General features: G+C 34.5%; 4 protein-coding genes across 4 annotated transcripts in view; 3 read left to right on the plus strand and 1 right to left on the minus strand.

Annotated features, from left to right (window-relative positions):
- LOC136802314 (uncharacterized) overlaps positions 1-9,167 on the plus strand; it is a 15,275-nt gene extending 6,108 nt beyond the window's left edge. Inside the window, exons 2-6 of the mRNA XM_067059032.1 lie at positions 3,909-4,290; positions 4,632-4,712; positions 5,307-5,387; positions 8,182-8,380; positions 8,546-9,167. Coding sequence (XP_066915133.1) covers positions 3,909-4,290; positions 4,632-4,712; positions 5,307-5,387; positions 8,182-8,380; positions 8,546-8,758 — 956 coding nt within the window. The 3' untranslated portion in view covers positions 8,759-9,167. The remainder of the gene's footprint in view (positions 1-3,908; positions 4,291-4,631; positions 4,713-5,306; positions 5,388-8,181; positions 8,381-8,545) is intronic.
- An 11,872-nt stretch (positions 9,168-21,039) lies between these two features.
- On the plus strand, positions 21,040-29,576 carry LOC136802400 (UMP-CMP kinase-like). The gene is made up of 7 exons (XM_067059139.1): positions 21,040-21,368; positions 26,023-26,166; positions 26,519-26,656; positions 26,928-27,004; positions 27,528-27,624; positions 27,976-28,010; positions 29,342-29,576. Exons 1-7 carry the CDS (start codon positions 21,171-21,173, stop codon positions 29,373-29,375), a joined length of 723 nt encoding a protein of 240 aa, XP_066915240.1. The 5' UTR covers positions 21,040-21,170; the 3' UTR covers positions 29,376-29,576.
- Positions 29,577-33,876: 4,300 nt separating this feature from the next.
- Positions 33,877-43,928, minus strand: LOC136802375 (zinc finger protein 502-like). Its single transcript, XM_067059106.1, is given in 9 exon segments — positions 33,877-34,358; positions 34,361-34,409; positions 34,411-35,470; positions 36,164-36,458; positions 37,457-37,731; positions 37,909-38,098; positions 38,889-38,929; positions 39,416-39,592; positions 43,633-43,928. Coding segments are annotated over 9 exon segments (2,313 nt in total). The 5' UTR covers positions 43,736-43,928; the 3' UTR covers positions 33,877-34,235.
- A 627-nt stretch (positions 43,929-44,555) lies between these two features.
- Positions 44,556-57,874, plus strand: LOC136802374 (mucolipin-3-like). Its single transcript, XM_067059105.1, has 13 exons — positions 44,556-45,424; positions 47,259-47,420; positions 49,309-49,447; positions 49,887-49,953; positions 50,422-50,518; positions 50,762-50,867; positions 51,163-51,281; positions 51,741-51,890; positions 52,203-52,304; positions 54,235-54,357; positions 54,780-54,986; positions 55,900-55,994; positions 56,742-57,874. The coding sequence occupies exons 1-13, from the start codon at positions 44,570-44,572 to the stop codon at positions 56,905-56,907; spliced, it is 2,388 nt and encodes a 795-aa protein (XP_066915206.1). The 5' UTR covers positions 44,556-44,569; the 3' UTR covers positions 56,908-57,874.
- Positions 57,875-60,948: the final 3,074 nt, after the last annotated feature.

Consider the following 60,948-nt stretch of genomic DNA (forward strand, 5'->3'; position numbering starts at 1 on the left):
ATCTAGCACATGTCTTAACCATGCTAAAAACAATGACATAATTTTTGCCATAAAAATAATATATCGAAGTGGTTTATGTTGCTGTCGCGTACTACAAGGTGAGTCACAATTTTTAAGACAGCAATTGAAAATTACTATTTCAAATTAGATAAGGCTACAGTGTGTCAGGAGTAGCCTCTGCATCACATAAGAGAACCAAGAGGAACATGTTATTTTGCATTTTAAAGTTTTATTTATTTCAAAGAATCTTTAAATTTTGTAAACCACTTTAGGCCATAAGATCCATATGGATAGCAAATTTGTATACACATTTCGGCCAAAGAATCCATATGGATACCTATTGTCAAATGAATTTTGTATCCCGCTGTATACAGTTTGTTTACAAATTTTGTCACTACTTTTATGTCCCTTTAAGCAAGCAACCCAGTCCCTACCGCAAATACAGGAGAAAAAAGTTTGATGTCGATCTGAAGCACGATAGTCAATCTTATTTACAACATCATAAAAGTATGAAGATAACCATCCACACCAATGATTTATCTAAAATACATTTATTTGATTACACTGAAATTACTAAAAAACACTGAATTTATACCAAAAATGCAAATTGCCTTTTTTTCGGCATTTTTTAAAATCTATTTATTCTATCCACCCAGAGAAATTTGGGCAGGCATGTTTGAGGATCCTTGCTTGTGTTCCCTTAGGGAAAGTTGGGTTTTTGAGCTTTTCTTAAGTTGTGTCAAACAGAATCCTCTCAAATTTTGATGTTCTTTCTATTTATGATACTATTATCGCCCTGAAAATTTTCATGATTGAATCAGGGGGTACCAAGTCAGTGTACTGGACCATAGGGCACTAACTTGATTTTGAGATTTTTTTACAAAAAATTAGACCACTGCCCTTTTTAGTACACTGTACTTATTTTCTTCCACTGTCAGGGCTTTGACACCACCCTTTTAGTACACTTTACTGACGTTTTTCCACGACCGGATTTTTAATATCACCATTTTAGTACACTGTACCGGGCTTTAACACCACCCTTTTAGTACACTGTACTCACTTTCTTACACGGCCGAGGCTTTGGCACCACCCTTTTAGTACACTTTACTGACGTTTTTCCACGGCCAAGGCTTTGACACCACCCTTTTAGTACACTTTACTGACGTTTTTCCACAACCAGATTTTTAATATCACCATTTTAGTACACTGTACCGGGCTTTAACACCACCCCTGATGTTTTTCCACGGCGGAGGCTTTGACACCACCCTTTTAGTACCAAAAATAGGGTTTTAATTTTACTTGGTGAAAAATTATATCATTTGGGTGACACATAGAAAAGTAATCAACCACCACCACCCACCAGTCTTGAATTTTCAAGGAGATCCCTGGACAGAGTTATTGGACCTACCCCGGTGGGCTGTAGGTCCTATAAATTAACCTCTGTTCGTCCGTTCGTCCGTTCGTTACTAGCTTTTCTCGGGATTGGCTCATTAGTTTTTCCTAATTTTTGGCACAAAGATGAAAATGGTATGCCAAATGTGACGGACAGCCCGATTTTCGAAAAAAATTCATTTCCGGCCGAAAATGCCGGAAATATGCCGGAAAAACCGGTTTTTTGGCATTTTCTCGAGATTCATCATTAGTTTTCTGATTTTTTTGTCAAAATGCGTATGATCCTGCCTAAAACTGGATTAGTTCGTTTTTTGAGAAAAATTTATTCCGGCTGAAAGCCGAATATCCGAAAGTCGCCGTTTTTTGCAGATTTTCATGGATTTTTCCTTATATTTCGTTGTTTTTTCACACAAAAATTGTTTGTAGCAATGCCCACCATCAAGCATGGTTTAATTGTCAATAAAAGGTTTTTGAAGCCGGAACTTTCTAAAAATCCCGAACGGCACCTATTTTCGCGGAAAACCGGTATTCTTGATTTCTCGAGTGTACTTTAATTTTTTCATGAATTTGCACACTGATGCAAATGGCAAACCTAAATATGCGAGCCGATTTCATTAAGTACTTTCCGGGCCGAAAATCCAAAACCGGTTTTTTAGGGCATTTTCTCGAGATTTCATCATTTAGTTTTTCTGATTTTTTTGCACAAGAGCGTATTAACAATTCTAAAACATGGCCTAGTCAGATTTTGAGAAAAATTCTATTCCGCTGAAAATGCCGAAATTCCCGGAAAGCGCCGTTTTGCAGATTTCATCGACTTTTCTTTATGGTTTTGTTTTTTTCAACAAAAACATTATTGAGAGCATGCCACCCAGCTGGTTAATTGTCAATAAAGTGATGTTTTGAAGCCGGAAAATTCTAAAAATCGCCGGAACACTATTTGCCGAAAACGGTATGTCCGTGATTTCTTGATGTCCTTTATAGTTTTTTTTTTTCAGAAATTTTGCACACTGATGCAAATGAAATACCTAAAATGTGACGGAGCCTGATTTGGAAAAATATTTTTCCCGACCGAAAATGCAGAAATTGCCGGAAACCGTTTTTTTACATTTCTCGAATTTCATCGTTAGCTTTTTCTGATTTTTTGTAGAAAGATGCTATTTGCAATGCTCAAACATGGCCGAGTTCGATTTTGAAAAAAATTTTTCCGTTGAAAATGCCGGAAATGCCGTCTTTGCAGATTTTCATTATCTGTTTCCTTGTTTCTATGTTCGCACACAAAACATTAAGTAAAATGCCCCATCAGCATGATCATTGTCATTTTTCTAGCGTGAACCGAAATACTTATTTATTACTACACCTCAGATAAACCAGGGAAGACAGAAAATTTTTGAAATTTGATCTTTTTTGAGCAGGTTTTACCACTTTTATTAGCTAGTAATTATTTTTCAAGCTCTCGTGGGAAAAGGCCATGGCAACCCAGAAACGTTCCTACATTAATTCTAAATAAAAAACACTCTGATAAAACCATCCGTACAAAAAAAACACCTTGTACGTACAAAGTTTTCCTTTCCTTTTATTTATAATCCCTTTTCCGTTAATATCCTTCTTAATATTTTCCTTATCGTCACTCTTCCGTTCTCCTTTCCATATATTTTTTTTTTTTTTTTTTTCGTTAAAATCCATCTAGAATAACTCTTAAAAAAAAAACCTCCCCTTTCGTACAATTTACTTTATCTGCCGTAAAATTACCTTATGAAAAATTTTTTTAAATTCTTTTCTCATCTTTTCCCCCATTCCTCCTTGTCTCTCTACTGCTAAAAACTCCATCATTCATACCCCCTTGCTTTCAATTTTAGAGCACTAACAGCCCCCAAACCGTCCTTTAAATTTTCCGCCCGCTTCCTCTCTTGCTTCTCCCTCCCGCTCCCCCTGGCCCCCCCCCCCCTCACCCCGGAGCCGCCCCTGGGGTCCGCCTGTCTCTTATTTTTCACCCTTGCGTTTAGAGGCCCCGCAGGCTCCTTGCGCTTACCAATACCAAATCCACACACTCGTACCGATCGCGATCCTCTCCAATTCCCTCACACTTTTTTCATGCGTTACCCAACCACTCACTTTTTTTTTTTTTTTTTGAATATACAAGAGAGTTAGAACGACGTGTGATTAGTTTGAAAATGTCTACCATTTTTATTGCACGCGAGAACAGGAATTTCAAATTGTTAATTTACAGAACGATAGCAAAGGCTATTATCTTTCGGATGCCGTAAATAAATTCACTAAAACTGATTTTTGCGACCAGAACTTTCTATTAATTTTTCCCTACAACCCTTCCCTCTCCCCCCATCAACAATCAATGATGAATTTATTGCGTTATGCATTTTCGCTAAACGATATATTTTCTGACTGATTTTTTTCTCCTCGCATTGCTATCTAACTTTCATCATCAGGTAGGTCCATTCAGCATCTAGCTTGTTATCTTTAGAATTGGTGCCTTTGAATAAATATCATCTTTTTAATAGACAAAAGAAATGATCGACCAAGAAATGAACGCGGACGTGGTAGAGGACGTGGAGGAAGAGGTGGTCGTGGAGGAGAACGCGGTGAGCGTGGTGGTCGTGGACGTGGAGGATTCCGTAACAACAATTTCAGCCCAAACAATAACAACAATCAAGGTGGATTTGGATTTGACAACAACAATCAAGGAGGCTTTGGATCTTATCAAACACAAGTTGCTGAAACCAATGAGGGTGGATTTGGCTCTGGATTTGGAGGAAATGATGGTGAGGAACGACGTGGAGGTAGAAGTGGCTTCAGAGGGAGTGGACGAGGTGGCAGAGGGGGTCGTGGACGGGGGCGTGGTGGAAACAGGGAGTACGACCGTAGAAGTGGTAGTGACAAAAGGTATTTATATTGTATTTCTAGTGGTTGCTCTTACTGACTGTAAAGTATAGTCTTCATGACTGACCTGAATTGAATAAAAGTCACTCATTTTAATAGCATGTGTACATTGCTACTGGTAAATAATGTCTTGAAAGTGGAAAAGATCCAGATTCTGGGGTTCCATCAAATTTTGAAAGGGGGTAGAACCTAGATTGGGGGTAGTGAACCATGGCCATCTTTTCTATTCTAGTATCCAAGAAATCAAGGATTGAAATTTTTTTAGCATACAATACCACTGCTAACTAAATGCTATTTTTAGATTTAAACACTGGCATCCTTGTCTGAATTTAATTTTCTTACAGCTCTGTCAAACCAGCTGACAAACGTGATGGCTCTGGATCATACAACTGGGGATCTCCTCAAGATGAAATCAATGCTGCAAGGTATGTATGGCAGGCTGCCTCTATCATTTAATTATAAATGGTACTTTTTCTGTACCTCCTCTTGGTAGATGATGTCTATTATCCCATTTGCTATTAAAATCAATTTCCAGGCCTTTCCACAAATAAAATCAAACTTGATCGATGAATTGATCTCGTAAATGATTTGACAAATTTTTTACCAAATCGCTTGCGTCAATCAAATTTTGCGTGTGCGATTTAAAAAAACTCTCCCCAGAAATATTTTTGATGTAATCATATGGATTCTTGCCTTATCTATATCATAGTGTGCGTTTTGATTACAAAAAGTATACAGTGGAATTTCTCTATTTCGACCACCCTTTAACTCAAACATGTCTGTCTACTCAAACATTACAGGATGCTAAAGTGTTTAATTTTTCTATTCAAACCTTTGTTAATTAAACCGTTTTTAAGAAGTCTATCATTCCCATTTTCAATTGAGCTTATCAGCTGCGAGATCACCCTTAGACAAAGATAACTTTATTATGATAGAAACCTAATTGACGTGAGAAACTTTTCGCCCACCAAGAGCGATCGCTCACGCGTCTTATTGAAATAACTGATTTCTTATTTCAGTGAAGAAAATGGTGGATTTGGAGCACCCAAAGAAACTGAAGAAACTCCTGCTGAAAATGTCGAACAAACTCAAGAAACTGAGTAAGAATGTTTTATTTTCATTGGCATATGCATCGTTTTTTCTCCTAAATGAAATGTGTTTTCGAAGGTACTGAAGCACTCCAATATTTCTAATTCCCAGTGGAAATTCCTGGCATGCCTTCAATTTTGTTAGGGTAACGGAATACTGACTGATTTATAATAGTGGTAATGTTATAAGATATTTAAAGTCTTATGGTTGAATTATGAATTCCCCCAAAATCATCACATCAGATTTTGATTATGGACCTACCTTGGAGGCCAGGGCTTGGAGGTCCTAAATGAAATGCATAAAAATAGAGGCCCTGAATCTTGGAGTTAGAAAACTTCGAGTTAGCAATTCTTGAGTTAGGAATTTTTGAGTTAGCTAAATTATGACGTCATAAAAGTGCAAATTATGACGTCACTCGACTCTAACTCGATTTTTCATTTTCAATAAAGGAGTTTCGAGTTAGGATTAACTCGGATTTTATTTTTCGAAAAAACCTTTTCAAGTTAGCTAACTCCAATTTCTTTTTCACAAAACCTTTTTTCGAGTTAGCTAACTCGGAATTTATTTTTCGTTCACAAGTTTTCGAGTTAGCTATCTTGGATTTTTTGTATGGTAGTAGAAAAATCCAAAAAAATCGAAAAAGAGTAGGCAGAAGGAAGTTTGCTTGTTTTTCTTCTTCCTTTCTTGTTTAATGTGGAGTGGAGATTGTAAAAAATAAAAAATTAGATATATTGAATTTAAGTGCCCTGATGTATCTTCTGTGTGCACCAACAAAATTTTGCTTCATAAAACTACATTTTGATGCTTGAATTTTGACTTGCATGAGCGTATGATTTTTTACCACACTGGGTGTTCTTTGCTTTTGGCTCCAGATAATTGTTTTGTCAGTTCTACAGATATGTTGCAGATTATTTCAAGGTATGTTAGTTCTCAACTTCAGTTGAGTTAGAATCTGAGAATGTGTGTCTGTGTGTCTGTCTGTCTGTGTGTGTGTATGTCCCAAAACTTTGGGGCAGCCTGGACGTTGGAGACTTCAAAAATTGTTCGATTAGACTGAAATTTGGCACACTTGTTTCTTGGGTGATTATCGGGGTTTTTTTTTTTCATTTTTCAAAAATTTTGATTTTTGGGGCCTTGGGACGAGTTTTTCGCCATAACGAGGCTAAAACTTTGGGGCAGCCTGGAGACTTCAAAAATTATTCGATTTGACTGAAATTTTGCACACTTGTTCTATGGGTGAATATCTGGGGGCCTATGAATGATTTGAAGCCACTGAAGTTGAGCCCAGTGCGTTGCGCACGTTTGACTATTATGTATATATAATACTTTTGAGAGTTATATTGAATATTTCTAACATTACTTCTTCATGATTCTCCAAATTCAAAAGGGTGTGTTGTTGTTCCTTTGTAAGATGTTAAAACTAACCAATAACTGTTCTCCAGCTTTGGCATTTCATTTTTCGATACTGCTTGTCCTTTGTGTTTATCTTTTTCAGGTACTTAGCTTCAATTCCTTTGAAGAGATTGAAGTGTGTTTTTGTTTTCTTTCCTTTCTTTCCTTTTGTTCAATTTGTATTTTGGAACTTCGACCGTAGAGCTAAGAATTCGATTTTTCAAACTATCACTCGAATTTTGAATAAAAACATTCAATTGTGAATAAAAACATTCGAATTTTGAATAAAACAATTCGAACTTTTTGGATTTACCTACTACCATACAAAAAAAAATTTCAAGTTAACTTTAAAAACAAATCCAAGATAGCTAACTCGAAAACTTAGGTTTCGTGAAAAAGAAATTCGAGTTAGCTAACTCGAAAAAGTTTTTTCGAAAAATAAAATTCGAGTTATTTTAACTCAAGAAATATTTTTTGAAAATAAAAAATCGGGTTAGAGTCGAGTGACGTCATAATTTGCACTTTTATGACGTCATAATTTAGCTAGCTCGAAAATCGCTAACTCAAAGTTTTCTAACTCTAAGATTCCAGGCCTCGTAAAATAGGGTTTTTTGACTTAATTAGTTTTCTGATTTTTGGCATAAAGATAGAGAGACAGAGAGTAAAAGCTTGGCAACACAAGAAGTTTTTTTCGCGTTGGTGCAATGCAACATGCTCCATCCCACCAACACAAGAAAGAAAGTGCGTGTCCCATGGTTTCTTTTTTTGTTTCATGGGACAAAAAGTGAGGGAAATACCCAAAAGACACTGATTTTCTCCCTGGGACAATGGATGTATCACTTTTATTGGTAGAAAGAAAAATGGGGTGGTGACACGAGAAAACGTTTCAGGTTGGTGGGATAGAGCATGTTCCAATGCACCAACGCAAAAAAACTTCTTGTGTCCCCAAGCCTTAAGGTTCTGTTAGTAAAAAGTGGCTGAAGTTGCTTTTTCTGGAAAATTTTATATTTCAGTTTGAGTTTTTTTATGTTTTTTTTTTATTATGATAGCTTTCAGAAGTAAAGGTCGTATATTGGGAATTTTGGTTATTTTAACGTTTTTCAGAATTTAAAGTTCTGGCGAGAAAGTTGATTTTGGGCTATTTCTTTAATTTAATTGAATATTTCAATTTGGGAGGGGTTGGCAGACTTCCAGGCTATATTCTGAGTCTCATTGGACTATTTTTGAACTTTTGGATCCTCAGATCCTTAAGTCTTAAGTCTCATGTTAAAACTCAACCCTTCCAACCTACTTTAGAGCACTTACAAATCGGTTGTGGTTCAAAAACTTCCCGGTGGATTTCCCTTTTTTCTCAAATATCATGACCTTGATTGTAGCTTATTGTTATTGATTTGTTTATCTTCTTAATTCTAGAGAAACGCCTGAAGTAGAGCCAGTTGATGAAGGGCCACAAGAAATGACATTTGAAGAATACAGAAAACAACAAGAATTAAGGAAACAACCTGCATTCAATTTGCGTAAAGTTGAATCAGACAAGAAAGGACTTAAACCATTGAAGAAACCAACTGAAAAAGACAATGAATCGTCAAGCTCATTCTTCTTCCCAAAAAAGGTAAGCTTTTTTGCTGATTTTTTTCCTTTTGATGAGGAAAAGGTATCGAGGTTTAAAGGACGGGTAAGAGTTTCTTTGGCTTAAAGTGTTTAAAATTGGGATTGAGCTTCATAAAAAGGCGAATGATTTTACAAAACATCAATGAACTTGTTTCTCTCCTCTCAGAACGTCCAAGAAACCTACAAGTCATCTGGTCGCGTCAAGGAAAACTTAAACGTGAACATCCGTTACGGAAGTGGTGAAAACCGTCATTATGATGCTTCTCGACGTGGACGTGGTCGTGGTGGTCGACGTGGTGGACGTAGAGACGGCGAAGGAAACGCAAAGGACGCGACCGGTTACGCTTTGACGAACAATGAGGAATTTCCATCATTGTAAACGTTGGCAGCGTTCGCCGACCAACGCCTTCGACAGGTTTTAGTTACCTGGATTCATTACTTTTGGATTTCTTAAACAAAATCTTTCGCCGCAAACCAACCATCAATAAAATCAATAGCTTTATAAAAAAAGACTATACACATAGAGTGTAACCAGAAACTTTAACAACTATCTGGAATCAAAGCACTTTGTTTATTTTTTGTAATAGAACTGGTATTACAAAATGCTTCGTGTTTTTTAATTAAGATACGCAGGACAGTATTTTTAGTTTGGTAGAGAACATCTTTGGGATTGGAGAGATCACGCCGTCGAACCCCTTGTAAATATAATTTGCCACAACACTCCTCATCTCTCGCTTGTCACGTGATTTTTTTTAAATACTGAAACAAAGTCTTTGGATAAATTTAAACATTTTCATCTTTTCTGGTACCTTAAGGGAACTAATTTTCGCGGTACGAGGGTACTAGAGTCTATTTAAAATTAGCTAAATAACTTTTGATAGAATTTGAATTAAGTAGCGATTTTATGCTCGTTGAAAAGACAAACAGGAGTGGGATATTGTCATAAAGAAGAAACTCAAAAAGATTGGAAAATGAGGAAAACCTGCTTTTTTTTAATAATAGACGATATCGGCTTTCCGAATTCTCCCCGAATGATTACCCATGATGCATTGCGCAAAAAAAATCAGTAAGTGTCCGTGAATTTTTTTGCGCAGTGCATCATGGGTAATCATTCGGGGAGAGTTCGGAAAGCCGATATCGTCTATTGCGCTATAATTATCGTTTTCACGCGAGTGATTCTTTGATCGTAGAACATCATTATTCAAAAAACGACAAAAAGAGCCCTTTTTAAGTCAACTAGGGCAATGTTTTAGGGTGTAGTTTTTTCTTCTTTTCCATTTTTCACCTTCGTTTCTCTTTTTTTTTTCTTTAAAATATTCCACTCCGGATTATCTTTTTAACGCGCACAAAACCGCTAACAAATTCAAATTCTATCAAAAGTTATTAAGGTTTGAAAAAACACTGCCAACTTATTTAAAATAGATGCATTTTGGGGGACTAATTTTCGTGGTTCACACCATTGAGTTTCAAGCCCGAAGGGCTAGAGGCCAATCTCAAACCTTTCTCAGGCAAGAAAAATTGAAGCCTCAAAATATGCGCCGTATTTTTGATGACGGATTGAATCTAGCAATTCCTTTGTTTTCGAGTGATATATTTTTCGAAATTAAGCGGTAAATTTTAGTTTCAATCTGTCATTTGTGTAAAAACCAGGCGGGTCGCTCAAGGCCGCGCAACTTAGGTAGGATTTGTTGGCTTCAAATCCTACCAAAGAGATTGACTTCTAGCCCTTCGGGCTTATACTTCATTGGTTCACACTTCCCGAAATTCATTCATATTCCTAGAGGTTTTTGAGGATTTTTCGGTAAAAATTGTATTTCGAGGGGCTAATTTGCTCGATAAACATCCAAATACGCGAAAACTAGTTCCCTAAAGTTATTTTCAACTCAGATTTAAAAGTTTTTAAACGGTTCGTTACTCTCCTACTATCTATATTCAACACTGATATGGAGAGTTGGGCTTGGACAAAACGTTTATGCATTTTTGTGGTAGATCTTAGTCGACCGAGGAAACTTTGTACCTAATATTTGAATGGGGTTAAATTTCGCAGGCTTGGTTGTCATCCTCGAAAATTTGAAAAGGTCTTTTCTGCGAATTCGTTTTGTACGAAAGTCCAAAAATTGTGAGACTACTTTAACATGTTTACCGTCATCAATGAAGCGCGTATTTAAGCAGAGTTAGGGAACAATTCTAGTCTAAAAGTTGCCAGTTGCAATTCTTCCTTTTTGACCTTTTCGATTTTTGATTATTTCGATCTTATCAGGCCGAGGTAAACGATTCCAACATAGAAATTGAAATGTGGCGAGAATTTTTATACCCAGTGTAACCAGTGCAGTACCACTTACTGTTGTTCATGTGGACAAAAATTATAGTCTAACAATTGAACTCTTAAAAATGCAGAGAAAATTCTGGCGAAAAATCGATTCTTATGGTGCAATTTCTTGAAATTTATTTATATCTATTTCAAGGCAAAAAATGGTCAAATTTTCTAAAATTTTGCAACAAAATAAACTATGTTTTCATTTTTTACACACTTACAGTGCATTTTGGGAAGCCTGAAAATGTATCTTTAAAGGGTCACACCTGAACGATAGATCGCTTAATTTCAGTGCCCCTCCCCCTTGGTTTATTTTCCGAAAAAAAACATTCGAGCTAGTAGCTTCTCTACCATCTTTTCAAATTTGTTACGAGATTTTTCGAATTTTTGATAAAAAGACATTCGATTCTATTTCAAATGTTGGATGTGTGTAAACGAATCCAACATGATCTAACACGAAAAAAAGAAGTAAATGTTGGACAAAATGTTTGATGGCGATCAAACTCCCATCCAACATTTTTGGACCTACCGGGAGGTTCTTTAAAATGGTCAGCTTTGGCTGAAATTTGGCACACTTGATCCTTGGGCGAATCCTTTGGGTGGTTTTTCATTCTTTCAAAATTTCCATTTTAAGGGCGTGGTCATGAGTTTTTAGTTGAAATTGGTTACAATTTTACAATTGGGCCTACGAACGATTTAAAAACACTGAAGTTGAACCCAGTGCGGTTAGCACGTTCGACAGTTCCTTATTATTATTATTACTAGCAAGTAGCTGTCGCTATGAATGCCCCGCCGATAGCAGATATTAGCCCAGAGGAACTTAGTCATGAAGAGAGCAAGGGAATCATAATCAGACTATAAATTGGTGAAATGAGTCTTCATAAAAAGTGCTCAATGTTACTAGAGCTGTTTAAAGTTAAGAAGCACGAGCCGATGCGGTTAAAATTTTCTCAGTAAGATCCATACATAACGAAAGTGTCAATCCAAAAAAAACATGTTTAATCTACCCTTTCTGATGCAAAGTGACCTAAATTAAAACCATTACAGGTTTCGCAACATGTTAAAAACTAGAATGATATCAAAGTTGATTTTCTTCAATCACCAGATAAAAATCACTTTTGAAAACCCAAAAAACATAAGAATGTGTACTGTGAAACTGAAAGTGCTCCCCTTTCATAAAGAATACATAATGCAGATTAAAGGTGAATTTAGCCTGGGTATCCAGACTCAAAATTTCAGAAAAAAAAACTCTTGCCTCAACATACAAAGTTTCTAAAATTTTAGAGTCTGGTGCAACTAAAAAAAAGTCTGATACAGTTTTGAATGACACAGTCTGTGAGTAAACCCTTGTTGACAGAATCTCAAAACTTTGGAAACCCAGGCAGACACACATAATTACTTACCATAAAACCTCTTTTACAAACTCAATAAACTTTCAAAACCACTTTAAAGTACATCAAAGCATCAGCCACATTCATAAAGGCTCCTTTCCAGCGGCCATTTTATTTAGAAATGAACTTGTGTTTTCTTTTTCATTTGTTTATCTTTTTTTGCAAGGTCAGCTTTTTCCATAAATTATGCGCGCGCATCGAAAAATATCAAAAACCCCGCGAAAATTCTGCTCAGTGACTGGGCGCGTACTGACCAATTAGAGACACTCGCATATGCAGGGACAGATATCCCTGCAGACGAGTTACTTCAACCAGACCGTAAACCTGAGACAAGATTATAAAAAACTAGACGGTGAAAAAGTTTACGGTCTGGATATCCAGGCTAAGGTGAATTCCAAAATGAAATTGAATACAATTTCAGCATTTGATTTGAAATTTAAAAAGTAAGTAACTTTGGACTGGTGGCATACTGTAGATATAATTTATTTGTATCAAAGGTTACTGAAAATTATCTGAAAAACTTTAACAATCTTTAAACGTGTTTCTGCAAAAAGTTTTCAGTTAGAATAAAATTTCTTCATGGTTACTAAAGATATGAATTTGATAGTTGCTCTCAAAATTGCCAGGGGAATTTCAGATACCGTGTCCTGTTGTAGCCACCGTCAACATGGATAAAAACTTTTCACTTCACAGGTAGGTACAACATTGTGTTTGTATTTTATTGGACGTCTTGTTCTAAAAAGTCAAAAAGTTTGTTTGATTTGAGCAAAGTATGCTCCTGCGTTCAACATCAATACGGTACAGTGTGCCGTGGTGTTATTAGTAGAGAAAGTGTTCGAGTCTGTTCATAATATAAGGCTGAAAATCTTTGGCGTACATTACATATCGAAGTACCGTTCTGACACAGTGACATAAACAGCATTTTCAAAGTTTGCTTAAGCTTCAATATTGGCGTAAAGAATTATTGACAAAATAGGATCAAATACTCCATAATCCATCGTTTTTCGGCTTTTGTTCCGCTTCTGTTTACATTTTTCTGCTCGCTGCTTCCCATGCTCAACCATTTTTTGCTGTAACACTGTGCTTCAAATATCCACGAGAATGAATTAGTTCATGGTTAGTCATAGAATATTCTCATTGGCATGCTCACTCACTAAACCTTTTGTAAGAAACTCAATGTTGGTACCAGTTTTTGGCACGTTTTGGTGCAAGGCTTACTCTTTGAAAAATTACTTTCGGCGCATGCAATATCCATATAATTATAGGGTTCTCTGTGTTTTGTCTTTCCACCAAAAATTTCAATTTAATTTCCTTCAAAATGAAGTCACTATATAGGTAAACAATATGAATTAACGGTCAATTTCCCTTTTGTCTATGCCTTTATAATATATAATATCAGTAGGGTTTCGGTAGAGCAGCGCATAACACACTCTTGTATGTGTGTGTGTGTGTAAACACACTGTCATTGAAGATGTCCGTCGTCCATAGACCTTTTTTCAAAGAGGACGTCCTGTTGAACAATTATGTAGTCCAGCCATAAAAACAATGATATAGCCATGCATAATTACTGTATCATGCATATTGTAATAATTATGCATGGTTTTTATCATTGTTTTTCTGCTGGACTACATAATTATTCAACAGGGTGGCCTCTTTAAAAAAAGGTCTATTCTGACAATCGTATAAGGTTTGATCTAATATCAGTAGTTTGATAGTTATTCATTCAGTAGCAAACAATGTCCCTCAAGTAAATCCAGTTGAGCAACTACGTTAAAAAGATATTAACCAAGCAAAAATCTTGTGTGCTGTTTGTTGTTTGTGAAAGCTTTTAGCTGTGTGGACTAGCAGTGCAGACGGGACTTTCGATTTCTCGCTTTCACAAATGCTCTGTGTAAAATGCACGAAAGTTTAAAAAAATATCACGAAAAAAATCGGAAAAAACATGAATATTTTTCTGGCGAGCAGGTCCGCTACGTAAAGCAACAAAAGCCCCTGCGGGGCAATAAGGTTTTTTGGACTTGGTGCAAAATTGCTTCATTAGTTTTTTCTGATTTTTGGCAGAAAGATAGAGTGGAAGGTACCCTAAAATGTGGCTGAAGTAATTTTTCTCGGAAAATTTTTTTTCGTCGTAAAATACGGATTTTCGTTTTTTGGGGAAATTCCCTTTTACCATTTTCCTGTTAGCAGCTTTTCTCGGGATTGGCTCATTAGTTTTTTTTAATTTTTTGCACAATGATACAAAACAGCAATGCCTAAAAAGTGACGGAGCCCGATTTTTGAAAAAAAAATTTGGGGGGCAAATTTGGGCCAAAAACTACCTAAAAATAAGGTTTTTTGGGCTTTGTGCAAAATTGCTTTTTTTTTTTTTTTTTTTTTTTTTTTTCTGTTTAATTATTTGCGTTTAATCACTAAGCTATTATAAAATTACACGTTAAAAGTTTTATAGCTATTGTTTGTGAGATAAAAAATTGTTTACGCTAAAAACATTCGCAGGAGATAGAAGAAGGCATTGCTACCTTTTCACCTATCCCCTTGATTGCGAAATTGTTTATTTACATCTGCTACATGTTTCATATAATAGAAAAAGAGAAATAAAAGAATAAAGAAGAAAAAAAGGATTATATAATTTATTTACACCTATGTGATAAATTGTCATTTAGTAATATTTCTCAACATCTGTGTTAAAGATATATTTCTTTACAGCCTTTTGGAAACATAGTTTTGATTTTTCTCCACAAGTTTCTTTGAGATCACTACTAAGAACATTGTTCCACATAAAAGGACCCCTATATCTAATAGCAAACCTTTTCACATCTAATCTTGCACCCTGTATTTTAAAAGCATTTTTTGAGTATCTTGTTTGGTATTTATGATTTATTTGAGGAAATTGGTTCAAAAATAAGTCAGGACAGGTTTTAGTTTTAACGCTTTGCATAAATGCAATTGTCTGGTAGATGTTTATTTGATGGATATTAAGCGCGCCTAAGTCCTTAAAGTGATGATTAACCGGACTAAATTTATTTACACCAAACATGATGCGGAGTGCATGTTTTTGTTTACTAAAGAGTTTTTTTAAGTTCGATTTAAAAGTACTACCCCATATTATGTTACAATAATTTAAATAACTATGAATAAATGCAAAGTAAAGTTTTTTGAGCGAGTTTAGTTCAAGGACTTGCTTAGCTTTAAAAAGAACTCCGATGTTTTTAGAGATCTTATTTTCAATGGTTTTAATGTGTTTATTCCAATTTAAGGATTCGTCAATTATTACTCCAAGGAAGCTTGTATCGTAAACTCGTTTAATTTCTGTATCGTTAATTCGTAAGGAAGGGAGTCTTAAAGGTAGGTCGTCAACTTTACTGCGTTTACAGAAAAGTATGTACTTCGTTTTTTTAACATTCAGTGATAATTTGTTAGCGACAAACCAGTTATTTATAAGGTTAAGTTCATTGTTTACTAATTCAAAAAGTGTTTTTAGGTCTTTGTTTGAATAGAAAAGATTAGTATCGTCAGCAAATAGTATAAAATCAAGTAGTTTCGATGTGTTATGTAGATCGTTTACGTAAATCAGGAATAGTAGCGGTCCCAGGATTGAGGAGGCCCCCCCCAGCGGCACCCCTAATCACGCCATCACGCAAAAAAACTTTCTCCATCACGCATCACGAAAATCGCTAAAATTTGTCATCACGCAAAAAATAGCGAAAAATAGCCCAAATCACGCATCACGCCTCAAATTTTTGCCCTATCACGCATCACGCCAAAATCTTTATCACGCCATCACGCCAAAAAAAATCTCTAATCACGCCATCACGCAAGAAAAAAGTCCCGATCACGCCATCACGCAAACCGCTGGGGGGCCTCATTGAGCCTTGGGGAACCCCACAGTCAATTTTTCTAGTGGTCGTTGTCGAGTCGTCATATGCAACACATTGTCTACGTCCAGTCAAATAGTTTTTAAACCAGTCCAAGTTAGTACCTGTTATTCCGTATCGTTCCATTTTTGAGATTAGTATGTCATGGTTAACAGTGTCAAATGCTTTTGAAAGGTCAATGAAAATACCAATGGTGAATTTATTCTTTTCGAAAGAATTTGAAATTTCACTGATTAATTCGAGTAGAGCGTGTTCAGTCGAGTGTTTTTGTTGGAAGCCAAATTGTTTTTGATATAGAATTTTATGCTGCTTAAGATAGTCATAGAGCCTGTTGTACATGATTTTCTCGAGGAGTTTTGAAAAGCATGGTAAAACTGAGATTGGCCTATAATTCCCTGGGTCATTTTTGTCTCCTGTTTTAAAAACGGGTGTAACTTTAGCAATTTTTAATTCATTCGGAAATATGCCTCATTAGTTTTTCCTGATTTTTGGCAGAAAGATAGAGTGCAAGGCACCCTAAAAAGTGGCTGAAGCAGTTTTTTTCGGAAAAATTCTTTTGGCCGTAAAAATTGGATTTTCTTATTTGGGAAAATTCCCTTATATCATTTTTAGGGAAAAAGAGCATTTCTCGCGATTGGATTGATATTTTTTTCTGAATTTTTGCACTTTGATGTAAAATGGTAATAATATTTAAACTCTGATGAAGCCTGATTTTCAAAAAATAATTTTTTTGGGCAAATTTGGGCCAAAAAGTGCCTAAAAATGGGATTTTGAAATTGCTTCATTAGTTTTTTCTGGTTTTGACTGAAGTGAAGTAGTTTTTTTCGGAAAATTTATTTTAGCCGTAAAAATCGGATTTTCTTATTTGGGGAAATTCCCTTTTGTCATATTTAGGGAAAATGAGCATTTCTCGAGATTGGCTTGGTATTCTTTTCTTATTTTTTCTATAGTGATATAAAATGGTAATATGTAATGGTAATTTGGGTAGAAAAGTGCCTAATGTTTGTTTTTTTTGGACTTTTTTGACTAATTTGAGCTCTGATACTCACGGTAATCTATTCAAGCTGCTCACTACACTTTCTTATTCCCTTGCTATTTGTCCTATTTTTTCTGATTCTGATCAACAGGTAGGTCCAGTCAGCATGTTGCTTGTTTTCCTTCTTCCAACATAATTTTTTCTTCCTTTCCGATTTTTACATTCGAGTAAACGATTCCAACAGAGAGAAAATGGCATGTTGGATGGAATGTTGGAATCGTTTACCTCGGCCTTTAGGGTCAGGGTTGGAGCTCGAAACATTGCGTCATTGTTTAGACGATTTGTAAAGTGTAGAAGAGGCTTTCTGGGGAAAATTGTATACTCTTCGGAATAGGACCTTTCTTCCCCTCCTACTTGTTACGAAGCTCTCGCTAGACAGGAGACCCGTCCTGTATTTTTATAATCTGATCATGGAGGTAATAAGAAATAGATGGCGAATGAACTCCTTTTATTTCATTGTACCTAATCAGCGGAAGCAAACGGCTCCTTAATTGCAATGGGAAAAAGTGATCGATTTTGTGTGCACTCATGGGAATATTTAAGTTCATAAAAAACTGAATAAAAAGATTTTGGATCTTTAACTACTCTATTGTGAGATATTAGCTTTGTTGATCAAAATAAGAAAAAGCTTACCGCAACAAACACAAAATCCTCTCTCATAAAATCATCGATAAATTTAAAAAAGAATTCTATATTACGATTAGGTAACCTTTTAATTAATCATCCATCCGAATTTAAAAGCCCCCTCTCTTCCAGACGTAAAGATTTATATGAAGAAAGTTTCAAGGAAAATGTGCTGAAACTCTCAAAATTTGCACAGTGTTCGCCCAAAAATACATGGATAGGATATGAAATCATAGACGATAATCATAGACGATCCTATCGTCTACACATTATCACTGAAAAAGGAAAGAATTCAGGAAACGGGATAAATTTGAAAACGAGTTTAGTTCGGGGTGGAGTAAACAGTGGCGGAGGTGTTTACAGTGTTCCAAAACTCTACCACCATTTTTTTCCCGTAAACCACCCTGACGCCCTAGCTCTTTCCCGCGTTTACTGACCTTTGAAATCATAGAACTATTGTAACCTTACTTTGAAAAAATTATTTTGTATCGCGTTTGAACAAGAACTTTTTGCATAAAATGTTTATTTCAATCAGGATAACATTCTCACTTCTTTTCTTATAAATTTACATTTTGGATGTTTTTGCTTCCGTGTTCCAATGATAGTACATCAAAGAAGATCCGCTTTGAATAGATTTATAAAAGAATTTCAACGATAATTTAGGTCATAACTGAGACGTTTCCTTATTACCTTCATGATCTGATGTATACAGGACGGGTATGACCTGTGACAGAAGCAGCCAACGAGCCCATTTCCCCGAAAAGAGAAACAGCCGAGAAACAGGTCAATATTTCTAGGAGATGACATAATAAACTGGGAAACAGATATCTGTTTCCAAAAAGATGATATTGCATTGGAAACAGATTGAACTTTCTGGGGGAAAACAGATATCAATTACAAAAAGCAAAGGAAACAGATGAAAATTTCTAGGAGAGGGAAACAGATATCCTATTCCTTATAAGCTTGGATCAAAATTTTAATTCCGAAAATTGTGAAAACCGAACAAATTTTCTAGGGAAAATACTTTGAGATTGAAAATTTAGGTTTTGAAGAGAAACAGATCTTCATTTCTAGGAAAAAGTTTTTGAAATTTTTGGCCAACAGATCAAATTTTGGGAAACGCTGTGAGGCCTCAAAAAATTTGCAGTGATAAATTCTAATTTAGCGCTGTCCTCTCACTTACAAAAATAAAAACCAAATTTCGGAACTTGCGTGTGTGACCAGTGAAAGTCCTCGAGAGAATTCTATTGTAACACTCGACGAAAATGAAAATTGTAAAGGATGTTAATTCCTTTTAATCATATGATGATTGTTGTAAAAACTATTACTTTAGCCAGACGTACAAACTTTCGCTAGGACGAAAAGTCGTAAAATTCACGACATTCACTTTCGCGAATCTAACGGAAAAATATTTTTCGTGAGCATAAACTTTCCGAATCAAGACGTAATTGAGAATTTTCACATGAAAAAATGGCTTAGGTTAGAGAGACAAATACTTCTTGGATTGATTGGCGAGATTATTTTTAGCAGGCTTTTATGTTTTAGGTTTTTAGCAGGCTAAAATGTGCCATAAAAGTTACAATTTACATTTTGTTCAAGTTTTGAAAATTTTCTATTTTGTTTGTGAATAATTTTCTTGAGCGTAAACTTTCGCGAATGACCCTTTCTAAAATTTTTAAAGGCATTTACTTTCGCAAAAAGGACCAAAATTCGCGAAAATCGCAAAACTTTGTATGCCTAAAGTAGACGATGTCAAAGACTTAGAAAACTTTATAATTGAACCACCGCCGGCGGGTGAAGGTAACCTCGTCCCTGGTGTGGAATGCCAGAAAATAGGCTTGCCTCTAAAGATTATCTAGCGCTATTATTTAAGTAGACCAAAAAGCTGATAATAACAGTGGGAACACGAGGTTTTAAGTAGAAAGGGTTTTGTTTGTTAATTTTGAGGATATAACGGTGTTACCCAGGGGGAGGGCAGCCAGGCAAATTGACTGACGGGTGTGTGCAGCGGTTAGTTCAGGATATGTTTTTTTAAGATGACAAAAAATGTACTGTAAAGCTGGAAATCTCAGCATATGCTCTAAAAGAATAAAAAAATTGAGAAAAATGCGTTGTAAGGGTACCATGGCCCCCGGTGTGCGAATCGAATTGAGGGGGCCAAAAAAAATGTCGCCCACACCATGGTTGGGCGATGAGGAAAATTTTCGACTTTTCACCCTTATTTCACCCCTCTAAAAAACGGTGGTATATATAATAAGAATTTCTGAAAATTCTCAATGTGAAACATACGGAAACTGAAAGACGACAAAAACAAAAAAAAAACAGCGAAAAATTTTAACTCGCCTCTCACTCATCGCGAAACTATAAAGCCACCTACGCTCCGCTACACGCTCCGCTCGGTGGCAAAAATCGATCACACCTTGCCGCAGGCGAGGGGTAAATCACTTCGAAAAAAGCGTACGAAATGATTTTTGATTTTTGATTTTTTTGTGATTTTTTGATTTTTTCTGTGATTTTTTGATTTTTTTGTGATTTTCTTGTGATTTTTTGATTTTTTTGTGATTTTTTTGTGATTTTTTGATTTTTCTGTGATTTTTTTGTGATTTTTTGATTTTTCTGTGATTTTTTTGTGATTTTTGATTTTTCTGTGATTTTTTGATTTTTTTGTGATTTTTTGATTTTTCTGTGATTTTTTTGTGATTTTTTTTTTTGTGGATTTTTTTGTGATTTTTTGATTTTTTTGTGATTTCTTTTTGATTTTTTGATTTTTTTCTGTGATTTTTTTGTGATTTCTTTTTGATTTTTTGATTTTTTTCTGTGATTTTTTTGATTTCTTTTTTTTTGTGATTTTTTGTGATTTTTTTGATTTTTTTGTGCTTTTTTTGTGATTTTTGATTTTTCTGTGATTTTTTTGTGATTTTTTGATTTTTTTGTGATTTTTTTGTGATTTTTTGATTTTTTTGTGATTTTTTGATTTTTTTGTGATTTTTTGATTTTTTGTGATTTTTTTGTGATTTTTTGATTTTTTTGTGATTTTTTTGTGATTTTTTGATTTTTCTGTGATTTTTTTGTGATTTTTTGATTTTTTTGTGATTTTTTTGTGATTTTTTGATTTTTTTGTGATTTTTTGATTTTTTTGTGATTTTTTTGTGATTTTTGATTTTTTGTGTGATTTTTTTGTGATTTTTCTAAGAAGTGTACGAGATTTTTTCGAGTAATTTACCCCTCGGCCGCAGGAGAGGGTGGACCGCCCCGCTCAACCGCCCGGACGCCTTCCGCCTTTGTACCTAAGAACACTCTTATCATTAAGGTCGGTGCCAAACGGATTTATTTTCCTGAAAGTTTCTTATAATATTATCTAGCTCTGCGTTCTAACTTGCATAAAGTCAACTATTAGGTCATAATTGCGTGGGATTTCCTTCTTTTTTGATTTTTGACGTGTGGCAGTCTTGGAGTCTTGTTGGCAAGGACATCATCAACCCATCAAGCCACTCGTCTGCAAAGGTTTATCGTGTAATTGTTATCAAACATCACAATTTTCAATTTTTTCTATTATGCTTACATTATCTACAATACTCTTTAACAAGATCACAAGGCCAGTGGTTTCGGCAATTTCATCATCACAAAATCTTTCAACTTCAAGTGACAAAATGAACCATGATGAAGAAGCTGATGAAGATCTTTCAACCGTTATGTTTGTTCTTGGTGGACCAGGTGCTGGAAAAGGGACACAGTGTACTAACTTAGTCAAGGTATAACTTGATCCTTTTCTCATATTTTGTCACTTGTATCATGCAATAATAAGGCAAGCTGGCTATCCCGAAAAAATAGATTAAAAAAGTCCCGGACAGTCAGGAGAAAATAATTAGCTAGTGCAGGAAAGGACCATTCCAAAAAATTTTTGTCAGCCCCCTGTCGGGCGTCGTGTATTTTTTTATTTCTTCTAGCCTTGGAAATAATCTTTCTTTTCCAATGGTGGTCGGAAATTCAGATATAAAAATCCGTGAATTTTTGCAAAATGCATCGGAAATTCCACTCTTTTTTGCCTTTTTTAATTCAATTGCCTTGGAAATTCATACATTTTCTTCTCTTGCCTTGGAAATTTCTAACTTTGGGGAAATCCTGTGTTATCCTCCCCTGTTACAGACAAATTCTGGAATGGCTCGAGGAGAATCTTAGGTAAAAAAATGTTTTGTTTCCGGAAATTGGCCGGGTGAACTTTTTTTTCTCCATGTTTTGCACAAACTAACTTGCATCAGTGGAGGCTAACATGCATAGCCCTAATCCTAACCCCCATAGCCCTACAAAGTTAAATCAAAACAAAAATAGTAGAATAGGGCTGTGATTGCAGCTGCGTAGTTCATTTGATGGCTATGCATGTTAGCCTCCACTGACGCAAGTTACCCGATCTCACTGTATATATATCAAATTTCAAAATTTCACAGGTTACAAAATTTCAAGATTCGCAAAAATATTTAGAGGAAAAGTGTTAAGCGTGTATTAAATTTCGCAATTGTCCTGTCAGTTTGTAAAAATTTTGCGTGCATTAAATTTTGCAATTCACTAAATTGGGCATTTTCAAAAAGTGGGAATAAATCAAGAAAATGACTGATTTTGCACAGACGATATCATCCACCAGACCAGGATGCAAGTGAAATTTTTCAATCTGCGGACCTAGACGGGGGTTTGGTTATTATCAGTTAGGGTTAGGGTTGGAGCTCAGAGTCACAATATAAAGCCAAAGGCCTTCTTAGGGGCATTTGTACCCTGTGACTTAACTTAGGATCCTGTAGGGATCCTTGTAGGGGCACCAGTAGGGTTGAGAGCTTTCTTAATTTAAAAGTCTGTAAATTACACGCTATAAGCATTTGTGAATGACAACTGTCTGTCATGTCTCGCTGGCACAAGCGGTTCGGTATTGGGTTTGTAAGCCAAGGTTGCTTGCATTTGATGGTTGAGTGGGAGTCGGAGACCTATTTCACTGGTACGGGCAAATTTCAGAAAAATACTTAAAAAACAGTTAGAAACACTTGAGAAAGTCAGAAAAACATGACAGAAGATAGGAAAGTAGAAAATAAGGGGAAATAAGAGAGGATCCATCCTGGTGGATGATATCGTTTGCCAACCTGATTTTTCTTGAAACACAACGTATTGATTGGGTGTAAACATACCAAAAGTATAACAAAACTAGTGACAAAAACATTCACAAAGTGTATATAACAAATAAGTATTTTCGAATTTCAGCCTATTTTGAAAATTTTTCGCGTGTATTTAATTTCACGATTTTGTAGTTTTGAAAAATTTAAACGGTATTAAATTTCGCGAAATTGACCTAATTGACCTAAAAAATTGCGAAATTAAGTACCTAAAAAATGTTGTAACCTGCAAAATTTAATACCAATAAGGTATTTATGATTGTCAATTCCTCTTATTCAAAAACTTTTTTGTTTTACTTTCTTCTTTCTTTTTGCCATTGTATTCTGCCCACCATGCAGAAGCTTTAAAGGGATCTGGGAAAAATATTTTAATGGGATTGTTTACCGTGAAGTCGGGTACTGTAACTTGCATCAATGGAGGGAAACTTGCTTAGCCATCAAATGACTGACCAACCAAAGCAGCAAAATATCAAAACAAATGAACAAATGAATCCAAGTGAGGTCCATTATTTGAGGGGTATGAAAGTTTCCTTCCACTGATGCAAGTTACCCGACTTCAAGGTACCACTTGGACTATAGGTTTACAGTAGTCTTCAAAATTGGTAGAGAAGTAGTTTGTAGCTGTACAAAAAATTCCATTTATCCTCAAGATCTGTCATAACTCATAACAGAGCCATTAAGCCCTAAAATTGTGACAACCGGGTGTTCCGGGAAAAGACAGAGAACAGGTCTTCTGGCGATGATGGATTGATGGTACAGGCTATCAGCCTGTCATAAAATAACTACCGTGTGATAATTATATGTAAATCTTTTTAATTTTAATTTTATGCAGTCTTGCTCTATGTTAGATAGTTCATAATTTATGACCATTTATTGATTTTTTGAGATCTGCGGGTCGAGTAATGTATGAGACATGTCTTAAAATTAGTTGAAGTAGTAATAATAGTTGAAATTTTTTGACAGTTTTCCTTCCTATATACCTTCTTTTTAGTTACTTGTTTCAAATTGACCCCCTCCCTCCTAAAGGGAAGGTGTTCATACTTTTAAAAATTCAATAGCTCTTAGACAGTGATGTAGAACTTTCATTTTTATGTTTTTGTTTGATTTCTCAACAGAAATATTTTGTGGTCATTCACACTCTCATATCACTTATCACCTTGTCATTGTGCTTGTACATTTGTCTATGTTAGGCTAAAAAAAGAAAGGATAGAGGAGGAAAGAGAATACTTGTCGTTGTATAGTTAATAAAAACACAACCTAAGATTAAAGTTTTATTTTTGGGTAAAATATTCAATCCAAGTTATGCCCCTAAATTTTTTGGTACAACCAATTACCTATTTGGACTCTTTCCTAAAGATTTCATCATAATTTCTAAATCTCGAAGATAATTTTAGTAAAAATACACTTCGATGCTTAGCTCTAATCATTTGTTTTTATATACCAGGCTGATTAATAATTTATAAATCTTTTTATTACACAGTGTTCCAATTAAAACATGCTGGCATTATACAATTTATTTTTATTAAATCAACACTACTCCATACACTGCAAACATCACAGTTTTATTATGTAATGAAACCAACATGTAAGGTCGTGTAATAAAAACATTCAAAAGGCATCAAGTTTCTTTATTAAGTATTATTCTGTGATCAGAGTTACTTTCATCGTTAAGCTCATTTTGAAACAATATTTTTTATGAATGTTTGACGTTCTATTTCCTGCTAAAAATAGAAAAATCATGAAATTGAAAGTTTCTGATCTCTACAATTATTATTATCTATTTTTAAATTACAAAAAAGAACAACGAGGCTAAAGTCATGGGAGAAGTAAATCGAGAATAACTCCGAATTAATGCAGCTTAAAAGTACAAAAAACGATTTTCGATAGAGATTTACTGGTTCTTATCATAAAATAATATGTACTGATGAGTGGATTGACTCTCAAGACCTGTGAATTTTAGACATTTAAAAAAAGTAAATGTTTTATATTTGAGTGTGATTAACTGAAAAACTCTAGAATACTTTATCGAAGTTTATATAACTTTAGTTGCATTTAATTGAACAACTGTGAAAACCTTCTACTGTAATCTTCTTTCAATATGTATTTATTTGGTGATTGCAAAAGTATTGACATGAAATTCAATTAATGATTTTCGATGTTTATGAACTGATTCATGATCAAGACAGAAGCTAGGCTGCATGCATCCCCAAATTAGTTTTGATATCTAGGGGATGCGAATCGGGCTCTGATATCGCTTCCGAGAAAATTACCGAATAGCTATGTATTTTGCAGAATTTTGGCGACTTGTATTTAAAAAAAAACTCGATGTGTATTGTTTGAGTTATTTGATGACGTAAATAGAAATCAAATAAAGATTCAAATAAAAAGAACATATGCCTAGAAATCTCTCTTTCTCCTCTCTTTCTTTTTGTTTATCGAAATTAATTGAATTAGCAAACAAATTCTCAAGATAACAAAAGACGACACACTGTCAATCAAAGTTCTCTATCATTCAACTCTTTTTTTGGTTAGCAGATTTTTTGCTAAGTTCGGAACGGTTTTGTGAGCCTGATTCGCATCCCCTATATCAAAACTTATCAGAGGGGATGTGTGCAGCCTAGACAGAAGCTACTTTCCATATTTTTCTTAAAATACTCGATCTCTATATACATTATACTTATAGCCGACTCTCAATCTAATTCGAACCTTTATCATTCGAATCCTTCTGTAGTTCAAACTAAGACATTGTGGTTTCTTTAGCTAGAAGTTTCTGTAAAGCGAATCCTTCTATAATTCGAAGATGGATTGATTGGTCCTTTGAAGAGCGAATTAAAGAGAGAAAGATCCGACGGTACTTGATGTAATTTTAAGTGCCAATTCCTCTGGATGATGAATGGACATCATCAAAGCTATCAAACAATCTTTTGATAAAACAAAGAGGGGAGGTTGCCCGGTTTAAGATGATGACGATAGGGAAGGTGAACTCTATCTTTTTTTTTAAAGGAAATTTAAAACTCGAAACTAGTTTTCTTCTTTTTAAAACATCTTATTTGAAAGGGTAATTTACGTAAATTTAAGGCTTTTTCCTTTTTGAAAAAGTATGCATACCTTAGGGGATTGATATTTTTAAGGAAGAACTCTGATCAATTATCTTTCTATATTTGAACGCACTTTTACTGAAAGTCTCTTTTCACAGACACACCTATAAAACTCAAATGCTTTTCATTTATGAAATATTTTTATTGTTCAGGAATATGGTTTCGAACATTTATCGGCAGGTGATTTACTACGAGCTGAACGTAACAGTGGTTCGAAAGATGGTGAACTTATACAACATTATATCAAAGAAGGAAAAATCGTCCCTGTAGAAATCACCATCCGTCTACTAGAGAGGGTAAGAAAAGAGTTATTGGGAATCGGTTATTTGCCAAATTAAATTCCCATCAAGTTCAACAAATAGTTTGTTCATTGTAATTTCATGCATCTTACGGTTCCCAACTCCCTGATTCGCTAAATCGAATCCACACCGAAAATGGCTTTTTGGACAATCGTCAAATTTGATCCGCTTAAGATGGATTCACTTATTTTTTGGGAGGCTTAGATCTAAAGAATCTTGAAAGGATCTTTTGAGATTCGATTTTAAGATTGATTTTGTTTTAAGTTACTTCCCATTTTATGACTCTAAAATATGTTAAATTTTTCGCATAGGTTTTTTCCATCATTTGCTTGGATTTTCTTAATAATAGGCGATGAACGACAGTCCTAAATCAAAATTTCTGATCGACGGTTTTCCACGTAATAAAGACAATTTAGATGGCTGGAACAAATTAATGACCGGAAAAGTCAACGTCATGGGTGTTCTTTTCTTCAACTGTCCCGAAGATGTGAGTCCTTATTTTTGATGGGATATCTAGATACCTAATTTTGTAGGGCTCTCAATGCCTGACTTTGGGTATCGACTTGCAGATACTTGGGTTTACATATAAGGCTTGTACAAAATTAGAGTTCCTTTACCATTTTCCTTTTTTATTGTTGAAATTTTCGGGTGATTGATCTAAACTCATTTGCATAATTCTTGCACATAGTCCTTAAAAAGTCTGTACACATTGATCCGAGAAGCTTCATTCTTATCTATTTTGTCTTCTTTTCAATAAGGTGTGCGTCAAACGAATCATGAAACGAAGCGAAACGAGTGGACGCGCTGACGATAACGAAGAAAGTTTACGCAAACGGTGAGTTGAATACCTTAATGGAATTAATTTTTGCGGGGATTAAATTTCGCGGTTGAGCTCATCCGCGAAATTTTAAGATTTTGTGGCGACTTAATTTTGCGGATGGTACTATTGGGTGGCAATATTTTCAACATTTTATTACCTTTTACTGTTGAATCATGCATGTTGGTTAATAAAGTACGTGTTATTAGCGCTTCTTTGATGCCAGTAAATATTCGAAAATTATTTTATTTGACATTTTTTGAGTGTTATTTGAAAATATTTTGTGGATAAGGCCTTTCCGAATTTACATTGGGACTTAACTTTGCGGACCCAAATCCGCGAAAACCGCGAAATTCAATTCCTGCTAAATTATTATCCCTTTTAGCCATCAAAATATATAGTTTGTTTTTTACTTGTCTCGATTTTTTCCACTGAAGATTGGTGCCTGAGCGCCATGAAACTCTGAGTTTGAAACAAAGATATTGTGTCAACTCTTTATTATGTGTGTTTTTATAAATAACGTGTACCATTTTCACTTCAGATTTCGAACATATTACAACGAAACGATGCCGATTATCGATTCATTCAAAGCCAACGGGCTCGTCATGAACGTCGATGCCACACCCACACCTGATCAGGTCAGATAGATCAACTTTAATCATTGTATCGGTTGGATTTGTGATGATTTTATCTTCATGAATACTGTAGAGTCTCTTTTACTCAAACTGGCACTAACAAGTTTTCTTGCCTTTAGTTAAAAATGCCTTAATTCATATCTTCATAATTTGTGTTCCCCGTGCGTGTTCGAGTCATTGGAGGATCATCTGTATTATATTTATAGAATTAATTTATTTTTGTGACCCTTTTAAAGATTATTATCTCCTAGTGAGATTTTGTATGGGATAGCCATTCTATACGGAACTTTGTTATTATAATGATACTTTTTTCAAAAATACTGTTTTAATTTTACTTTTATCTTTTTTTACCAGGTCTTCGAAAGCGTCAAGAAACTTCTCGACAATAGGTAATGTCGTTAAACAGTTATCTACCTACTGAACATTAAGTGAAAACACCTATTTGTTCGTTCTGTTAAAATGTATTTGTTTTGTATATAATTTGTATAAGTTTCACAGTTGGATGTTTTTTTATGTTATGCTGGGCACTCATCGAGGGTGTTGAATTATCGTTACTTTGGCAACTTTTACGTACAAAGATGGTGCGGTTTTGTACATACCTTTAAAATTAGGAGGAAGACCTAATGAGATATTTGTTTTACGTTGAAATCAACATTGGTCTCTCATGGTAATTTAATTAGAGACATTTTTGGAATTATTTAAACAAATGAGATGGGAGTTACAGTTACGCAGGGTTATCGGTTAATGGCAATATGGTTGGCTATTTCTAGTCGCATCAAAGGCATAATTAGGGAATGTACTGTATCTAAAAGATAAATATAATAGGGAGTATTTCTTTTACTTGGTGAATTAAAGATCGTATTTTTTTGCTGGAAAAAAAAAACAGAAAAATTCTAACGGATTTTATCATTAACTTTTCCATGGGAAAAATAATTAATATCTTCTTGGGGGAATTTCACACCCATGTGTCAAAGACCCACTGGAAAGTTTGGCCAAAATGTTTCAATACCCTACATTTTAGCCCCACTGGAAAATTGACTTAGACTTCATTCCCAGTTAAAATTCAAAAGATTTTTTGACCTGAGAACAATTGAATTTCCATCCCCATTGGGATTTCGATAGAAATTTTTATCCTCACTATGGGAAGAAGTTCCACCGGGGTTTGGAGTTTGTTTTTTGAGTGATACAAGGGTGTCATGAAATTGGAAAGTGTGAAATTGGAACGATATTATATTTTTACAAACTTTATGAATTTTACTTTTTATGCTTCCAAGAATCTATTGATAAGAGTTTGGGATATAATTGTCAAACGTAAATTATAAGCATGTTATACTGAACTAGTAACTGAGAAGAAAAATCCTGAAACAAGTTTGCTTTTCTTTCTGTTACCTGTTATGATTTTAAAGTGATATTTAGCCAAAGTAAGTTTTGATCTCTTTAATGTAAAAAGGGTTTTGTGCCTTATTCTAGAGGTAGTCCATAGGGGATAGTGATAAGCTAATCCTCAAAATGGGGAAGATTTAACAAAATTTAATATGGGTATATTATTGTCCTCATATAGAAACAGATTTTCGTTACAATGTAACTTTTAGGTGAATGCAAAATAATAGGGAGAGAATTGAAGTAAAAAACGAAGTGTTTGAAACTAACAAATTTTTTCCATTTAAATTTCTTGTTCAAAATATCAACCTTCTGAATGTCCTTTTTTTCTATTTTTAAGTTTCCAATCTACTAACCGACGCTTTGGTAACTAACTGAACCGAACGAACGAATGATAATCGGACGCTCGGAATGATAGATGTCCAATTTGTTATAGTCTATTTATTTTTTATCATATGTTTTCTGTTCTGTTGACCAGAATGTGTGCTTTTTGTAATCAATCATTTTTTAATTCGTTTTTAATGCATTTTAGAAAAACTAATAATAACAGAAGAGGAATGAAGGAATGCATCTGTCATCGTCGTTCGACGAATGTTTCAAGAAAATATTGTCGTTAAAGGTTTTTGAAAATTTTAAAAGAACCATTCCTATTTCATTGAAAAGAAGAAAGATAGACTGGAATTTGGATGGGTCATTTATTAAATTCGATTCATTTATTAGATCAAAAGTTATGCTCAATTCTTGATATGCGTAAGTCAAGAATGACGTCATATTTTTTAACGGAAGCAGTCAAAAAAGCCGGTTTTTGACCTCCGTGTTCTTTTTTTAGTAACAGAGAGAGGTCAAATCCCGGCTTTTTTAGGGTGTTTCCGCTAGAAAAATGACTCATATCAAGAATTAAATAAAAAAGTTACTTTTAGAAAGTGCTTGAAAAAACATTAATGAACCATTTAGCATTATTCTATTAAAAGTTATGGCCCCGCCAGGTACGTCCTAATTGCCAAATGTCGGTATATGCCGACATGAGCGACCACAGATTTTATCATCGCATTTTGCTTTATTTCTGAAAAAAAGTATCAGCAAAGTTTGTTATTGGTTGATCGTCAAAAGGCTGTTTTTTTTGTCGTTTTTACTACTTTATAGAGTCAACCAGCAATAAACTTTGTTTGATATCTTTTGATTGAATAAATATATATATATATGGCGTGAGATGCTAGGCAATTCGATCTGCCTAGCCAGGGTGCAGTATGCAGTGCTGACGAGTCCTAATAAGGACGAAATGCATATGCTGCTCTGCCACCCAAATCTCCTGAAAGAAGATAGTTGGACAGAAATTCTTTGAATTTCTTCACATATATATTCTTTTTTGAGGCCATGCAGTGTTGAGGCTTTCCTCCCTCTTGGTTCTCTTCAAAGCTTGACTCCAGAGGAGTCATTCACAGAATTCCTTAGGGAATTTCCCTTTGTCCAATTCTTCTTTCAGTCTGCGCCACAATTAGTTTTATGGCGTGAGATGCTAGGCAATTCGATCTGCCTAGCCAGGGTGCAGTATGCAGTGCTGACGAGTCCTAATAAGGACGAAATGCATATGCTGCTCTGCCACCCAAATCTCCTGAAAGAAGATAGTTGGACAGAAATTCTTTGAATTTCTTCACATATATATTCTTTTTTGAGGCCATGCAGTGTTGAGGCTTTCCTCCCTCTTGGTTCTCTTCAAAGCTTGACTCCAGAGGAGTCATTCACAGAATTCCTTAGGGAATTTCCCTTTGTCCAATTCTTCTTTCAGTCTGCGCCACAATTAGTTTTATGGCGTGAGATGCTAGGCAATTCGATCTGCCTAGCCAGGGTGCAGTATTGCAGTGCTGACGAGTCCTAATAAGGACGAAATGCATATGCTGCTCTGCCACCCAAATCTCCTGAAAGAAGATAGTTGGACAGAAATTCTTTGAATTCTTCACATATATATTCTTTTTTGAGGCCATGCAGTGTTGAGGCTTCCCTCCTCTTGGTTCTCTCAAAGCTTGACTCCAGAGGAGTCATTCACAGAATTCCTTAGGGAATTTCCCTTTGTCCAATTCTTCTTTCAGTCTGCGCCACAATTAGTTTTATGGCGTGAGATGCTAGGCAATTCGATCTGCCTAGCCAGGGTGCAGTATGCAGTGCTGACGAGTCCTAATAAGGACGAAATGCATATGCTGCTCTGCCACCCAAATCTCCTGAAAGAAGATAGTTGGACAGAAATTCTTTGAATTTCTTCACATATATATTCTTTTTTGAGGCCATGCAGTGTTGAGGCTTTCCTCCCTCTTGGTTCTCTTCAAAGCTTGACTCCAGAGGAGTCATTCACAGAATTCCTTAGGGAATTTCCCTTTGTCCAATTCTTCTTTCAGTCTGCGCCACAATTAGTTTTATGGCGTGAGATGCTAGGCAATTCGATCCTGCCTAGCCAGGGTGCAGTATGCAGTGCTGACGAGTCCTAATAAGGACGAAATGCATATGCTGCTCTGCCACCCAAATCTCCTGAAAGAAGATAGTTGGACAGAAATTCTTTGAATTTCTTCACATATATATTTTTTTTTTTCACAGTGAAGATGATCTAAGATTGAAGAATCACTCCTGTGAAAATGGTAATCATACCACATTTCTATAAGAAGTTGATTTTTTCCGCTTCATTTTTCATTTTCTTTTTTTTTCAATTTTTTTTGCTTGATAATATTCCACTCACAAATATCTTTTCAATGAGCACAAAATCGCAACTTGATTCAAATTCTATCAAAAGTTACAGCCTTTTTTGTCTCAGCTGCAAATTATTTTGAGACAGACTTTAAGTGATACCTTAAGGGAAGAAATTTTCGCGAGAAGAAATTTTCGCGGAAGAAATTTTCGCGGAATTTAATTTCGCGAATTGGGGCGTAATTCGCGAAATTAAATTCCGCGAAGCACACCAAAATTGTTAAATCGCGAAATTAAATTCCGCGAAATTCGATTTTTTCTTCTTCTTCTTTTATTTTGTTGTTTTTGACCAGGTGTTACCAAAAAAGATGGACACAATTGATTTTTAAGCTTTATAACGTGTATTTTTTATCAAATATAAGCAACTCCGCGATGCTTAAAAGTTAATCTAAGTTGATAACTTCTCCTCAATCGCGAAATTAAATTCCGTGAAACTTTTGAAATCAGCTCATTCGCGAAATTAAATTCCGCGAAATTTGCCATTTTGAAACTCTGATTCGCGAAATTAAATTCCGCGAAAATTTCTTCTCGCGAAAATTTCTTCCCTTAAGGTATGTGTTTTCTTTGAGTTGAAAGATTTCTAGTGGAATTTTAAATAAAAAAATGCTCTTCGCAATATTTTCTTGAAATATGGGGATATCACAAAGCAAGGTTAGACCATCAAAATCTTTCCCAGGTACATCTAACCCACCAATTCCAAAAATGAAATCTGATATTTTGGAACATATATGTAATCCATCGTTGCATGCTCTTGGAAACAAAACCAACAGGTTAAGTCACTCTTTTTTTGAAGAAGTCATCCTAAAAATTGATCATCTAATTCATTCAACTTTTTATGAAATTTCAATCTCACGTTTTTGCCAAGAGTTTAAAAATATTAACAAATATTTAAGCATCTTTCAAGAGTTTAAAGCATTTTTCAGCCTTTCAGTCTCTTGATCTAAGCATCTCCGAGCCAGTTTTTGGATTACATGTTTTTTTTTATAAGCAAGTGTCTGTCCCTATGTCAGGCTCGCATTATGCTTAGCATTCTATTGTTCTCAAACAATAGAGCCATTGTTTAGGTACCAAAAACTGAGCCTGCATATGCCTATAAACGTTATGCTTATTAAAGAAAAAACATGTAGTGTTATGCTTATGAAAAAATGTAACAAAAATCTATAAAATAACCCAAACACATATGTACATGTTTTTTATGTCATTTTCAAATGGCTGTACCGAAATACATACTATCCGAATTTTTGTGATTTCGGCGCTTTTGATTGTTAAAGGAAATTTTGGATTGCTATAGGTATGTACGGTAAATGGAGAGCATTACATAGTGTTCCCGGAAGAAAGCGGAACACTTATCTCGCTGGATCTCAAAATAAAATGAAGCAAAAAGAATTAGATATACGATTTAAAATAATCAAAATGGAAAAATATATTTTTGAAAATATGCTACAAATAGGAACAGTCAGTCGAAATAAAAATTACGATACGAGAAAAATTAATTTTTAAAAGAGGTTTGTTAAAACAAGACATTTTCATAATCAAAATTGTGAAATCGGGAAAAATCAGTTTACAAGATTTGCACCCAAAAAAGAAAGTAAATGTGATTTTGAAAATTCTTGAAAAGGCATTTCGCGAAAATTTACGCTCGCGAAAAAAACCCTGAGAAGCAAATATACTCAAATTTTCCTTTTTGATTGGAGTCTCGAATGTCTCCTTAACTCGAGCTAGTTTTAAAACCTTACTTCATAACTCAAAATTTCCTCAACAATTCGAACATAATTGTGTTCCCCATGCGTGTTCGAGTTACGGAGACTTCACTGTATTAGCATCTAAATGGCTAAGAGAAGTGACATTCCCCGTAAATCATATTTCAAATGTGAGGTACGAGACCATGTTCAACATTAGGACCAACATAGCCCGCAAAGGTTTCTTTTTATTCTCAGCAAACATACAAGTGTTTCTTTAATGACCATTCGATTATTTTTCGAAGGTTTTTATGATTATCAAAATAAAGAAAGCCAGAGAAAAATAGGCTTCTGATCATCCTCTAGCAAAAAAAAGCTTCTTATAGGAAGTATATCTATGATCTATAGAGGTCTGCGAAAAAATAACATAGAAAAATTATATAAAAATGAGACCATATATGAATACAGAGAAGTTTTTAAATCTCTCCAAAAGTTGACGAAAAACCAGTTATCACATATTTTAAGTACAATAGACCAGTTACAATGCAATAACTATTACATATTTATCACAATGGCCTTTCAGTCCTCCCTGAATGGACTAGAGATAAAAATCTTCGATTGAAAATGAAACTACTTATTTCCCATCACACAAACGCTGGATTAAAAGTAAAAGCTATCGCAAGATTTCGAAAACAAGGAAGGCGCTAAATTCATTCATTCAAAAAGCAGCACAAATCTCAAGATTTCACTTTTTCTTGCTTGAGAAAGATTGAAGATTCCTCTCCAGCCGTTCGGGCTTTAAACCCAATGGTCATTGCAGTATTATACTTGTTCGTTAGAATGGGTGCGGTGGTGTCTTTTTAAATCAGACGGAACGCTAAATGCTTTTCCACAAATATCACACTTGTAAGGTTTTTCACTAGTATGAGTACGAAGATGTGTTTTGACAAATCACCAGAACTATTCGAAACTTTTCCACAAATATCACATTTGTAGTTTTTCACCAGTATGAGAACGAAAATGTCTTTGTAAATAGCTTGAATCATTAAATTTTTTTCCACAAATATCACATTTGTACGGTTTTTCACCAGTATGAGTACGAAGATGTTTTGTCAAATCACCTGATTGAATAAATCCTTTTCCACAAATATCACATTTGTACGGTTTTTCACCAGTATGAGTACGAAGATGTGTTTGTAAATGCGGAGTCTGATTAAATCTTTTTCCACAAATTTCACATTTGTACGGTTTTTCACCAGTATGAGTACGAAGATGTGTTTGTAAATGCGGAGTCTGATTAAATCTTTTTCCACAAGTATCACATTTGTACGGTTTTTCACCATTATGAGTACGAAGATGTTTTTGTAAATGCGGAGTCTGATTAAATCCTTTTCCACAAATTTCACATTTGTACGGTTTTTCACCATTATGAGTACGAAGATGTTTTTGTAAATGACTTGATTGATTAAATCCTTTTCCACAAAAATCACATTTGTACGGTTTTTCACCAGTATGAGTACGAAGATGTGCTTGTAAATTCTGATTATGATTAAATCCTTTTCCACAAGTATCACACTTATACGGTTTTTCACCAGTATGAGTACGAAGATGTTTTGTCAAATCACAAGAACTATTAGAACCCTTTCCACAAATATCACATTTGTACGGTTTATCACCAGTATGAGTACGAAGATGTCTTTGTAAATTACATGAAACATTAAATCCCTTTCCACAAATATCACATTTGTACGGTTTTTCACCAGTATGAGTACGAAGATGTGTTTGTAAATTACTAAAACTATTAGAAACTTTTCCACACACAGTACATACAAATGGTTTATTACTACTTATATTAGCATCATTTCCATCATTCGTCTTTCCTTTTCTTCTCACTTTCACATCATTGGTTCGAACGTGTTTCTGTTTTAATTTCGAGTCTGCTTCATTTGATTTATATGAAGACTCTATAGGAAGTTTTCGACAAAATTTCAAATGTTTTTGTAGATATTTATCATGACAGTACGATATGGAACAGTATCTGCATGTGAAGATTGGACCTGAAAGAAAGATAATTAAAAAGAAATCTTACCAAAATAAAAATAAAAATTCGTCAACCGTAAACCGTCTAAAGAACCATAAACTTGATCTGATCATGAATAGTACTTTATAAATGGGATAAATTTTCGCGTGGATTAAATGTCGCGGATAATAGTATTTCAACAATAAGTGTTTATAATTTGGCAGTAAAGAGACGCAAAATCATTAAAATATTGTCTCCCGATAATGCCATTCGGGAAATCAAGTCCCCGCGTAATTAAGCTCAACTGCGAACCCGCGAAAATTTATCCCATTAAAGTAAGTATCTTAAAAAGAATGGCCAACAGAATGAGCAAAAAGCGTTTACGCTGGGTAAACTGATCTAGAATGTCTTGATAACCATACAGAAAACTTAACTAATCTATAATTTATAATGATAAACAGCAAGCTAAGTTTCGTTTTGTGTTATTTTACAACAATTTTAAAGAAAAGAAACATCTACCTTAAGTGGGTAAATTTTCGCATGAACTAATGCTCACGAATCAGCCTCTTTTTCACCGAATTTCCTTTTTGTTTTCCTAGGGGTTTTGGCCAAATTACGAGGACTAAATTTCGCGAAAAGGGTTAAATTCGCAAAAATCGCCAATACCCGCGCCAATTATTTTAATCCACTTAAGGTACTGAAGTTAAAAGGGATTAAAATTATGACTAACCAATATCTTTCTTTTGTGAAAAATCATTTTGTTTCGCCGTGCTATCATTTTCATCATCCTTCATATCCGCAGCAACGATACCAAGGTCTCTGGCGTATTCATCACCATACCAAACCAAAAGCTCATCGCCAATTTTGACCTCTTTGTAAGCCCTGTAATAGATCTGACCATGGTATTGGAAAGCAACGAGATTCTGTTCTGATTCAGTTCTTGAACAGTTGATGTATCTCAACCAGTTTCCGTATTTCTCATCTTTGCCATTAACGTAATAAACAACTCGTCCTTCCTTCATGATCTGAAAATATATAAAATATTTAAAAAACCAATCTCAATAAACTGAAGCTGACCTAATTTTAAATCATCAGTACCAACACAGGAATATTTCGCAACTTAATCAAGTAGGGACTTGATTGTGTCAGAATTAGGCCTCGCGATGCATGTAGTTACTGTAATGATCGCGTTCGAAATCTAACGATGTTCAAAGCTCCAACAGAAAATAGAAACTCAGTCAGTAAAATTTTCATGAAAAAGCTCTAAGATTCTTCAAATATAGATATGAAACATATACATAACGATCATATTTCTAACTCTTGTTAATGTTATGTGTTCTAAATGTTCAATGAAAGCCTTCAGAATCGAAATGTTCTCAAAAGTACTATTTTTTTCTTCAATCAACTTACTTTAATGGGATAAACTTTCGCGGGGATTAAATTTCGCAGTTGGGTCTATCCGCGAAATTCAAAAATTTCGCAGGGACTTAATTTCGCGGGTGGCACTATTGGGTGGCAATATTTTCACAATTTTGTGACTTATACTGTTAAATCATGCATTTTGGTTGTTGAAATACACATTATTAGCGCTTCTTTGATGCCAGTAAACATTCAAAAAGTATTTGTTTGACATATTTTAAATTTAGTTTAGAAAAATTTCGCGGACGAGGCCCTTCCAAATTTCCATTGGGACTTAATTTCGCGGATTTTCGCAGATGACACCCAAATACACGAAATCCGCGAAATTTAATCCCCGCGAAAGTTTATCCTATTATAAAAGCCAAAGTTTAGCCATCTAGGCCCAGTATACAGTTTGAAGAAAAATTTAAGTATGAAATCATTGATCCACTGTTGATCGGCTTTTCCTTCTGCCGACGAAAATTTACCCAAACTGGATGTTTGAAGTATGAAATCATTGATCCATTTTTGATTGACGGCTTTTCCTTCTGCAATGCACGGGAAACCAGTCGGCAATAATTGGTACCCAAACTAGAGTACAATATTGAGACATAGAAGCTTTTACCTCCCACATGTATGATGTATCCATATCATCTTTGGGAATATCAGGTCGAACTTTCTTTCCCTCGTAAGGACCAAATCGTGTACCAGAGTTGAACTGGCGTTTAGCAAAGACACCGAGTCCAGCACCAGGGATATTCGATTCTCTGACTTCCAAACCATCAGGAAGACTTGCTAAACTGCGATTTTCGGTGTTAGGACAATCTTTATCAGCTAACGGAAACAAAGGACCATGAACTGGGCAATCTCCGAAATAAAAATCCTCACATTGCTCACAATCTGGAATAAAAAAAGTCTCCAAGTCAAAATATCTGGGTCAGAGAATAAATTCATGACCCCAACAGAAATAGAATTTTCAAATTTTCATTGCACATTCAACGTGTATGTAATTTTAATATGGATGCTTTTCCGCAGAAACAAAATTTTAACGTTGACCTAATTTACTTGAAAACATACACAAGAAATGGTCTTCATCGGGGACTTGTTGTTCTTTATAACATTTTCTTGCTCCACCACGTTTTGGATATCGACTTGATGATGATGGTTTTGGGTCTTCAGGGATGGGTTTGTTTTCAACGATCTCATTTCTTTCACGATTGCGAATTGGATCCTTGTTTGGCTGTTTCTTGATAGAACTGCTTGTTTCCTAAATTGATGATGTTTTTCATAGAAAACGAATGTAGACATTTGATACTCAAAATCTCTATTATCATTGTCATTATGAAATTTAGTCCATACACTTTTTTTTTTATAAGAACCAGTAAATTTTTGCTGAGGCTCGGCTGTTCTTATCTTTTTGGCACTTTGAGCCTTGAATTGTTCTTATTTTGTTCTAAGGTAAAAAACAAGTTTTGGCTATTTACTCCACTATTTAGAGGATTTTAGAAACCAGTGATTCTTTTTGCTATAACTATAACAAAAAAAAAACGTTACTTTTTAAAATACTTTCAGTCTCTCCACTGCTCTTAAATTGTTCTTATTTTTTGGCATTTTTGAGCCTCATTTTTCTTATAAAAAAAGTGTAATAGATAAAACAGCAGCATAGAAAAACAACAAAAATAAAGGTTGAAAGCCTTTCATGGCGTATGATACCCTTTAATTTTCATGCAGCTTTATTTTCGGGTCATTTTGCAATTTTTGAAATGACCCCCCCCCATTTGATAACCTTTGTGCTACAAAGTGCCAAAATTGGCCAAAACCTTCATTTTCCTAGGGATTTTTAGAAAAATCAGGTCAATAGCACTTAATTATGACCCCCCCCAAATTTGTAGATTTTTATTTGAAGTACCCACCCACCTGCTTATTACGTACAATTAAGCACACAAGAAAAAAAACCTCTAATATAATAATTTCTTGTTTTTTGTCCTTTTTACCTGTATCAGGAAGTCTACTCACAAAATACCATAGAAATTACAATGTGCACAACTTTGACTTACTTTTACTTGTTTGGTTCTTCTAGGCTTACGTTTCTTTGTATCTGTAAACAAAGGAGAAAAAAAATATTAACATCATAAATTAGGGGGGATGGGAATCAAATAAGAAAGGGATTTGGAAATTTTGATCTACTCCATCTTAACAAATTGTCACGGTCTGCTTTTAAGTAAAAATAGTACCATCAAAACACGAAAGTGTTATTTTGTTATTAAAAAACGTTATAATATTTTCATATTGTGAAATTTTTGACTCTTGACTGTATACATTTTGTACTCTTTGATCACTTTAGTAGCGCATAGAGCGAGTTTAGATTTTCTGCAAAAAAAGGGGTAAGGTTTCATTACAGAGGGGGATAGGTATATATAGGGGACAAAATAAACCTTGGGGTGTTCACACCCCTCTGCAAACTATGGTGAGATTGTTTCTACTTATTTCTATCAAGTATACTGAAGGTCGCACTTCAAATCTCTTCAGACTTTCTAAGTAAGTTCTAAATTCTAAAGTGTAATAAAAATTCCTGAATCCTGACCTTCACTCAGTTGTTGTTTACTTGGAACTGGTTTCTGTTGGATTTCTTTTGAAGGAGACCAGTCTTCATCATCTTTGTTGTCATCAGAATGATCTTCATCACTAAGATATGCAAATCGATCTTCAACTTCAATCTTCTCAACTTTCTTTCCAAATACTGGTTGTTTAACTGGAAGACCTGACAATTAATAATAGTTAATATGTCGTGTTTAATTGACAATATCAGCAGCCCGATGACTCAATCAAAATTAGGGCAAAGAAGAAAGTTTCCAAGTTTGGCAACTTTGCACCCCTTATTGAGAAAAAACACCAGAAAAAAGCAATCAGATAGGGTTCAAATTTGATTTCAAAATATGACAATAATGACTGTCAGAATGGGAGGGTATTCAAGTCGGTAAAAAACCTGCAAAAATACAGCTGGAAAAGATGCAAAACATATGCATTTTGACACTAAGGTTATAAACTAACAAAACATCTTATGAAAGGTATTATAATAACCAGACGATCTCAATCGAACGGAATCGACGATCGAACCAGTCGAACCAAATCGAACGCAATCGACCGATCGAAATTCGATTGTCGAACGCAATTGAATCTCAATCGAATAAAACCGTAATTTTCAGATTCGATTGATATTCGATTGCTTTCGATTGATGTTCGATTGCGTTCGATCGTCGATTCATTGTCCCCCGGATTGTTCATCGCATAATTTCTACGGGAAATCAAAAGTAATTTCATTCGGCTTGTGATGTTTCGGCTTGAAATTTGTGCTTGAAAAAATCCATAACGCACGACAGAGTACACACTTTCAAAACAAGAAAATTGATCGCAGTAATTATGTAATTATCATATTATTCTCTAAATCCAACCCCTGTTTTGATCTAAGAAATCCAGCACAGAGCAACACCTCATCAGATCAGTAACAGTAAAGCGAGTAGCTGATAACACAATGACAACTAGAATGAGTGATTAATGCCAAGCTTTCTAGTGAATTCAGAAAATCGGGAACGTTAAGAACCTCTTTTTGCAAATTAAGCTTCAACTAGGGTGGGGCGTCAAATGTCAAAGTCAGAGAATTCAAGATGTAGTGTTTTTTTATGAAAATTTAACCTATTGTGAGGAAGTCCAAAATTAGCCGAACCCCCCTGGGGGTACTGATTCGCACTACAGGCAAAAATTGGAAAAAATGGCATTTTCTGGTCTTTTCAGGCCTGTAAATATGTCAAAACTATTGGAAATCTTATTTTTTTCATTTGCTGTACTAAACTTTATGAAGAAACAAAAAAATAATCATATTGTGTTGAAAATTGTGCCCATTGGAGCCCTAAACGAGCCGTTTTAAGCCAATTTTGGGAAGCAAAATGCTTTTTAAGACCAATTTTGCAAGTTCATAAACTTTAAACTGATTAAATCACATGTCTGAAATTTTCAGAGATGGAAGTCTTCAAAAAAGTCTTTAGATGAAATGAATTTCAAGTTTTTCACTTTTTTCAAAAATTCATAATGGCGTCTTCAAAAATCACTTTTTAGCAAAATAAAATCATATTTATCAAAAAATAGCATTTTTCAAGGCAAGCTTCTACAAACTGAGTTTAAATGCTGACTGAAATTTTTTTCACAGTGATAGTAGTATTCTGGAGATACTCCAGGGAAATCAAAATCATTTGGGTCTGGGATGCGCATCTATGTCCGCCATTATGGAAATAAAATCCCTGCTAAGAGCCATTTTTCAGGCAAAAACCCAAATTTGAACTGAAAAAATCTCTAAAATGACAATAGACATGGGTCGAATATTCTTGCAGTGATAGTATTCTGGAAATACTGCGGGAAAATCAAAATCATCTGGGTTTGGGATTTGGGTATATCCACCCTTTTGGAATTGAAATTCCTGCTAAAACCCAATATTTCAAGCAAAAATCCCATTTTTGACTGGAAAAATCTTAAAAATGGCAATAAACATGAACCTAAAATCTTTTTGCAGTGATAGCCTTCTGGGAATACTCCAGGGAAATCAAAATTCTTTGGGTTTAGGATAAGGGTATGTCCGCCATTATGGAATTGAAATATGTGCTAAAACTGGCTAAAATGCAACATTTCAAGCAAAAACTCCATTTTTGACTAAAAACTGCTCTGAAATGGCAATAGTTTTGGGCCAATAATCTTTTTGCAGTGATATTGACTTTTATAAAAATCATACAAAAACCTTTTAAGAAATTTATCTTTTTGGAAAGAAACTAGACGTGTTGGTAGGGTAGGGCGTCAACAGTCATTTTTGGGGCAAAGTCAAAAAATTCAAGATGTAGTGTTTTTTTATGAAAATTTAACCTATTGTGAGGCATTCTGCGCAATTTTTAAGGTCAGAAGTCCAAAATTGGCCGAACCCACATTTTTCTAATGGCCCCCAAAACAGAGGTTTAGTTTTTTCAAAATATCTTAATAAAAATGCACAGCACCAACTTCAAATTACTAACAATTACTATCAATACGTATGACATTGCCTTAAAAAATTACGACAAAATTTACTTTTCTCTTTAGACTTTATCCACCAGGCTGGAATTAGTGAACAGCATGCCGAATATATTCGGCGCGGCGTGAGGCAGTAATTACTTTTGGCGTATTGGCGTAAGGAGTGAATATGAAGTAAGATATTGGCGTAAGTCAAAGCTTTTCAAGATGAGAGGAGCACTGCCAGGGGGGTCAGTACTAAAATGTAAGACATACATGAGTACTAAAAGGATTTTCGCTAATTTTAGACATACCCCCACCTATTTTTCGAAAATGTTATTTTAGTACACATGTACTAAAATTATTTTGAGCAATTTAACATAGATACCACCCATTTTTTGCCCTTTTACGGCTTTAAATTTACCAAAATGGGGTCATTGTTACAAACCTAGTCGAATTTAGTGCATCAATCTGCAAAATAATAAAAAAAATTTTTTTTATTACTAAACTGTGCTAAACTGTACATAAAAATGTTTTCAAAAAATATTTAAAAAATTGGAAACATTCTTAAAGATTTCTGAAGATTTTTTCGAAAATTCCTGAAAAAAAAAATCAAATTTTTTTCAAAATTGTTAAAAAATGCACCATTTTGGCTGATTTTAGAACAAAATATAAGATTTTTCAAATATTTCTTTAAGGGACCACTCTTTTTGGAATTTTAGTACACATGGTACTAAAATTCTTTTTGAGCTTTTTTGCAGTACCACCACGTCACTAAATGTCATGATGTCTGAGATTTTAGTACCAACCCCCCCTGGCACTGCTATTCCCAGACGATCTCAATTGAACGTAATCGACGATCGAACCAGTCGAACCAAATCGAACGCAATCGACCGATTGAAATACGATTGTCGAACGCAATCGAATCTCAATCGAATATTACTATTACCACAATTTTCAGATTCAATTGATATTTGATTGCGTTCGATTGGCGTTCGATTGATGTTCGATTGCGTTCGATTGCATTCGATCGTCGATTCATTGACCCCCGGATTGTTCATCGCATAATTTCTACGGGAAATCGAAAGTAATTTCATTTGGCTTGTGATGTTTGAGAGCTTGGATGTTGGGAAGCTGCAAGACTAAAGCCAGACGATCTCAATCGAACGGAATCGACGATCGAACCAGTCGAACAACAATCAAACCAATCGAATATTACCCAGAATTTTGACGTTCCATTGAGATTCGATTGCGTTCGACAATCAAATTTCAATGGGTCGATTGTGTTCGATTTGGTTCGATTGTCGATTCCGTTCTATTGAGATCGTCTGGCTGTTCTAACGCCCAATTTCATTACGCCAGGTTTAAAAGTATCCACCTCGCTCTCCCTTGACCGTCATATTAAAAGTCTTTCTTAGAAGTACCAGCAATTCAAGCTCTTTTTCTACAAATTTTGAGCAACTTTTAGGCATAAGAAGATCAAAATCTCAGGGCTTTCGGGGGCTTTGTCCCCTGAACCCCCACCAGGGCTCAGCCCTAGATCCATTGGGGGAATTACCCCCCTGCAATTTCGGCCGCTTTTGCGCAAGCCGAACTTCCTTTGCTTTGGCGTGTACCTCACTTTAATCAAATAACAATTCAGCGTGAACTTTGCATCGTTTTTCCACACTGGTTTATCCAACAAATGGTTATTAAAACTGAGACTTAGTGGCCCCCCAGCCAAAACATTGATTCAATTACATTGAAATTCTAGCTTATGTTATTATTTCTTACCACAGGCTTTCATGAACTCGTAATTTTGCAAAATATTGCGAGCTCTTTCATTCTCAAAATCGCCGATGTTATCAACGTCAACATCTTGGTCGAATGCATCCATACTTGTATCTTTTGAAGAAAAGAACTTCTCTGAGTAATCTGATAAAGGAAGGTAGAAAGACAAAAATGTCTTTGTTAGTTTGTTATGTTGATATCTGTGTCTGTGTCTCGAAATCTTGAGCTGTTGATGGTTGACGTTGTTGGGCAGGGATATTAAAAGTTGACCAGTCGTGACTTTTTCGGGTATGACCGTCTTGCTCCACAATCTAGTTTACTAAAATTCCCGCTCTTTATTTCAGAGGCTACTATTTTAAAGACCATGATTCTTTTATAATTTATCAAATTAAAGAATATAAAATTAAGTTTATTTACATTTCAAGCACTTTTAAATTATTTTATTATTTTATTGTAGCAAAAAAATGATCCTAAATTTAGTGTTGATGTATTATTTTATACTTTTACATAAAGTTTTGTGTCTTTCTTTTACACGAGGAAAAAGGATTTCTGCCAGTGAGTGTGGCCACCGAAAAACAAACATTGTTTACACTTACTAAAAATTTCACAACAAAAGTCCTGCGCTTTTGGCTTTCTTTCTCTTTTTTTGTAAAACTCTAAAACCTCCAGACCTGAAACTGTCATTCAAATTTTTGTCATGGGAAAAAGTCAGGTGACCTAATCCGAAGGCTTGCAACCTAATGCATGAGATTCAATTAATAGATTATTGTCAGTTATGTTATTCATTTCACAACTTTGTCAAATTAAAAGTATAGCTAAAGGCATTTATTTATTTTTTCATTTCATTTTCTTGGCTTTATTTTATAACTGTATAATACAGGTCATTCTTTGTGCTTTCTTTTCTCTATTTTCTCTCTTTTCTATAGTCATATAAAAGGGAATGTTTACAATGAGTTCTGCTGGGACAAATACAGACTTGGATCAACATCAACCAATAGAAAATCTTGTTCAGAAAAATAAAAGTATATACGATGGTGGTGGTGGTGTGTCTGATACAGCTGTGAAAGATATTGATAGTGAGAAAGCAATACATACAAAACCACTGGATGTTGTGTCTCCTAGGGTTGAAAAAGAAACATTAACATGTCCTGACAAGGCATTAGCAGCTCACCATCCTGAAAATGAAAGGATAAATGATGATGTTTTTGCTGATACAACAAATACTAATGTGAATAATAAGACTGCTGAAAGACTCGATTCAACTTCTTCGGATTCAGAAAAAATTGTTACAGATTTGCATAAACAAAATTCCATCTCAGACGTTTTAGTTAGCCCTCCGCCTGTAAGTGCTAATGTTAAAAGAGGAGTTTTTAGCAGAGCTTATTCAGATCCAGTGAATGAGAGAACTCCATTGAACAGCTCTTCTTCGGAAACAAGTTCAGTTGCAAGTGTAGGCTCAGCTAAAAATAAAATGGACTATAAGAGTTTCACAAGAGCAAAATCTGCAGATGATTCTAAAACTTTGAAAAGAGACAATTCTTTGGAAGAGGAGAGTCCAGAGGAAAAAGGCAAAATGAAAAACAGATTCAAAAGTCTTGCTTCATTTGCAACTTTAACAAAATGGTGGAAAAAGAATGTTGATTATAAAAGAAAGAAAAGGGAAAAAATCGAAGAGCGTAAAATGAGGCTAAAGTTACAATATCACTTTATGACACCATTTGAAAAATACAAACTTGGAAGAAAACCTTGGAAACTGGGAATCCAAATCTTAAAGATTTTGATAGTAACAACTCAGGTATTAAATCTTTGGTTGCATGTAATTGTATCTAATTAGTCTGATCCAACCAAATGTATATATTAGCAGATACTCTTAAAGCATTTCTGCTGTAGTTAACAGGGAATATCTTATCGTCCCTCACATTACTAAAGGTTCAATCTCAAAATAAGTCTTGGAAAATTGCCTTTGAGATTGGCCTTTTTGTCATATGAAAACATCGACTATTCCTCTACATGAAAAAAGGGCAATCTCAATCTCAAAGATACTCAGTAGATACCACAGTAAAACTCTAAATTTCATAAGGTATTAATTTTGAGATTAAACCTTAAGTCATGTGAGGTACGTTATGTATAATATTAAGGAAAGGACACTTCGTCTTTCTGGCAGGTGATAACTGAGTGATATCCATGATATCTTGTGTTTTAAGCTCAGCAAATTCTGTTAAGAAATTGCATTATGAGACAAAAAAATATAGTCAAAGATTAAATAATTTTACTGTTAACTGCAATTACAATGGATAGAAAGTTGCGGGGCTTTCAAAGTTTGTAGATATATTAATGGTGGCTTTTATAGATGTTTTAGCGAACACGACAGTTTTTTTAATAACTAATTACTCCACATACATTACTTTCCCTCAGCCAATAAAAACATGATGAATTATCTTGTCTCTAGGTAACTGCTGTGGAGTAATTAATTATTCAAAAGACCGTTGCATTCGTTAAAACAACTTTTAAACTGTGCAGTCATTTTGATGGTAGCTTTTTTAACCATCTACCCTCCTATTGTCGTTGACAAATCAAAAAGGCCAATCACAAAGTTAGTGTCTGAGAAAGCTAAGAGTTCTTCTAGTCTAGCTAGCCTTAAATTTGGGATTGACCCTTTTTGCATAGTGAGGAGGGTCCCATCTACATGAAACAGGGTCAATCTCAAAATTTATGCTCAGACGTACAGAAAAATTCTAAGTTTTTTAATTTTGAGATTAAACCTTTTGATTTGTCAACAGTGCTACGCAAGTAATGAAAATACACCTATCAACCTTAAGCAACGCATTTAGTATTTTAGGAGACTGGTAACGAATTAACAAGGAAAATGTTTGTTTTCGACAAGACTTTTTGACTAAATTGTTAGTTTATCGAAAAATATTTCATTGGGCCAATAATTTAATGACGAAAAGAATATAACCAGAGGTGTCACGTTTTTTAAGACCTTCACTACAAGAGGTCATCATTAGAGTGTAAAAATCTATCAACAAGAGAAAAATTTTAAAAACATTTTAAAAAACAAATTTATATATAATTAGCTGATAAAATTGCAATAAAACAGTTTTGAAAAAGACAAAGGAAAAGCTAAAAACAAAAACATTGAAAAAAATACATAGGAACTAAAGATGCAAATAACTGATTAATAAAAAAGACTACGTCGTGAAAAGCTGTATTGTTTTAAATAACTTTTGCTTTGTACATTAAATTGAAACATTTAATTTATCACTTTCAATGGTATCTTATTTCCTTCACAAGAGCGTTGTCGCAAAGAGTTTTCCTTGTATTTTGGATAACAGTGCCTTGCCTAAATTAATTTTAAGTTAAAATTTATTGGGCAACTCTTTTAACATTTTATTTGAAATGAATTTTGATTTAAATAATTCTTCTTCTATTCAGAAATCTCCCAATACTTTCCTTGAAGGAAAAAAAAATAGGCACAAGGGCTGATAAGGGAACAGTTACTAGGCTACTTCAAATAACTGAAGGGTGTTGATTCCTTTTTTGCTTATATGCTATTATTTGTCTTTATAACTTGAAGAGATTTTCTCAACCTTCCTAGACCAAATAACAAAGATTTTCTTATTGTTTAGGTGATATTGTTTGGAGCTGATCGGTTTGCTTCTGTGGCCTTCATAAAGAACACTCACAAATCCTTCAGATACATGTTTCTAGAAAACTTTGATGGGACTCCAGATTTTTCACTTTATACAAGAAGGCAGCTTGTGAAAACTATATACCATGTTAATAATGTGGTAAGATATTTTTATAACTTTGATAAAAAAATATGTAATTATGCTGTTCAGAACCTTTTTTTATTTAAACTTAAAAGTTGTGTTTATCATCTAATTGTTTTTCCAAGCTTAGTGAGGTCTGTTAGCACAAAAATACTTCAGATGGTGATAAAAGTATGAAATTTGACACAGAAGATCCTTAGAGAGTCTAAAACTTAATTTTGAACAGTAACACCATATTTTCCTACTTGGCCACCTGCCAGATGACATCATCAGGTGGCTGGGCAAATATTAATATTTTGTAAATATTCAAAATCTGATGGTTTCAGTGGAAAGAACATGAAATTCTGATGAAAACATAATGAGGTATAAAACACGCCTTGAAAATCTTTTTATCAAAAGTTATGGAGATTGAAAGTTTGACGTCATCAAACGAGCCTTTCCAGGGAAAACCTAAAAATCCCCTAATAACGGAACTAGATGACCAAATTTGGTGTTTTATACATGAATCAATGTCAAAAATCGAAGTTCCTTCTGATGCTTGGGTCTAGACGACATAGGAAGACTTAAAACATCCAAAAAAAATTAGTTGGTTGTACACTGTGTTCCTGAAGGAAAAACGCTGCCTTGATTTGCCTTGTAAACCTCAAAATCCAAGTTTTAGTATTCCTTAGAATTTAGAGCTTTTAATTCAATTTGAACATCAGAATCGGAAAGAGCAATGAATTTTGATATGAATTCATGTTTAAAACATCAAATTTGGTCAATTTGTTCCAAAATTACGAGGTTTTTAAGTTTTGCCTGGGAAAGCTTGTGATGATTTTTAGGGCCAAAAGTTTGGGAATTAATTCCGGATGAGTATAGAGATATAGTTAGTCTAGCAAGCTAGACGACTAATTTATACATGGTAAAAAGTAATGAATGGAACAATTTTAGTCGTCTAGAAACCTTTGTGCACTAACTCCAAACAAAAGAAAAGTGTCAATATTGCAATTATAATTTTTTCCTGCTCAAAATAATTCTTGAGAAAAAAGAATATGTGTGGATTTGTGTATTGAAAGTTTTTCATTTGAGTTGATTTCGTTTTGAGAGTTTGTTGTTGCTTGATAAATTGTTTTCTCGCTCGCTACGCAAGTTTCTGCGTAGCTAGCCCCTGTATCTATAAGGCTGGAACACCGGATTCTTCCAGTCGTTTATACAAACTAAATCCCGTATTATTATTGTTATTATTATTAGTATTACACGCATTATAAACGACTCCAGTCTAAGATATAGTTGATCTTAGTATTTTTAAGGAAAAGATTAAGCAGTGGAGGCCTACATCATGCCCGTGTAGAAACTGCCGGACCTATATTGACGGTGTCTGCTTTTTGTAATCACCTTATAAATTGTAAAGTAGCGTTGACTTTTATTGGCCTTTGTTGCTACCTGTTCGTCAACTTGAAATAAACTATTACATACATACATACATACATACATACATACATGACGTCATCACAAAACTTTCAACCTCCATAACTTTTGAAAGGAAGATTTTCAAGGCATGTCTTATACCTCAATTTTCATCAGCTTTTCATGCTCTTTCCGCTGGAATATTTTTAAAAAAGTAAATTTTTGCCCAGCCACCTGATGACGTCATCTTGCAGGTGGTCAGGTGGCAAAATTTAGTGTTACTACTGTTTAAAATCAAGTTTTAGACCCTCTAAGGATCATCTGTGCCAAATTTCATGCTTTTATCACCATCTGAAGTATTCTTACGTTCTTATGTGTTAACAAACCTCACTAAGCTTTAGCTTTAGTCTTAAAAAGTTTGTTTTCAATCTTATTCATTGAAGTAATTTGGAGATCTCCTAAGTATCTCCTAGTATCATCTAGTAACAACCACTTACATATTTTCTTTTTCTTTTAGTATCATAATATAACAGAAACACCTATTGGACGTTATTGGTATCCTTCGCATCCAATGGAACCTGTTGAGTTGTGTGAAGTTATATACAGACTCCATAATGAAAGCCAGAAGATTGATTACAACCAAGATCCTATAAAAGGTAATAAAAAGGAGGAAAAATGGCTGCTGGTAGTGTGTGTGCAATAAGGGACGGTCTCTCTAAGGATTAAAAGAATGAGAAAATCTTAAGGTCAGGGTCAGAAAATTTTCGAAATTGAGAAAAACGTTTTCTCTTAGGGTAGTCTGCACGCATCCCCTCTGATATGTTTTGATATTTTGTCTAGTCATTCAAATTTTTAATTCAAATTTAATGAAATTTAAAATAGAAAACTTACTAAAATATCAAGTTTCTAAAACTAAAAAACACAACTCTCTGGTGAGAATTTTATGCACGTTGCGCATCCCCCCTATATCAAAATATATACGAGCAGATGCGTGTAGCTTACTCTAAGGGTTGCTTTTCCGTCTGCAAACACCTAATATTTTGCCAACTGCCAACCCCCTGTATACGCACATCCACTGTTCTTTTTTTTCTTTAGTGTGTCAATCTGTATCAAAACATTCCAACTTTACCAACATGCTAGAGAATGTCAACTACTTTGATAGGTATATACAGCTCTTTCTGTTCTTTCATTTTGCAATTTTGCAATAGTTCATTTCCTTAGCAATATTGATTTAATACATCAATTCATACCCTCAAATATATCCTAAGATATCCTATAAGTGAAACATAAAGAGTCTTGTGTAACCTGGTGTAACCAAATTAAAATAAAACATGACACAGTTTTTTTTGAAAAACTATGATATCCTACAAATATTCAAAAATAATTTGAAAGGAAGAATATTATATATCTTGAGTTGAGTGGGGTGCTGGTCTAGCTTCGGACCTCATGTGATATGACATATAATGCAAGCGAGATTAGATTTAGTGATTATTGATTTAGTGTAATGCATGTGATAGGTGTTCTCTTTTATCTTCTGTGATTCATAATAGTCAGATTCTTTCAAAAGGTATGTTATGGTCCACATGTTAAACCTTTTTGGGATTTTCAAAGTCTTTTTCTTTTAATTTAGGGTTGTTAGAATGACAATCAAATTTGATCTGATTGGGATTTACCTGAATGCATTGATTCTTGGTCACAAGCCTGAATGCATGAAGCTGAAGATAGCTGTACGTTAAAATTTGTTTTGATACTTTAGAGGCTTGGATTTTCAAAGCTTTCATATAAATAGGCGCGACAGGGCTCGGAGAAATCTTGAGCACGTTATTTCTTAACTAGCTACCCCATTTCTCAGTTGTAGTATAACTTTTCTGTTTCTAATTTTCTTCTTTGTGGAAAGCATGGAATTTCTGATACTGAAGAAGAAAATTAGAAAGAGAAAAGAACTTAAAAAGACCTTTCTTTGTCCATAGATCAAAATCGATAATTCAAAGCACGATGGAAGGTTGAGAATTGTTTTGAAGATTAAAGAGCATTTATTGATGAAATGTCATGATCGAAATTATGTCTTTGATTCTGGTAAGATTGGCCATATCGTACAAATCCATTTCATCATAGTTATATGGGAGAAGCTTTGTGTTGTTTTGTAACAACCTATGTATCTGTTTTAAAATATAACAAATATTCCACCTTAGAAGCTTGACCTTTGTTATTTAGGGCTTTTTCAATCCTTGTTCTTTATTTCAAAACATAGGTTACTATGAGCTAGTATAGCTTTTGATTATGTAAAATTATAAACTAATAATAAACTCAAGAGGAGGTTTGAATTCAAAAATTTGGAAAGTTTAAGTAAGCTTTTTTTCAAAAATTTCAGGATCAGACCACACAATTCAAGGCATTTTGATAGCCTTTGATGCGCTTGTTATTACTGTATGTTTCATATCTCTGGTGCTTTGTTTAAGATCTGTTATCAAATCAATCATTCTTGCACAGGTAGGTTTAAGAGTCCTCATCATAGTTGTAATTTTGTTGATTCAAACCAGCCTTAGGTTTTTTTCATTTGAAGAATTTAAAGATAACAATAACTTCAATCCCAATCGTAGTAAGAGAAACATTTCAACAGAATTTATGTAGAATATCTATAATAGTAGAACTTTTCAGAATTTTTCTTAAACCTCACCCTTCACCCTTGGACATTCTGACAAAAAATATGGAAGAGATTGATAGATTTTTGGGGTCTCACCTGAACCCCCTCCCCTGAATGGGCTTGAAATCATTAGTTTTTGTGAATGTTAGTAAAACTGTAGAACTTTCAAAAAAAGTCATTTGGTCATTTTGGTTTTTGGACCTACCCGGAGGTCCTATAAATTGACCTATTGCTATTCAACTTTTATCATCAGGTAGGTCCATTCAGCATCTAGCTTAACTTAACTCACTCTTTTTAATTCCTAGGCTGCAGAACAATATTTTGAAGAATATAGACACGAAAGGTTGACGAAATGGGATCTTGTTGAGTTGATTAATAAGTGGTTTCCAGTGATAGCTTTAAGTGACTTGCTATCAATCACTGGTAGTATATACAAAATCTATGTGGACAGAAGAGTAAGAATTTAAAAATTGATTCAAAAAAATATTTTGATGTTGAGGGACTTTTTGGATTTTAAACTTTGTTTTAATTACCCTTTTCATTTATTTATTTTTATATGGGTTCCCTGGTTCAAAATAACCGTTTTAAGTGAGTTGGGCATATTGTCCGATTAGGGTTGCTCATGTTTGAATGTTATAATTTGTGGGTTGGACTAGAAGCAATTAAGGCCGGTCAGTGTCAGATGTTCAACTGTTTTTTCAAATAATATATCAAAAGTAACAGTAAAAGTAAATAAAAAATTATCACAATTTTCTGACATTTTTCAGGATATCATGTATTACAACGTGACCAGTGTGTTTCTTGGTGTTGGTGTCATCTTGGTGTGGGTTGGTTTGTTGAGATTCTTCACGTATGTCAAAAACTATAATGTAAGTGAAAATAACAATATAATTACACACTGCTTGATCTCCCCTTTCAAGACGACTAAATATGAAAAATATCAACTGAAAATATTCTTCAAAAATCTTTTGGAAGGGGGAGTTGTCATGAGCATCATTCTGTTCTGGTTAGGAATTGAAAAAAGAAATCTACCTTATTTGCAAAGTATTTACCTTTCAAAACACTTTGATGTGGTATATGCACAGCTGGCACACAACGTTGTTTCAACGTTCATTTAACGTTATATGGACGTTGTGAACGTCATTTAAACGTTGAAACAACGTTGTGTGGCAATCAAAACACTCAATATTTTCTAAACTTCAGAAGCGTAGTAGCCAATGGAACCCCATAATAACAACAACTCCTGGCTGCTGGCGGAACTTTTTGGACCTACCCGGGTGGGGTGGAGGTCCTATAAATAACCTGTGTTCGTTAGTTAGTTAGTTACCAGCTTTTCTCGAGATTGGATCATTAGTTTTTTCTGACCATAAACCCTCTAATGTGACGGAGCCCGATTTTCGAAAATAAAATCTTTTGGGCAAATTTGGGCCAAAAAACGGCTTAAAAACGGGTTTTTTGGACTTTGTGAAAAATTGGATCATTTATTTTTTCTGATTTTTAGCATGAAAGTAGGGTACAATCATAGCTAAAAGATGGCTCAAGCAGATTTTTGGCTCAAAAATTGCATTTTTATCTATAAGAAACCACTTTTAATAAGAATACATCAATGTTCTTAGCCATATTATTATTATTATTTTTATTTTTAAGATGAAAATGTCACGGTGGAGGGTAATGATTTGAGTTTTCTAGAAACACTTATATTATTTTTTGGCTGAAAAACGAATCTTTATCTTTAAGAATCACCAATTATAAGCATAGATCAATGTTCTTAGCCAAATTATTATTTTATTATTATTTTTTCTAAACAAAGAAAATGTCACCTTAGAGCGCGATGATTGAGTTTTTTCTGTAAACACTTATTATTTTTTTGGCTGAAAAAACGAATTTTTATCTAAGAATCACTATTTATAAGCATAGATCAATGTTCTTAGCCAAATTATTATTTTATAATTATTTTTTCTAAACAATGAAAATGTCACCTTAGAGTGCGATGGTTTGAGTTTTCTGTAAACACTTATTATTTTTTTGGCTGAAAAACGAATCTTTATCTATAAGAATCGCTATTTATGAGCATAGATCAATGTTATTAGCCAAATTATTTTTTTATTATTACTTTTTCTAACAGAAGAAAATGTCACGGTAGAGCGCGACGGTTTGAGTTTTCTGGACTCTTTATTTATTAAGCTGTGCATTTTTCTGATAGTGGTTTTTATAAAGAAAAGCGCTTAATAGCTTTTTTATTTCTTTTTCAAAAATCTTTTTCAACAGTGTCGATAGATATGCTTTCATTTTCTTTATTTTTTTGTGTATTTTGACCCAGTTATGTCTTATGTGTTTCAATGTTCACTGATTAGTTTGATAACCAGGTAGGTCCATAAAAGTATCGCTTGTTCTTTTTTATATTTTTTGATGGCGCTAGGTCCAGTGAAATAGAATAGGGGCAATTGACGAGGTCATCATTTTGAACGAAAATGTTAAAATTCCAAATACTAACAAAAAGCTGCTTAAAGTTGAAAAATACTACCTACAACTACTAATTGCGCCATCCAGTCTATAAAAAAGCACCGGGCTAATTGAACCATCATTTTTATCAAGATGATTATTTGGATTACCAAACCTTGGAAATGGAAAGGTTTCTGCTCAAAATTGAATTCCCAGCTGGCACATAACGTTTTTTCAACGTTAATCTAACGTTATATGGACGTTATGAACATCAGATAAACGTTGAAACAACGTTGTGTGCCAGCTGGGTTTCCTCAAGGATAATCCCTTTCATCTTTTTACTTTATCTTTCTGCAGGCTTTATTGATCACGTTGTATGTAGCAGCACCCAATCTGTTGAGATTCATGTTTTGCGCTATGTTTATTTTCTTTGGATTCACTTTCTGTGGATGGGTTGTGCTTGGAGCTTACCATGAAAAAGTAGGTTGTTAAAGTCCATTCACTTAAAGGTTTTATTTTTTCATAAGTGTTCACGTTTCATATCAGACACATGTTTCATATCAGGACTGTCCTATTGTTATATTATGCTGATATATAAGCAAAATATGTTTTCCTTTTCCTCTCTCTAACCAATCTTTCTCCACATATCCGTCAATTCAATATCAAAAAGCTTGTGAATTAAAGTTGATGAGTAAGGCAACGATATCATTCTTATTTAAAAACAAAACCTTTAAGAGTACACAACGAATGCTTAAAATATAACATCAAAGTACTTCTCTACAAAGAAATGGAAGGTTCAAAAAATAAAAAGTTTATTCCTTTCCAGTTCTTTCCTCTTCATATTTCATCATAAAATATCATCAGAAAAAATTGAAATTATCAATTTTATCTTTTTTTTTCAGTTCAAGACGTTCTTAACAACAGCCGAATGTTTATATTCCCTTGTAAACGGTGATGACATGTACCCTACGTTCTCATCAATGCCATCACGTAATATCTCCATATGGGTGTTTAGTAAAATCTATCTCTACATATTCGTGTCTCTCTTCATTTATCTGATCTTGAGTACCTTCATCTCCATCGTTGGTGACGCGTATGAAAGATTAAAGGTGAGTTTGATTATAGCTACATTATCGACCCTTTTTATGTCGGCTCTTATTACACCAAATTTTTTATCAGTTTTAGCCCTAATTTCTTTCCGATCCCTTACACCGGCCTCCCTTATAACGCCAGTGACGAAAAATAACGCCAATGAAGGCCGGCTCAAAAAAGGCTGATAACCTTATACACAATGAAGTATAAGCCCGAAGGGCTAGAAGTCAATCTCCTTGGTAGGGTTGGAAGCCAACAAATCCTACCAAAGTTGCGCGGCCTTGAGCGGCTCGCCTAGTTTTTACACAAATGACAGAATGAAACTAAAATTTACCGCTAAATTTCGAAAAAAATATCAATCGTAAACAAAGGAATTGCTAGATTCAATCTGTCGTCAAAAATGCGGCGCATTTTTTAAGGCTTTACTTTTTCTTGCCTGAGAAAGGTTAGAGATTGAACTCTAGCTATTCGTGCTTTAAACTCAATGCTTATACAGGAATAAGATAAAGCCTGGAAATTCTAAAAAAAATAATTTTTTTTTCAAGAATTTTCAGGGAAAACCTGAATTCGTATTCTGCTGTATCTATTTTCCAAATTTACTGTTTCAGAATAGCTTGTAGTTTATGGTATAATGTCTCTTGAGTGTCGAACGAAGATGACATCCCAAATCTTCACAAATTTCAAAAGTCAACTCGCCTGAGAGAAAATTTCAAAATTTCAGTGTTGGTTTTTTTTTCAGAGAAATTATACCTAATTCTTCTCTTTTATTCTGAACCTAAGGTTTTGGTAGTAAGCTACTTTTTTATTATTCCGATTGACATTTTAAAATTTCCGGGGTACCGACCTTCAAATCAAGATTCTAACGGAATGTGACGAAAATAAGCTGAGTTCTATTTTAATGCCTAACTGAATTGCATTTTATTTCTTAAGGATTATGGAAGGCTACCACCTACCCGAATCGAAAGGTTTATATCTGGTCGAAAAAGTCCGAAACGAAGATCAAAACATGCTGCTTGTCAACGATGGTAAGTTATTACAAAAATAAACATGTAAATACTGGTAGCACTTTAAATGACTATAACCTTTGATCGTTAAATTTTAATTAGATTTGTAAAGTCTAATTTTGAATTTATGTGAATTAGGACTGGGTAAAGCTTTGAAAGCAGTTCCCATTTTGGCGTTTATTTTGATACCCCGTCTATTAGGTTCCCGAAATTACATCAGCCTATTTCATAGGATTTGTGTATCTATTACATGCTATGTTATATTCGATTTAAAGGGAAAAAATGCACAAATTTGTGCAGATTTCCCTTCGAGAAAGACTTTGAAAAAATTGATTTTTGCCACCATTAAATTGACTTGGGAATTCAGGAACTCTTTTCCATTGTTTTTGCTTTTGCAAAACTTATAACCTCAACCAGTCATCAACCATTAAAATTGATTACTGCAATGACGTAGAAAAATATCATGTGCTCAACACACGAATCCTATGAAATAGGCTAATTATATGTTTTTGTACCCAATATGTTACCATTATTAGTCCGTATAAAAGACCCCGGTCTGGAAGCCTTTTTTTCTTTCGATTGTTTCTTACTTGAAATCAGGTTTGAGAAATTAGTTTGTTTTGCTCACTTTTGACCATGTGATCAAATCTCATAAGGAATACTTGTTAACGTGAAGAAAAAGCTAACAAAAAGTTAAAACAATAAGCTTTTTTTATACGGACTATTATGTACTCGTGTCTTATTTTTCCTATTTTCGTTTTATTTTAGTGAGCGTGAACAAGGACTTGGTATGGTTAGTGATCAAAGCAATGATCCATTGGATAGTGCGAGGTCTGGTGACGAAAGTGCGGACGAATCTTTTGGTGGAGGTTTGTTAAGCAGAAGAGTGTTCACTAATAGTCAATTGTCTTTAGTATCCGCTTCTTTGGAATAAAATTATTTAGATTATCTTTATTGATATATACTGTCATTTAGGGTAAGATCCCTCTTCCTGAACTAAGATTGGGCTTTTCTAGAAAAAATTTGAATTGGAGGATATAACGTTTTTTGGAAATTTATCCCCGGGACGTTGTGAATTTTGATCCCCCCGGGCAAGTATCAATTGACACCCGGACATTCAAAATCACCCTTAATCAGAGCAAGTTTGCCCCTAAAACAAGGCAGATTTTGCAGATTTTTAACTACCCCCCAGGACAAAATATCCAATATATCCTCCACCCCCCATGTACGAAGATTTTCTGAAAGAGACCATTCCACTGACTTTCTTCTGGGGAATTTCCGTTGGAAAAATCCCGGGATAGCCGGCATAAGATTAGAAATTATTTTTTCAAAAGTGTACGAAAAATCTTGTATTGAGTGAGGAAACTGTCCAACTTTCCAAAGTTCTTTTTTCAGCTACCCAGATTTCAACTTTCAACTACTAAATTATTTGTGAAATGTCTACCCAAATGACGTTATTAGGCCAATCTGTTGTCTTTTCCCCGATAATGAATTTGGCGAAATGTTTAGGATCTTTAGAGATTTTTTGAAGATGAAGATCTTCTGCTTATGTTATTTTAAATAATTTAGTAATTGAAAGTTGAAATCTGGGTAGCTGAAAAAAGAACTTTAACCTTATAGGCCTTTTTGATTATAATACAACAAATTATCTCCATTGTTTATTTTGCGTCGATTTTTCCTGGCGTTAGAAAGTCGGCCGCTCAAAAGTAGGCTCCGAGTTATTCAATTTTAACCAACAGATTCTATTTAACACTTAAATAAAAGGAATTTAGATTTTGAGTGCTAATTAAACTCCTTGAATTCTTTATTACAAATTTTTTATATGATAGTTTGGAAAATAATGTTATTTGTAAAATATATTAGGGTAAATTTTTAAAAATTTAAATTGAGTTTTAAACTTAGATTTGTTTGATGTATGACTCGGTGAAGCGTGTAACGATTCCTTTGAAAGCACACTTTGAAATTGATTTTTGTCATGGCATGACGACAGAATTTTGTGGTATTAACTCACTAAAGATTAAATTATATGAAATATCTTTTCGTGAGTTAAACCATAATGTTTGTTTTCCTTTCAAAATTATGTAAATCTTATTGGTTAAAAAGTACATCACGTGACTTTCCGTGGCGAGGAATGAAGGTCGCATATCATTATAAATATTATAGTATATTCTCGGGTGCCTTATAAACGGTGGGGGGAGGGGGGTGGAAAAATTCTCAAAACTTGATAAGCAGGGGGGCTAAAATAAAAATGTCCTGGGTTAAAAACGAAAAGCTGGTGGTGAAAAAAGGAAGCTAATACAGTAGAATTAGGGCAAAAAAGGGAACTTTCAAACGCAAAAAATAATTAACGGAGGGGGACGCTTATTAGGTACCTGAGAGTATTTGGCTTAGTACATTGTTTGCTACTTTGGTATGTTTCCCGCGCTACTAGTAAACTGACAAACAATGATTAGATGATTTTTGGTCTTGTAAGAATAACCATTAATAAGCATTTACCACATAGTGTCATTTATGCATTATTTGAATTATACTAGGCCTTTTACCTTATATTCATATTCATATATAAAATTTTGATTAACTGAATAAAAACGAAAAATTCCTTTTAATAGTATGTGATGGTGTATCTTATAGACTGGAGTCGTTTATAATGCATGTAATACTAATAATAAACACAAATAATGATACGGGATTCAGTTTGTATAAACGACTGGAAGAATCCGGTGTTCCAGCCTTATAGATACCGGGCCTAGCTACGCAGAAACTTGCGTAGCGAGAAAACAATTTATTAAGCAACAACAAACTCTCAAAATAAAATCAACTCAAATGAAACATTTTTAACACACAAATACACATACATTTTATTTTCAAGAATTTTTTTTGAGCAGGAAAACATTTTAATTGCGATATTGACACTTTTTTTTTGTTTGGAGTTAGTGCACAAAGGTTTCTAGACGACTAAAATTTACTTTATTGCTTTATTTCTAATATGTCTGAATTAGTCGTCTAGCTTGCTAGACTATGTATCTTAAAGCTTTTTTGTGCTTTTTGTTAATTTGATGGGTTTTTTGAAATTATTTTTTGAGAAACTAGTTGGTCTTGGAATCGAGTAAATAAGACTGTTTTTTTTCACATCTTGAGAGTGGACGATGTGGACGAACTAAAATCAGTCTTTTAGCCTTTTAAAATGTTTAAGATAACTTTTTACCAACTGGAAAAAAATGAAAAAATTATTTTAAGACGCCCTGGATATTTTTTTCAGATAACTCCCTGGAAATATTAGCACATCCCCTGTATCGATATAAAATGTACAGTAAACTTTTATCTTCATTTTATATATTTTTTTCTCCCGAAAAGTAGCTGCAAGGAGAAGAACGATATCCGGGGCGTTGATTTTAAAGCCCGCCCGATGAAGGGCTATAGAATCTCTGACCTTTCCCTGGCTAGAAAAAGTGAAGCCACTTATTTCCCATTCATCCAGAACGCGCCGCAATCATGACAACAGACTGTATCTCGCGGTTTCTTTGTTTTTGAGGACTGCATTTTTTTAATCTAGCGATAAATTTTACTTTTATTCTGGTGTTTGTGTAAAAACCACGCGCGGGCGTTCTGGATGGGAAATAAGTGGCTTCATTCTTCATTCCATCCAGGAGTTTTGATCGAGTCTTTCCTTCGGGCTTGGAAGTGAGTGTGATTATTTACGTGGGTCCCGTGCCCTCGTAGGTCCCGTTGGTCCCGTGCCCTCGTGGGTCCCGTGGGTCATCACGTGCCCTCGTGGGTTCGTCCCCCCGTGGGTCCGAAAAAAAAACCCGTGGGTCCAAAAAAAAAAAGCCGTGGGTCCGAAAAAAAAAACCCGTGGGTCCAAAAAAAAAACCCGTGGGTCCGAAAAAAAAACCCGTGGGTCCAAAAAAAAAACCCGTGGGTCCGAGAAAAAAAACCCGTGGGTCCAAAAAAAAAACCCGTGGGTCCAAAAAAAAAACCCCGTGGGTCCAAAAAAAAAACCGGTGGGTCCAAAAAAAATCCTGTGGGTCCAAAAAAGAAATCCCGTGGGTCCGAAAAAAAAATCCAACTTCGTGGATTTCATTGGTTGGTTTGGTTCCGGAAAAATAAATGTCTTGAAACATTCTTTTGTTTGCTTGTGTGTTTTAAACTGCGGGTTGGTTTTAGATATTATTGTCTGCGGGAAAAGTGTTCGAAAGTCTTTTTCTCGAGTTCATTCTCGAGGTAGGACAAAACAGTCGAATATCAACTCTTTCACTACCGCCAGAAAGAGAAAGTTTCCGGATTCTAGCAATCGACAAATGAGAAAGTTTCTTGCAGGGCGATTTCTCACTGTTGAAAAGACTTGCTTCATTTTTGCTTTAATCGAAAGTAAACTTCATTAACTTTGAAGAGACCCCTAATCAGACCCAAATCAGGCGATCACGCTAAATTTCAAGTTCAATCACGAAAAATGACCAAATCGAAGTTCATCACGCAATTATCGGCAATACATACAGAGTAAAATTTTGTTTAATCACGCATCACGCTCCAAAATTTTGTCAAATCGTGATCATGTTCTAACTTCCAATCGCACAATCAAGCCAAAAAAATTCGGAATCGCGCCATCACGCTTGAAAAACCCCCCGGTCACGCCATCACGCAAATCGCTGGGGAGGCCTCTCTTTGAAGAAAATTCAGTTTCAAAGCGAGTGGATGTTTCTATCAGAGGCTATAAGGTGAAGAAGACGAAAAAAAAAAACATACTAACATACGAACATACATATGTAACTAAATTTAACGGAAGGAAGATTGCAAACAAAAATTGGCAGATTTTGCGAGAACTTAATTAGCTGAAATTTTTGAAACTTATAATTGTTAAATATTTCCTATCTATATAAGAAATATTTGTTAAAACGGTAATTTTTCTTCTCCTTCTTCAAGTCTAACGCTCGGTTTTGGTCAATTTCTTGAGTTTGTACATGAGTCTCTTTTTAAA

This window comes from Clytia hemisphaerica, unplaced genomic scaffold (assembly GCF_902728285.1).
Source record: "Clytia hemisphaerica strain Z4C2 unplaced genomic scaffold, Clytia hemisphaerica genome assembly, whole genome shotgun sequence".
Lineage (NCBI taxonomy): Eukaryota > Metazoa > Cnidaria > Hydrozoa > Leptothecata > Clytiidae > Clytia > Clytia hemisphaerica.

Excerpts from the sequence above, each read along its gene's own strand:
- LOC136802400 (XM_067059139.1), top strand. The coding sequence starts at position 21,171 with ATGCTTACATTATCTACAATACTCTTTAACAAGATCACAAGGCCAGTG. Across the intron at positions 27,005-27,527 it reads GAAGAAAGTTTACGCAAACG|ATTTCGAACATATTACAACG; the intron begins GTGAGTTGAATA and ends TTTTCACTTCAG. Across the intron at positions 27,625-27,975 it reads CCACACCCACACCTGATCAG|GTCTTCGAAAGCGTCAAGAA; the intron begins GTCAGATAGATC and ends TTTTTTTACCAG.
- LOC136802374 (XM_067059105.1), top strand. The coding sequence starts at position 44,570 with ATGTTTACAATGAGTTCTGCTGGGACAAATACAGACTTGGATCAACAT. Across the intron at positions 52,305-54,234 it reads CGTATGTCAAAAACTATAAT|GCTTTATTGATCACGTTGTA; the intron begins GTAAGTGAAAAT and ends ATCTTTCTGCAG. Across the intron at positions 54,987-55,899 it reads ACGCGTATGAAAGATTAAAG|GATTATGGAAGGCTACCACC; the intron begins GTGAGTTTGATT and ends TTATTTCTTAAG.